Source organism: Mytilus trossulus, chromosome 4 (assembly GCF_036588685.1).
Source record: "Mytilus trossulus isolate FHL-02 chromosome 4, PNRI_Mtr1.1.1.hap1, whole genome shotgun sequence".
Lineage (NCBI taxonomy): Eukaryota > Metazoa > Mollusca > Bivalvia > Mytilida > Mytilidae > Mytilus > Mytilus trossulus.
Window position 1 is genome coordinate 76156540 of NC_086376.1, and position 71252 is coordinate 76227791.

A 71252-nucleotide genomic window follows, 5' to 3' on the forward strand; every position below is an offset into this window, starting at 1 on the left:
ATTTATATAGAGCGTTGCAAGATTAGACTAACACCACTATATGACTAAATATTCTTTCAGCATAACATCTGGTGTAGAATATTATCATAATTTGCTATTCTAATATAGGTATTTTTGTAGTTCAGTTGTAATTCATTGTATAAAAAGTCAAATTTTATTCTCAATTGCAAACTGATAGAGTTGTAATTCCCAGCTTAACTTCGCTTTAGCTAAACAACTGGTTTTTGCTGTATAATTCTTGGCGTAATGTAATCATTCAAGTACAACATGTTTAATATCCACAACAATATTTTCACCTATGCTTTAAGAATATTTATGAAACTGTTCAAGGATGTTATATCATTTATTAAATAAGGATCATGATTTTAAATGCATATATATTTTCCTTCATTACACTAATCCTTTGTAGAATAATATATTATAGATTTGTTTATATAAATAGTGTAAAAGTACATTATAACTACTGTAATCGAAGAAAATATTGACCTAACTCCAATATCATTTATATAAAGAATCTGTGTATACCTGATCGTTTTTTTTTCTGGCATGCTGTTACGATACCATACCAATATCCACCAAAGGCTGAATATGACACGTTTTAACTAAAAAAAAAGTCAAATCACAAAAATACTCCGAGGAAAATTCAAAACGGAAAATCCCTAATCAAATGGCAAAATCAAAAGCTCAAACACATCAAACGAATGAATAACAACTGTCATAATCCTGACTTGGTACAGGCATTCTCTTATGTAAACAATGGTGGATTGAACCTGGTGTTATAGCTTCCTAAACCTCTCACTTGTATGACAGTTGCATCGAATTCCAGTATACTGACAATGATGCGTGAACAAAACAAACAGACATAATAGGAAAAAAATGTCAAAAATGCAGCACTCAACATTGTGTTATAATCCTAATTAATTAACAAACAGACAAAAATATTTTGACTATTTTATTTATTATGTCTGTTTTGTGAATATAACTTAACTTGATGAGACTGTCGTAATTATGAGAGGTTTAGTGCTATAAAACCAGGTTCAATGCACCATTTTCGAAATTTGAAAATGCCTGTACCAAGTCAGGATATGACAGTTGGTGTCTATTCGTTTGTTTTTGTTTTGTCATTGTAATTTGCCATATGATTAGGGACTTTCCGATTGAATTTTCCTCGAAGTTAAGTTTTTTTTGTGATTTAACTTTTAACAACAAATCTGGTTCTGATTTTTATCATATCATGTGGGCTGTAGAACAGCGCATGGAAACGGGGAAGCAATAGTATGAAAAGGTAGAAAATAAAGTACTAAATGATGTTTTCTGAAAATTTGTATGTATAGTATATCAACTAAGTACAGTGGAGATCACTTCTAACCTCTCATTAGAACTGTCAGAATAATCTGTTATAGAACTGTTCTAACCTGTCCTAGAACAGTTCTAGCTAGAACTGTTCTACCCTAGAACTGTTCTAGGTAGAACTGTCAGGATCAGTTCTAGGTAGAACTGACTAAATCAGTTCTAGGTAGAACTGTCAGGATCAGTTCTAGGGTAGAACTGTCTAAAACTGTTCTAGGTAGAACTGTCCAAATCAGTTCTAACCGTAGAACTGTCAGCAGAACTGACTAAATCAGTCAGGACTGTAGAACAGTTCTAAATGACGTCACTACAGTAAGGGCACTTTAGAATTTAGAAGAAATAAATCACTTCCAATTACTTTGCTATTTAATAGCAGATTTTCTATATTTTTTACTAATCAAACGTTACATGTACAAATATCGAAGTGAATTGAAGGTTATCCAACTCATCGGAGAAACATTTTTATAAGATTGCATAGAAAACATCATTGTTTACGTTTCTTCGTTCCCCGTCTTTTACAGTCTCTTCATAAAACTGCATTTGATTCATGGAAGTTTTACCTTGAATTGTTTACCTTGGATTTACATTCATGATTTAAGATTCTGTTTTGACAAATGTTCAAACGAAAATTGTACAGTGGATGAATAATGGGATATTTTAACGAAAAAAGTGTTGTTAAACGTAAAAAAACTATGTAGGCTACATTTGCATTATATCGTAAATAATCTGGGAGTGTGGAAGTTGGAACGTCAAAGAAATATACTCAATGTGAACATGAATGAAACATTTGCCACTGGACTTTAGGCTACAAACAAAACCAATCATTTTCCTCCTTCAAATTATTCCAAGAAGAGAACTTCTCATACATGTACTTTTCATTTTAAAATAAAGTATATGAATCAGTCATGAAGTGTTGGATGATGCCGTTAAATAGTTTTGTTTAAAAAAAAAACATCATGAACTACACTGACTTAAAAAGTCACTTTTTGTGACGATTCATTATTTAATAATTTAATTTTGGATGTAACGGGTCTCTGATTGGCTGACGTTATTTTGTTATCAGCCCATAGATAAAAGTTAGTCATGTGACCGTATCGTCATCAACGTTTTTTCATGGTTTGCCAAGGTTTAAATTGGAAGTTAGAATTAAATTATAAGAAATGACTAATATTTTTTTCTGTCTATTTGAAATAACATAAAAAAATGTGGTGCATGTACACTGTTAAAAAATCCTGCTACCCGCGTTATTCAGTGTGCACCAAATTTTTTATGTTATTTCTTCATAGACAGAAAAAATATTACAGTCATTTCTTTAATAAATAATAATATTATCGATACAGAGAGGAAATAAGGGCGCGCTTAAAATCTATTTTGAAATTTGGTATTGTCTTTATCATGCAGTATCTATCCTGACATAGGAATATTATTGGTTTACAATGAGGCCATACATGTATATATTTACATGATAAAGTATATATGTTCAGTTTTGGTTGATGCGGTCAAATAATGTTGTTATTAAAACAACTCAGTCTGATATATCAAAACTACTGAAATTTGTTAGCAATTCAATATTTTGAATATAAAAAGGACATGCTGTCATTTGAATTATACTATCCATCGTGATTGGTTGTTGTCTGCTCTTTGGTCGGGTTGTTGTCGCTTTGACACCTTTCGCCATTTCCTTTCTCAATTTTATAAGTGATTTACAATGCAGCTATATGATTATCTATATAGTAAGATTTACATAATAAAGTGTAAATATGGTCAGTTTTTGGTTGCTGTCCACACACAATTTTGTTATACCAGTCTGTCTTCGGTATGAAAACTACTGAAATTTGTTTATGATGCAATATTTTTATTAAAAAGAGGACACGCTGACACTGTTAATTGATGCAAAAGAAATTAGGTGTTCCAATGTATTTCTATCATTTGTATTATACAATCAATTCTTAATATATATACAAGAGTTAACAGTACTTAAAAAAGAGCAAATATGGTCAGTTTTGGCTGATGTAGTCATAAATGGTCAGTTTTGGTTGATGCTGTCAAATATGGTCAGGTTTGATTGATGCAGACAAATAATTTCAGATATGAAATCTAACGATGTTTGTTTCTGATGCTATATTTTGAATAAAAGTAGAAAATGCTGGCACTCTCAATCGATGAATTTTTTTTTTGTGGTCTTTAATTTCCAATATTGCAGTTATTTATATACTACAGTCCCTCTTGACCTAAAATTATAACTGAAGTACTGTGCAGCTATATAGACTTGCATAAAAAAAGCAGATATGGTCAGTTTGAGTTGATGCGGTCAGTAGATTTTATTACACAACTCAGTCTAAAGTATGAAAAAACTACTGATATTTGTTTACGATTAAATACTTTGAATAAAAAGAGGACATGCTGGCACTATAAATTCATGCGAACAAAGTTTTGAGGTCATTGTTTTCCAATATTGCTGTAACTTGTATATTCCAGTCCCTCTTGACCTAAAATTATATCTGAATTACTGTGCAGCTATATAGATTTGCAGAAAAAAAGAGCAAATAAGGTCAGTTTAGATTGATGTGGTCAAAATATTTTATTACATGACTCAGTCTGAAGTATGAAAACTACTGATATTTGTTTAAGATTCAATACTTTAAATAAAAAGAGGACATGCTGGCACTTTAAATTTATGCGAACAAAATTTTGAGCACATTGTTTTCCAATATTGCTGTAACTTGTATATTACAGTCCCTCTTGACCTAAAATTATAACTGAATTACTGTGCAGCTATATAGCTTTTCAGAAAGAAAGAGCAAATAAGGTCAGTTTATATATAAAAAAGAAGATGTGGTATGATTGCCAATGAGACAACTATCCACAAAAGACCAAAATGACACAAACATTAACAACTATCAACTGTATATATAACTGTACAGCCTTCAACAATGAGCAGAGCCCATACCGCATAGTCAGCTTAGATTGATGCGGTATCCTTGCCTAAAAATAAACTGGATTCCTGCAGCTTTTCAGAAAGAAAGAGCAAATAAGGTCAGTTTATATATAAAAAAGAAGATGTGGTATGATTGCCAATGAGACAACTATCCACAAAAGACCAAAATGACACAAACATTAACAACTATCAACTGTATATATAACTGTACAGCCTTCAACAATGAGCAGAGCCCATACCGCATAGTCAGCTTAGATTGATGCGGTATCCTTGCCTAAAAATAAACTGGATTCCTGCAGTGTGCAGCTAAATGTATATAGATTTATATGAAGAAATCAAATATGGTCAGTTTAAGTTTATAGTGGATCGATGGCAGATCCAGAGGGGGCGACCCCTTTTTTTGACGATCAATGCATTTGAATGAGGACATAAAGTTGGACCCCCCTTTTTTCCTGGGTTGGGACCCCCAACCCCCACCCCCTTTTAAAACTGCTGGATCCGCCGGAACAACGCATTACATTATAGATGGTCAGATAATTTTGTTATTTAAAACGAGCCATCCTGACTCCCGGAATGACAAATGTAAATCAATTGAAATAATAATGCCCCCCCCCCCCCCCCCCCCATATTAACGGCCAAATTTATCTTCAAAAAATGAAAGAAAAACAAATAATTTATGTTATACATCAACAAAAGAAAATCACTGAATAACAGGCTCCTGACTTGGAACAGTCACATACATGCAGAATATGGCGGCTTAAACATGTTCTCTTGCCGACGAAAAATTTGAAATATTAAAAACTGGCAAAATAGCAAAACTTTTTATAATAATAATCGCTATTTTGTCGAAGCCTTTATATTTAGTCAAAGATTTCTTAAAAATTATAAATCAATTCTAGCCGTAGAATTTATAAATCAATTTTAGCAGTAGGATTTATAAATCAATTCTAGTCGTAGAATTTGTAAATCAATTCTAGCCGTAGAATTTTTAAATCAATTCTAGCCGTAGAATTTATAAATCAATTCTAGCCGTAGAATTTGTAATCAATTCTAACCGCAGAACTGTTCTAGAAGTAGAACTGACCAAAGATTTGGTCAGTTCTAGGTAGAACTGTCAGGATCAGTTCTAGGGTAGAACTGTCAGGATCAGTTCTAGGTAGAACTGTCCAAATCAGTTCTAGCTAGAACTGACCAAGTCAGTTCTAGCTAGAACAGTTCTAACCTAGAACTGACTAAAAGGTGTCAGGCTGACAGTTCTACCTACTGTTCTAGAACAGTTCTCCTGACAGATTCTGACAGATTTAATGAGAGGTTAGAACTGATCTCCACTGTATGAACCGTTTGCTTTTTCTCGTATTCGGCTCTTAACTAAATATGCAGCAAAAAATAATTAGAAGTAAAAAATTTCAGTAAACGGTAAGTATAAAGCAAAAAAATCGCATTTCGTCATTATATTGCATAGAATTAAATCACTTTCCTTTATATTATTATTCCTTTCTTTTTAATCAGTCCCTGAGATTTGGTTATTCAACGTTGATTCCTGGTTAGTCGATTCTGTAGTATGTTTTCTGTTCTAAGTTTTCTCTCACGTTTCAGATACTTTTTTCTGACTGTTATAGAAGGTTTTATGTTTCGTAAAATGGACTGTTTTGTGCTATGGTTTTCGTTAGAGGTTTAGCCATCTTCAATCATGAATGGATGTTATGCAAGTTGTAATGTTTTGAAAAAATGGTGTTTTTTTTCAGAAATTTGCCTTGTTGGAGCGCAAATGTGGAGCCTTATTTACAGTTAAAGTGCCTCTGACTAACGAACAAAATTTAAAGTATTTAAAGTCTTTATGACTTATTGCAAGTAAATGAAGACTTTGGTAAAAAACAATATATTGAAATTGGTACTTCTAAGATCTACTTTTTTTAAAGTCTCAGGTGAAGAAAAGGGAAAAGATAAGAGTGACTCGAAATTCTGAAGCGACCGTTATTGAACAAAATAAAAAAATGAAAATATATTAAATCTAGACCAGAATCTAGAGGATTACAAATTTGATACATTTTGTAAATCTTGCGTCGGATTATATTAGAAAAAAATCCAATTCAATTGCAAAGATGTAATTTTAACGATGATCCTTTTTAGTGTTACATTTGATTTTATAGAATGAAGGAACATAGATTTTAAATTAGATAAATGTGAGCCTAACATTGGTCCTGTTTGGAGTTATTACTTTTTCAATAAATGTGTTCATGGTTCCAACACCTGTGATATGTATTTACGAATTTATTCGTCAAATACAGGTAACATATTTATATTACCCCGCAATATGGCATTTGATTTATGAATGAAAACACCTCTGTGTACACATGATACATTTTGTTTAATGACTGATTTCATAGAGTTGAAAATTGGCAATAAATAAACCCATTTTGCTACCTAATGAAGCAGAAGTGTAAGTATTTAAGATCAATGACAACTGAGGTTTCGTACATTAGAGTACAAAAGACTCCATCTGTATCTGTCCACTCGATTGGTTCGAATTCAATGTATATGTGAACAAATGTTAAGGATGCTACAATATTCAATTGGTAGCACTGGTATTCCTGGAGCGAGACACGCAACAGATACTATTAGACGGTTCAAATGCCATTTTAACAAATTATATAGAAAGGTCATGTGACATCTTATTATATATGAAAAGTTTTATCAAATCAATAAGTATGATTGGTTTAATTTCTGAAAAGTAACCTGCAGTTCTTGCAATATGTTTCAATGTTCGACTAACCAAATTTTTAAACAAGGTCTACAACTTTGCAAATTTTATCAAAAACCAGTAATATTAACTTACTGTCTTTGACTTTCATATTCTTACTACAACAACAGCATTAAACTTTTTCTTTTTTAAATACAAATATTAAATGAAATATCAAGGCATCATTATTTAAAGACTGTGACATGTCAAGAATTCATTTACTAAATGTAAATCTAGACTGATTGGTGTTTTTGTTGAATCAAAATATAAACTGAAATACAATTATGTAGACAACTAGAAATAGGGCCAATTTACATGAATTTCATTCAATAGTAGAGTAAAAAATTCTCAAAACTTACAGAAAATTAACAATTTAAAAGTGTAAATAATTATACACATCAAAGATTCACAATAATTTCACACGTTATCAACAAATAGAATTGTTCTACGGTGCTGTACATGCATGTGTATTGTTGTTTAAAAAAGTCTTGCCACACAATAGCACATATTTTGGATGAAATTTAGTGCTAATTTTGTATTGAATGACTTAAAGTTTCTTTATAACATAAATGTTTATGGCAATCGTTCTTTTTTTTTAATATCAATTAAAAAAATAACAATCGTAAAAATTTAATTTAGCTTGATGCAATAAACAGTTAAATCATTGGCATAAACCACAATATGACATATATTCTTTGTGTCCATTATATTAAACGGTCAATAAAATCTTCACTCTATATCCAAAGAGTTGACAGTGCGTCGCATAATAAGCTAACAAATTATAATCTCCAATCGCTAATGTTAGTCCAATAGTTCTCTAAACGTCACTATTGCGTGTATATATTTACATTTAGGATCGGTATAATATGTTTAAAATAAAAAAAGTGAAAATAAATCTCTTTAATATCACAATTCTGGCAATTAAGTTCCATATTATTGCAAAATAATTGCTACAATTGTGCTCGTTGTTTGATATGTATCTTTGCACGAGAAGTTGATTGACATGCGCCGCTGCTTTTACCTGTAATTTTGCTCATACGAAGCCCTTCAAAGCATTCAAATCTGATGATAATTCAACATTTGGTATCATCAAAGATTAAACGGGGCACGATAACCAGCAATAAGCAATCATTATTATTTCACTTTACAATTTCAAAATTGGTTACACCGGAAGTTTATGTTTTCAATTGTAGAACATTGCTACTTCCGGTTCCAATTGTGAAGCAACTTTGTTTTGAGAAACTGTCACTGGCGGGACTTTGTTTCTCAATTAAATAGGCTTGTTAGCATGATGTATATCGCATTAATTATAGTTATTATGATAAACTTCTAGGGACATTTAGGTCAAATTGGCATTTTAAACTTCTCGGAAGAGCAAATTTGATGAAAGGGGTTTTGGACAGTTACAATTAAACGAAGCAATTGTCTGTTATTGAGCCACTTCACCCGTAATTTATAATGTTTTGCTGTCATTCATTGCAATGCATGGTTTGTCGAGTCACTGTTTAAACAGAAACGTACTATTTAAGATAATTATTAGCCTTTGTCATTTACTTCCCACTTCGCTTGAAGAATATAAGTCTATACTTAACTAAATCTATATTTAATAGTATATTAAACGTTTAATGAGATAATAAAACAGTCTTCATTCAGATTGTGAAAAGGCATAATTTATAACATGTTCATAAAAGTTTGACAAGTGCGGTATAAAAGATTTGGCAAAAAATATGATTTAGCGATTTTCCATATATTCAGTCAATCAAAAATACAATTTAATCCAATTTGACGCCATGAAAGAAATAAAAACACTAAATGGCTTGCAAATTGACCGGTATTAAGTTATATTAAGACATTTATGTCATATTGCTTTGCCATCATTATGTCACCAATTTTCATGAAAAATAAAGTATCAACGTCCTTATTTAAAGCTTAGAAATTGTGGCTCACCTAATTTCAGTAAGGAATGTATGGATCATATTTGGTAAATGTGACTTCTTTTTACATAGCATCGATATAATGTATGGTTTCGTAAGTTTAACATACCCAATAATTAGACTTGTTTACATATTTGTTTATAATTGACTTAATTATAATAACAAATTTGTTTCCGTTGCATAACACGGTTATATAAGAAAAAGTTGTCTTTTTAAATATTCAGCCTGCTGCAGTATCATGATAACAATGGACAAATAACATCTGTTAGATGCAAATGTACTCTTTATTATGAATTCAATACGATACAAACAATTCATTTACTAAGCAATAAGTTTCCGAGACAGATCCAAATATTTTAAACCTTGTCAAAGAATCCGGGTATGTCACATGACAAATTCCTTTCTAGAATACACCAATCAAAAATTCTGACCTGACATAAGTGATGATTTGAGAAATAGACCTAGTACCTGTATGCAAATGTAACCTGAAAACTCTTGTCTCAAATTAGGGTCAGGGGGAAATGAACGATTCATACAAACTACAGTATGGTTTATCGTGAACGGTTTTGCAATTGTTTGACTGAAAAGCGATACCGTTGTTTCATATCCTTCGAGGTTTTCGTTGCAGTAGAAACAAACTCCAAGATATTACATAAATGTCAAAGAGAAAACAGGAATCACTGGGACCAAGTGTTCATGTCTGACCCTTCGTTCAGTACCGCGTGTGTTTCTTAAAGAAGAGTACTTAAAAATGAACTTGCATCACAGAAATATGTTTTTCTTCTTCTTGATTTGTGTATTATTCTTTCTAGTCGTTTTAAAAACAAGATATATAATACTTCCCAATGTTATAACTTTATTCATTTCTGAGTGGCGCCTTCATGATTGGTCATTGTTTTTATGTGTTTAGTTATCACAATTTGTGCGAAGCTACCTCTTATAGGAATTCGCATAATCAATCAGGTCAGAACAGAATTAGAAAAACGCTGGTCTCATAGTTCAATGCTTATGAACTCCCAGGTTCTGAGTGGTCTGTACAGTACTTCGGTACTAGCATGATTAAAACAAATATTTATAAAGTTATTTATAAATTATCAAGAAACAAATGTTTAACTCCTTCGAACAAAGGTGACCGTAGATTCATTGGCTATGCTATTATTGTATGTCCTTTTTTTCAACTCATTCGCTTCTTAGACATCATTGGCTTTACAATGTTGGGATTTGAGCGTTCCTTCTTAAATCAATGTCAAAAAGCACTTCTTACGCTAACTACAATTTGAATTTATAAGGTGTTTTTTCATATTGTATCTAGCTATTTAAAAGATGCTGAGCAGGTATATTGAGTTCAAGATTTTAATCCATCTACTGATACAATTTCTGATTTAACTTGTTTGAAAAACTTGCGGTACAATAATTATCGTATGAAATACTGTATAATAGAAAAGACCTTAATTGCTTAATCTTAAAATAAGATTTGTTATATTTATGATATCGAAGTATAGGAAACCACATTATCTTTTATAATCAAATTATATAAAAGCAACATGAAGACTGACTGATAAAAACACATAACACTATTTTACGATGTCTGCGTTAAGGAAACTTTAATCATAATACCATCTGTGGTCTTTGGTTGTACCATATGTATTTTGGATACTATTATGCTGATATTAACATGTATTATAATGGATAATTATAAAAATCTCTGTTATTTAGAGCCTTAATTGCATTCTATTATAACAATGCATCATGGGTAACATCTTGGTATATTACCACTATGGAGTCGTCTGTATAATAATGTACAAGTAGATTATCCCCGTTCAAATTGACGGCCATTCAAATGTCAACGTGATTGTCTTCATCGATGTCACTGCAGTGTGTTACCCGTCCGTGTAGTGCAATAGCCCATGACATCAGAAAAAAATGTGCACGAAAACAGATTATACTAAAGTCAACTTTTAATGAAAAATGTGTGTCATAAATTCTAATAAAAAAAGAAGATAACTGGAATATGGAGATGCAGTAAACAAAAGTAAAACCTCAAAAAAAAATTTATAATTTTCTTTTTTTATATATTTTTTGAAGTATACATCATGGTGATGTAGATTTTGAATCTTCAAAACATATTTCAACATACTAGTTTTATTTTACTCGTGATTAACAAAATGTCTCTAGGTTTTACCATAATGACGATCTGATCCTTGGGCAGTGGTTTTACATACATTTAATTGTAGTATGCTGTGCGGTGGTTCACAAAACTCCGATGTAAAACTTAATAGAAGAACGATACAGTACTACTAATAGCAGTGAATCTTCAATATAAAATGTTAACTCTGTTTTGTATCTATATTCAAGGTTCCCTTCTGTTAAAAATAGGTAGGACACACGTCAATGCGAAAGTGATTGAAAGATATTCGGGTACACGTACATGTGAGAGTTTTCCAAATAGAAACGGTAATAGGAAAGAAACAGAGGGCAAACATGCAGTTTTCAATTATAGCAGACACATGTGCATATGTTATGTCAGCTCTTAATTAGTTTAAACATATTTATTTTTAATGGATTGGTAAACAAGTTATTGTAACTTATGTAATTTTCACTTTGTGGGTGAAAGTGCTGCCTTGTAGCGGCATTAGCCTGCTCTTTTTCGAAATTTACAAGGGTGTCTTTTACGTGCAAGAGATATGACTCTCTCTTATAATTAACACGGATCAGCCATTTATTGTTCCGTTCCGACGGTCTATCATCGTTTCCTCGAGACCATACACTTGTCAAGGGAGAACCGAAAATTCAGTCCCTGAAAGTTTATCCCCAGAGCGGGGATCGAACCTGGAACCATTGTGTTAGTAGCCCGATGCAGTTACCACTACACTACGGCTCTTAATTGGTCAGATACTAAGTTTTAACAGAAATTATAAAATGATTTCTCATCAACAGAGTGTAAATTAAAAGTTCTTTTAGTTTACATAGGTACTGCAATCCTTTAAATTTAGATAAGTCATACAAGATATAATATCCCAAATACAGAAGTTGTAAGGAATGAAATAATTAAAAATGTAAAAATAGTTCACTAAATACAACGATTTGTTTTGAATTAATTTAGTTCTTCCCGTGTTTGCAGCTGCTTTAAAGGACACATGGCAAAACCTCATAATCTCTTTTACAATTTTTTCATTACAATCAAATATAAATTTGATTAACTGTATCAATTTTAACATATAATGAAGTAAAATAAAATAAAATTGTCACGTTTGAGGAACACTAATTGGATTTCTCAACGGGTCGGTTCAGATCGCTTTCATTCTCCAATTATTTACATTTAATCCTATTTGTTTTGCTATTGTCTCTAAAATGTTCTACAAAATTGTCGAAATGGATCAGTTAATTATAGGTGTACGGGAATTACCTACGATTAATCAATTAGTAGTCTTTGAAGTCATCATTACGTGTTACCTGGCCCACTGATTTGTTTGATTAGCACCATTTTGTAAACAGTTCTTGATCATTTTCGTTTTCACCGTGTGATGTTAAAATGCCAAAATAGCCGTAACTATTTGATAATAATGTCGCATAGGGCTGTCTTAATGCATCTTCATATTTGTACAAGTACCAACATCCTCCATGATTTCCGTAGCTATTTGTAAAACCAATGAATTCAAACGTATTTATTATTGTCTCTCAATTATTGTACTTTAAAAATAATTAGCTCCCAATAGCGCAGATCAATACCTAATATATTTACCCTAATGTCTATTTGGTTTTCAATTATAAAACGCGGTGTATACACCTATGATCAAAATTTATTAATTTTCATTAATTTATTTTAGAGATTTTATTAAATCTGTTTGTTTTAGTTTCATTGATTTTCTTCCATACAATTTAGTAGTTATACACGTGATGCATTGTATGTAATCTTCTATTCATATATATTATATTTAAAAGTGATTCTTACGTAAATGTTTATCTGTTATTTGATGGAATAATGCACTTCTGACAATTACATCTTGCAATTAAAGCTACAAATGTATGATTTTATTGATATTTATACCATTAAATTTAAGAAACTGTTTAAATAAATAAAATACACAAACATTTTTTTAATAAATACATATGTATAAGCATATATAAGATTTATCCGTTTTTAAATTAAGACATAGAATATTGCAAAAATAAAAAAATGAATTCTTTGTATAAGAATAGATACAAGTGCATTTTAAAATCACGAACTATATTTTTAGAATAAGCTAGCAATCATGCGATATAATGTGTTTTTGAAGAAATACGCAAGAAATCGCAAGCAAAATTTAAGTCTTAAATCACGAACTTAGATTTTTTTCTTTCTTAATATTGTATAAGACACCGAATACTTATGTGATTTACTTTAAAAACCCATGATGATTTAGCCCATCCTTTTGAATTCTTATATCTATCTTTGTTGAATATCTACCAGAGCGTAATAATAACGGACGCGCACCACTTGTTCCCAAATACTACCAAATTCAGTACTGCAGTTTTATTTAATTACAGCATTTTATCAATTTAGATATGGTTGGTGAATTTGAAGAGGCACGCTGCACGCCAGGAACAATTCAATGTAAGAACGAGGGCGGGAAATAGGCATCATTACAGGAATAATCCTCTAATCCGGCTCAGTGTCAATACTTCACCGGTGACTAGTTTGTGTTTTACAATTTTCTCAATTCCATTAAAATCTCATTCAAATAAAATTAAACTCTGTATCAATTGACAAAAAGCAGCTTTGTGTGGTCGCAAAAGAAAACATTAGTGTCATCAGCTCAATATTGGCAATTTTACCTTTAATTTTTCTCGTTTTGTATAAGTAAAGATGCAATTAAGGAAGGGATTGAGTTTATCCCGGATTTAAATGCATTTTGGTGAATGTTTTAGTTCAGTGAGTTGGACTTAATACGTTTTGATAGCCTGTCTGACATGAATTATAATGCTGTATGAAAGAACATAGTTCACATATGTTCGGCACCAAAGTAGAGAACCGTCAAGTTCATTTCCGATAGGATTAGGCACAATTAGACCTAATACGTTGGCCAAATCGTTTAAAACTGACTTAAAGAGGCAGTGGTAACTCAGTACAGGCCGATTATAAGCAACAAATAAACAAATTAAGGAATCAAAAACATCTGCAACAAAAGTTAAACATCGAAATGTAAAAATAAATGGCAACAATCACATTAAAATATTTAAAGTATTAACACCTATTTGAAAACGGTATGAGTGCAATACTGCATCAATAAAATGTCTTTTGAATATATTGTACTTAATAGTATTCCGTTCATTTAATATTTATTGCAATAGATTTGTGATTAAGCACCAATTTAATTGCTATTCATCCTGTGAACCGAAATTTATTTATAGCTAAAACACACATTTAATGTCAAATAAGTACTAATAAGTAGTTAAAAAACAGACTGATTTACTAAAAGTTCGAGTTGTTACGGTACACTATAGGATTTAGCGTTGGACTTCCGAATAGATTTAGTTTAATAGGCAAATATATTGGAGATATACATAATATTATCTATAATGAGTGAAAAACAGCCCCTCTGCAAGTGGATAGAAGGGACTAGAATCAGACTGCAACAAAACAAATATCAAACAAAATAACACAACATATAAGTCGGAAATAAATGACAGTGTAAAGGCAAAATGGACTATTTACTGATAAAAGAGGGGCAAAATATAACACAGGGACATTCAAAACATAAATCGAAAATAAACTGACAACGGATAAAATGGGAAAAGACAAAAAGATAAACAATAGTACACAGTAAATATCACATAAAAATAAAGACTAAGCAACATAAACCCCAAAATCTTAGGTGCTCCGGATGTGTAAAAAGCTCCTGCTCCGTTTATGACACCCATCGTGTTGATCATGTTAGTTCAAACCCGAAAAGAAGTGTAATTCAGTATATCACATTCGTGAAAACGGAACGGGATTGTGGTTACGACATCAGAAACATATCCGCTATCATCTGTCAAAGGGATATTTCTTAACGGTCAACCAACTCGTGATGACGTCCGTAAAATTTATGGAAGGATAAATTCAAATTCATCATTTGGAACTCTGAGAATAATCGCTTCTGTGTGAGCAAAAACTCTCTACCAAGGAAATCATGATAGAAAATACAAGCCCGAGCATGTCGTTTCAAAAGGAAGATGTGTAATTCATGTTTGGACACTGCTGGAATGATACTACATAGAAATGAATAAGCATTTCTTTAAATTATTTTGGTTGAGAGAAATTTGAGATTTGAATCCAATATGTTATGATAAAACAGGTATGTATTATAGTTCAGAGAATAAATAAACTGGGCTAGTATAACTGAAATATCAAACAGTAGTATTTTTTCAAAGATCATACGTCTATTCTTTAAAGATAGGTAAAGAAGAAGTGACCATCTACCAATAGCGTTCACTTAAATTATACAATAATTTGAACAGCGTAAACAAATACATGACAATTCAGGCAAATGAAGTGCATACTTCATTATTTGAATAAAGAACACAAAGTTACTATCTATTTTCAATGTAAGGAATATGGCAAGTGTTTTTCACTTGTTCCGTTTCGTCAGCTTTTATGGACTTCCCTTTTTGAATTTGAATTGGAGTTCATTTTTGCGTAATACTATTTTTTAAGATATCATATTGTTGACTATAGGAAGGAATGATTGTTGAATTTTAAATGCATATTTGTTTGTTTAATTGTATTTTTAAAAACAATCGTTGGAATTTCGTATGAAACAATTATGTTTCCTTCTCTACGACTTGTTCTGTTTGGTGTTGAGTTAATTTAAAGGTTTCCAAACATATGGGCATCTTGGAACTGGACCTGTTTTATAGATAAAGACAACAATAGTATACAGGTGTTCAAAAGTCACAAATCGATTAAGTGCAAAGGAATCCGGTTCACAAACCAAAACCGAGGGAAACACATCAACTGTAGGTAGAAAACAAAGGAAAAAACAGGACACCTGCAAGAAAACAAACACCAACACTCATAATTATGACTATTTGATAACAACTGCCATATTCCTGGCTTGGTACAGGTATTTTATAAACGATGTCGTATCACTGAATCATTTTGAAGAATTGCGACTTAATTGATTCCGTCTATCCATTGAATTATAACAGAAGTACACATGCTACAAGTGAGAGGTTTAGAGCTAGGTTGAGATGCCCATGCTACGTCAATCTTCAAAGATCCAAATGTTGCTAAACACCTATCTGACCTCCATGATGAATATGTTGTTATCCCCGCAGACAAAGCCCCAAATAACATCGTTTTTATCTGTAAAAGTCATTACATTAATTGCTTGATAAACGAATTAGGTATAGACAATTCACTTGGAAACCCAACATATACCCTCACGACACTTACCAAAGAGGAAATCCTGGATAATCATAGGTCTGTTCTTTGTTCCTTTGGTATTTCAACCAAAGATGAAGAACTGGATCTTCCATCACTGTATTGGATACCTAAACTACATAAGTGTCCTTACAAACAACGGTATATTGCTGGGTCTTCCAAGTGCTCCACGAAACCCCTTTCTAAATTATTAACATCCATTTTATCAGCAATCAAAGACGGCCTTCAAAGTTATTGTGAAACTGCCTATTCTAGAGGTGGCGTGAATCAGATGTGGATACTTAAAAATTCCAAAGATCTTTTAGAGTACATACAATCTAACTCTCTTTCATCTTGTAACAGTATTAAAACATTTGACTTTTCTACTCTTTACACAAGTATTCCATATTCCAAACTAAAAGACAAATTAAAAGAGTTGGTATTACTTTGCTTCATAAAAAAGAATGGCCAACGTATATACAAGTATCTTGTCTTAGGGAGGGATAAATCATACTTTGTAAAGAACCATTCTGATTCAAACAAAACATTCTCTGAAACCGATATTATCAAGATGCTTGATTTCTTGATTGACAACATATTTGTTACGTTCGGAGGACGTGTTTTTCAACAGACTGTCGGCATCCCAATGGGAACAAACTGTGCCCCTCTACTTGCTGACTTGTTTCTTTATTATTATGAGGCTGACTTCATGCAGGAACTTCTTAGGGAGAAAGATAAGAAGTTAGCAATATCCTTTAACTCTACTTTCCGCTATATAGATGACGTTCTTTCACTAAACAATTCCAGATTTGGTGACTATGTGGATCGCATCTATCCCATCGGATTGGAGATAAAGGATACTACAGATACAGTTAAGTCGGCTTCATATCTTGACTTACATCTAGAAATTGACAATGAGGGTCGGTTGAAGACAAAACTTTACGACAAAAGAGATGATTTCAGCTTTCCAATTGTGAACTTTCCATTTCTAAGTAGCAACATTCCAGCAGCACCTGCATTTGGGGTATATATCTCCCAATTGATACGATATTCCCGTGCTTGCATTTCCTATCCTGATTATCTTGATAGAGGGTTACTGCTCACAAGGAAGCTATTAAACCAAGAGTTCCAAATGGTGAAGTTGAAATCATCCCTTCGTAAATTTTACGGACGCCATCACGAGTTGGTTGACCGTTATGGAATAACCGTTTCACAAATGATATCGGATATGTTCCTTACGTCGTAACTACAATCCCCTTCCCTTTCATGAATTTGACCTACCGAATTAGACTATTTACCGGATTTGTAATCACATAAGCAACACGACGGGTGCCGCATGTGGAGCAGGATCTGCTTACCCTTCCGGAGCACCTGAGATCACCCATAGTTTTTGGTGGGGTTCGTGTTGTTTATTCTTTAGTTTTATATGTTGTGTCATGTGTACTATTGTTTTTCTGTTTGTCTTTTTCATTTTTAGCCATGGCGTTGTCTGTTTGTTTTAGATTTACGAGTTTGACTGTCCCTTTGGTGTCCTTCGTCCCTCTTTTGAGAACCAGGTTAAAACCACCATTTTCTACATTTGCAAATATCTGTTCCAAGTCAGGAATAAGACAGTGGTTGTCCATTTGTTTGATGTGTCATTTAATTTTGCCATTTGATTAGGGACTTATCGTTTTGAATTTCTCTCGGCGTTTAGTATGTTTGTGATTTTACTTTTTACGCTACAGTGAGGTTTGTCTCTTAAGATAGAACAGACAAGACTACGAAAAATAGAAAACTAAATATTTTCGAAGGAATGATGTCAACTTCATTCTTTTAGTAACCCTTCGTTCGAACAATATGTTGTTAGCAGCAAACATCAAACAAAGAAATTAAAATATGTAGTTAAAAGTAAAATCACAAAAATACTGAACTCAGAGAAAAATCAATACGGAAAGTCCATAATCACATGGCAAAATCAAATAACAGAACGCATCAAAAACGAATAGACAACCGAAGTTTGTTATTTGAATGAATACTTATAAACTTTAAGGTCAACACAAAGGTCAATTAGTCAAGTCATCAAATTATATTACTGGAAGTGTCAATTAATTATTATCTTGAAAGAACCGTTAGGTTTATAAAACCAAACCAACCAGTGCGAATGAATTATGAATCCCAATTTAAAACCACCAACCATAAAGTAAGAACAACTGAATATCATAATAAGACATTACTGTACCATTGGAAGGTCGTTTTTAAAAGTTTGTTCTCCAATTCAGTGAATATGCTGTAACTACAGACTAAATGTTTGCATCGATGTTGCTTTTTCTTTTTTTGACTACAAAGTGGTTAACCCGAAATCGGGATGCGAGATGTACAATAGCCTGTGCTGCAAAATGGCATGAATTAAATGATATATATGCTGTAACTACAGACTAACATTTTGCACATCGATGTTGCTTTTCCTTTTTTTGACTACAAAGTGATTAAACCGAAATCCGGATGCGAGGAGTACGATAGCCTGTGCTGCAAAATGGCATGAATTAAATGATATATATTTTTCTGTAACTTCGCATTCATTATTCACGTTACCCTACTAAATCTAGAACGCAACTTCCTAAGAAAAATTTATCTTTTCGATTTATATACGATGTATATTCCAAGAAAATATAGAATGAACATATAGAAATTTGACTTAAATGTAAGCATTAACCCATTGCACACGAAATTAAAAAAAAGCACACCCTTTACTAGATACTATAGGTAGATTTCGCAAATATTTAAAGCTTGTCATCAAAATGGAAAATCAATCGGGAGATCAAAATTTTAGAAGCACTAAAAAGAAAACTAGCAATTTAACAACTATAACCCTCCCAGAGCTATAGATGAAATCGAGGTCTCCAGTAAAGCGAACAGTGACTTCTTCACTAGTTGCCGGGGAAAGCATTGTACAACAGGCGATGGCATAATCATGGAATCCGGGATAAGAAAACAGGATTGTTGCTATGATAAGTAGAACATATCCGGTATCATTAGGAACATAGATATAATAACAGTCATTATAATGATCGTTTGAATATATAATGATAACTTTAGTGTTTAAGTAATTGTTTGGTTCAAAATATATCCGTTCCAACCCTCTATCAAGGAACCAATGATAGAAAACAAAGTTCAGAAATTCTTGGAATCTTTGAGTAATATACTGATTTAAATGGATCTGCAGGAATGTGTGTTACACAAAAAAGGAAACTTAACAATTTGAAATTTAGAATTATCCGTTTTTATCTCTAAACGACGTTTATCATATATTTATATGTACTTCTATAATTTTCTCTAATTATAAGGTAATATAAGATTTGATAAAGTATTTTAAAATCAGTTATATGAGGATGCGTGGAAACTCCTTGGTTGTTTTCTTGAAATTATGTATTACTGTTGGTTTAAGATATGTATTTGGTTTTATAAGATTCATTCATAATAAGTCTAGACCACAGACGAAATAAAAAAATGTAAACCAGTAGATCTTATTTTTGTTTGCTTGGTTATTATCTATTAGTCTCGTGGATGTTTTGTTTTCGGTGATATTAATTATTTTACATTCTTATTTAAAAATAATTATCTCGATCATGGTAAACAACCTGACTTAATTCATATAATTATGTTCGTAATAAGGGCATATTAAGCAAACAATCTCCTAATAAAGCACCAGTGAAATTATCCATAAGACACAAGTTTTCTAGACACGTGAACATGTCAGATAATTTATGTTTCAAGGACAATTAGATATCAATGTTGTCTTCGTGGTATCTAACACAAACAAGAGGGCTTTTGTTTCTGTCTCAAATTATCCTGTTCACTGAATGAAGTGACTGAAATAAGATACATGTCCTTAATAGAATATCAGTTTTCATACAGTACTATTTAGAAACCTTAAATAATTTTCAAACAATATTTCCATTGACCTAATAGCCTTCAGTTCACAAGTGTGTAATGCATTTTGACATGATTTTTGTAATTAATTAAACTGTTTATCGTAATTTAACAGGTGTTTTTACACGAATTTAAAATACTGTAAGTAAAAATATATTGTTTTGGATAAATAATTACATATCAATATGTAACGACACTACTGAATGCATTTCCATATCAAATGTTGTTCCTAAAAAATCCAGTGAAACTGCATTGATTTCTTCACAGCTTCTTTTCAATAACTTTCAAAGCGCTGTATATTTATAAAATATATATTCACAAAAGTTTCAAAAAAATATATTTTTAAAGCAACCTTTTCTTGACTGTTTTAGTTTGGTATGAACAACTATTTAATCGATATTTGTCAATTACTTGTAGTCATCTCATCATATTGAGTACATTTGGTTCAGCATCCCTTAATTTGATTTCTTTTATAGTTTTTTTTAAAACGTTCCTGATGCAAAGAGAATTGAATGTTGTTGTTTCGATTGTAAATGAAAACGAAATGAAAGCAAGTGACCTGCATATTGCATGTAGCGCGGATGCGTTATGAGATTCTAAATTTGAATTTGATTTTTTTCGTCTCAAATTTCAACTGCAAATGATATATTAATTAGAATAACTCTAAAACAACCATCCTTAAATTGAGTGTTTATGAAATGCTTTGTCAGATTTATGACCCATTCTGAAGGGCTGCGTATTACACCATGCACTAATATCAAATACACTTCTTAAAAAAGAGGTGTCATTGCATACGGGGTATATATCTCCCAATTGATACGATATTCCCGTGCTTGCATTTCCTATCATGATTTTCTTGATAGAGGGTTACTGCTCACAAGAAAGCTATTAAACCAAGAGTTCCAAATGGTGAAGTTGAAATCATCCCTTCGTAAATTTTACGGACGCCATCACGAGTTGGTTGACCGTTATGGAATAACCGTTTTAACAAATGATATCGGATATGTTCCTTACGTCGTAACTACAATCCTCTTCCCTTTCATGAATTTGACCTACCGAATTAGACTATTTACCGGATTTGTAATCACATAAGCAACACGACGGGTGCCGCATGTGGAGCAGGATCTGCTTACCCTTCCGGAGCACCTGAGATCACCCCTAGTTTTTGGTGGGGTTCGTGTTGTTTATTCTTTAGTTTTCTATGTTGTGTCATGTGTACTATTGTTTTTCTGTTTGTCTTTTTCATTTTTAGCCATGGCGTTGTCAGTTTGTTTTAGATTTACGAGTTTGACTGTCCCTTTGGTATCTTTCGTCCCTCTTTTGTTCATATACCATAGAGAAACATCGCTCATAGCAATAATTTTCATTTTACAGAAAATCTATCAAAACTATTTGAAAGTTTAGTAAAGGCAACAGTGGTATACCGCTGTTCGAAATTCATAAATCGATTAAGAAAAAAAAAAACAAATCCAGGTTACAAACTTAAACTAAGGGAAACACATCAAATATAATAGGAGAACAACGACACAACAGAAACATTCAAATGCAACACACACACAGAAACGGACTATAATATAATAATGGCCACATTTCTGACTTGGCACAGGACACTTTTAAGAAACGAAGGTCGAGTTGAACCTGGTTTTGTGGCATGCCAAATCTCCCGCTTTCATGGCAATGTTAGATAATTACTAAAATGACAACATTACATGACAGGACTACAATACAAATAAATGAAAGAACATTCAAGACAGAGAAATACACAAATAAACAATACAGTAGAACATTACGACATGCTAATGGTTATTGAATGTACAAGGCTTCTCATACAAACGTACATAGAATCACCGAAACTTGCAGAGCAGTTCTGGGTTGACTATACATAAAATGCACTTAATTCACATATATTGTTTTCCATTTTATTGGAGTGTTCAGATCAAAAGTTATTTTTCAGCATGTTTTTTAATATTAGTATAACAAAACCATACATTAGACCGTTGGTTTTCCCGTTTGAATGGTTTTACACTCGTAATTTTGGAGCCCTTTATAGCTTTTTGTTCGGTGTGAGCATAGGCTACGTGTTGAAGGTCGTACATTTACCTATAATGGTTTTACTTTTATAAATTGTTATTTGGATGGAGAGTGTCTCATTGGCACTCACACCACATCAGAGTTTAGTTAAACTAACGAAATCTGGGAAAGGCATTTTAAACTCTAATACAAGCAAATGAACGTCTTCAAACTAAAATCAACTTTTCAATAGACAACTTCCTATATCGCAGCTCTAACATGTCATCTGCTCACAAAAATTGCGTTTACATATCTTGGTCTGTTCACAATTGACTTCATTACAAAGGGTTTTCACCTTACACAAAAATGTTATAGCAACCGTTCGAGTTATTTGACCGATACGTTGTGTCATTTTTCCGCGGTCTTAGAACTTTAAATATCAGCATAATTGTCTGACTTGTAATTGAACTGATTGTATCGTATTCCTGGTTTTGACATTTGGACTGAGTGCAGACTTGCATGACGCAGGGATGACTGTATAAACCATTTTTGGAGTTCATGCAATTTCCGAGAAAAAAAATCTTACCTTGGTTTTTCTCTTCCCCAATAACTTAATTTTGGATGTAACGCATCTTCTAATTGGCTGAAGTTGTTTAAAATTTGTTATCAGCCCATAAACATTATTTAGTCATGTCACCGCTTTACCGTTTAGACTTTTTCGTCTCCAAATTCAACTACAAATGATATATGAATTGCACTTACTTTGAAAAGTTATCATTGATGAATCCAAACCCAGTATGAAAGAATATATCTTTCGGGTCTATTTGTGTTTACTGAGGGTTTCTATCAAATCTCCTTTATAACAATTCAAATGATAAAAGAATCAAGAAGGATGCTTTTAATATCTTATAGAATCTCAATGCCACAAAAAATCTAGAATGGAACACATAAACTGCCAACGTAAAACCTTCGAATCCATATAATAATTTATAATTGAATTATGTTCTTGTTAAAAGAGAGACGAAAGCTAATAAACTCACAACGCCACGAAAAGATAAACCAACAAACAACACAACACAAAAAAAAACCACAAAATAGAAAACTAAGAACTAATAGCACGAACCCCACCTAAAACGTTTAAGTTAATTGTTGTGTTTTGAACAAAGTATGCAATTTCATTTTCCTTAACAATTTCAGTTGGTTTTTTTTCTCATTTTGTGGTTAAAACTGTAGACACAGTTTTGTTTTCAGTTATACGTATTTACTTGAAGTAAAATTGACTGGACATAACTAAACAGTAAAATTACAAAAATACTGAACTTAGAGGAAAATCTAATTGGAAGTTCATAATCACATGGCAAAATCAAATGAGAAAACACATCAAAACCGAATAGACAAGAACTGTCATATTCCTGACTTGGTACAGATATTTTCAAATGTAGAAAAAGGTGGATTAAACCTGGTTTTATAGCGCCAACCCTCTCACTTTGAGGGCAGTCTCATCAAATTCCGTTATATTTACAATAGTGCGTTAAATAAACATACATAATAAATAAAATAGTCAAAATATGAGTACAGCAGTCATCATCGTGTAACAATTTTAAAAGGAACAATTTAACAGAACACAAAACATCTATCTACAAACATATTCATTGATTCGCGTGTCTGACGTCAGAAAATTGTATACGTCACATGTATTTGTCGTTCAATGTATAAATACAAGCAATTTTAAAATTTAACATAGGCAATGTTAGCATACAGGGTTAAAAAATCAAAAGAATTAATTTCATATATAGACCGAGGTTTAAAATAGTCCAAAAGTTATATAAAAGGAGTAGGTCCGGTAAGGACCGATTTTGGCCTCAAATTTCAGTTTCATCTGACGAAAGATTTTTACCACTTTTTAAACACTTAAGTGTCTATTTCATATGATTCAATTAATTTATGTGAAAGATTTTAACTTATTAAGTCATTAAAAACGATCTGAATCAAGCTCAAAAATGAAAAATCTACCAAATATGCGAATAAATGTCACTTTTCAGATGTATTTTTGCCAAAAACGAAAGTGGCCGCATCCGTGTTCATCCTCAATCTTTATATATGTTATGTCTTATCATCAAATACAACTTCCATTTCAATATTTTTGATGAACACGGATGCGGCCACTTTCGTTTTACACGGAAATCGTCTAAAATTTAAGTAAAATGCTGGAATTGTTAAGATTTCAGTAATTTAGCATGATTTAATGGTGCTAGTGCCCAATATATGTGCATTGTAATGTCAAAGACAGCCCATATTTATGTAGCAAAACCATTCTACTATCCAATAAATAACTAAAAGTTTACATTTTAACAATTTTGTAAAACGGCTATATTTTGGGGCCAAAAAGGGGTCTTACTGAACCTACTCCTTTATAAAAATCCACAAATAGTTCATTCCACTACGCGATTGAATAATTTTAACGTTTGTGGTTCAACGTATTTTATAATTCATAATAATTACATTAGATGTATGTTTCATTATAATACGTTATTCTGATTGGCTAACTGCAAATCTCATGTTATTCCGTAAGCAATTGCATTAGACAATAAAATTTATCATTCATGATGACACGAGGTCTCACAATAAAGTGCACAAGTGAATTGAATAAAACCTAGATAAAAAAGAATGTAATTATAAGTATTGCATGCTTCTTTTTGTAACTTTATAGGGTTGTAAAAGCGTTGACCGTGAGTACATTTTTAGCATGAAGCGCTTCCGCGCTTCATACAAAATGAACTTCGGTCAACGCTTTTACACCCCAATAAATTTACAAAAAGAAGCATTCAATTCTTAAATAGAAATATATATCATTATGACATAACATAGAACAATATCATACTGAGGGGATAAATCATTGTTATGAAGTCCGATCCGAATTATAGTATATAAAAATGTTCAGATGAGTATGCAATATTTCAATATATACCAGTCATGTTTGGCACAACTTTATAAAAGTGTGGGTCCTCAACGCTCTTCACCTTTATACTTATTTGGCTTTTTGATATGAGTTTTACTGATGAGTCGAATTTAGACACGTGTCTTGCGTATTCAGTTATAAGCCTAGTACCTTTGATAATTATATACTAGTACTATACCTTACAAGTCTATTCCGTACTAGTAAGAACGAATGACAAACATATTTGCTGTAAAATTAGTATTGATTAAATAAATGTACTACAAATATGAAATGTTCAGTGTTTGATGATATACAATCTCAAATGTTTTTACTATCATTTCTTAAATTCGAATACATGTTAAAATATTTGGTCATTTTGTTCATAGGAGATTCGAATAATCTGATGCCAGTTACTAATCAATATAAAGTTATATGAAGCAATCTAAAATTGTCAATCATAATTTTTCTCTGGGCTGTTTATAAATCACAATAAAAGAGGAAGTGGAGAACACACTCAATGTTTCACTCACATGTACAAGATCGGCCACAAATTGTATTAATTAGTTATAAAAAAGAAAAGAAGCATCTAAACTGAGTCAGAAATATTTAACTTGGTCGTTATAAATAATGCTTCGGCACAATTTATTCATGGTATAACCAATTTTTAATATGCTTTTATTCCACATAATCGTTGTTGAGGGTACAAAATACATAAATGATTCTTTTAAAAGTAATAATCTGGAGGAACAATAATCCCGTCGCCATTTCTCAATGTTTGTCTTAAAAATAGCATTTCAAATTGCTAATCGACATTAAAGTGAATCGTTATAATGAAACATATTTCGTTTAAGTTGTCAGAAAGTTTATCATTTTACCAGAAAATACATTCTTATTACACCATGTTTTACAGGAAACTTGAATTATATTCAATATTATTAAGCATACGACAAACAATATTTTTGGTAGATTGCATTTAGGAAACCAAGAACAAACCATTACATATTTTAAGCTGTTTAATATTGGATATAAATATGAAAGCAATAAAAATATTAGGTATCATTTCTGACTTAATATTCCGCTTGTGTACGTAGTTCAGTCAGCTCGGTTGTGTGACGTTTGCATTCTGACGTCAAACACGCGACTCTACATTCGAATTGATATGAACCTTGCCATTCAGTCACCGGTAATCCTTTATTGGTTGATTTAGAATACATATATAAGTATACAATGAATGTGGTTGTTACATTTGATAGATGCTTTTTGTGCTTCTTTTTTAAAATATTTGATTTTGTTGTAATTGAAATTGAGACACAGTGATGACTGCTGTATCACTATTTTGACAATTTTACCTATTATTTCAGTTTTGTTCACGCATCGTTGCAAATATAATGGACTTTGATGCTACTGTCATACAAATGAGAGGTTGAGCGCTATAAAACCAGGTTCATTTCATCATTTTCTATATTTGAAAATGCCTGTACCAAGTCAGAAATATGAAAGCTGTTGACCATTCGTTTGCTGTGTTTATCATTTGATTAGGGACTTTTCGTTTTGCATTTTCTTCGGAGTTCAATATTTTTGTGATTCTGCTTTTTTTTTTAGAACATAACTTTACGACGAAATAGATGATTTCAGCTTCCTTATTATAAACGTTCCATTTGTTTTGTAGCAGCATCCCAGTGGTGCATGCTATCGTCCGTTAAAAATGATACTGATGCCATCACGAGTATATTGACTGTTATGCAATAATTTTTACTAAGATGGCGATGGATATTTTCCAATTGTCGTAAACATAATCAAGTCCTTTTTTGATCGAATTTGACCTACCAAAATTCGACTTATCACAGGGTTGTCCTTACAAAAGCAACATGACTTCAGAATCATGTTGAGCAGGATTTGCTTGTCTGATGATTCCCCGGTATGTTTAGATAGGTAGATTTACTCAGTCATTTGTTTTCTATGTTGTGTTTTGTATACCTTTTATTTATTTTTTTGATTGATTATCACATTTTGCAATTACTTTGTCAGTTTTTTTTCGACAAATGAGTTTGAATATAGTTATTGTGTTGCGTTGCTCTCTTTAAGATAATAAGGTATCCCATTTTTCCAAATTCATATTTGAGACACTCATAAATAAAACAACAATCTTTTAAAGATATCAGATTTATTATTTATGACATCAGAAGTTCATTTTGTCTCTGTCGAGTTAAAGAGCAGAAAATAACACAATTCTAAACATGTGTACCTAATCTGGCTGGTGTATTCTTGGGTGATGAAAACTTCTTAGACTCTATTTATTTGTAATTTTTATGGGTTTTTTTAAGTTTTAAGAAAAGGATTACAGTAGTACATAATCTACAGTATTTTTTTATAAAGAGAAGCAACTCGTGAATTTTATTTATGCTATGGTGATTTCATTTCTAGTGCTAAACACAACCTTTTGTCAAATACATGTTTTATAGTTCTTCTGTTTATGGGAATATTTGATGTTGTTTTGTTAGCCAAATTGACATTTATATTAAATGAATCACCACTTATACATCATCATTTTCAAGCATGCAACTTGAGCTAAGGTGTACAGAAAGTGATAATTTAAGCTAACCAGTTGTGTCTACGAAAAAAGTTTCGAATTTCCTCCTTCAAAAAAGTATTAGACTACCATTTGCATGTTTTACTGTCAGTGCAATAATTAGTACCAAAAAAAAACGGATTGTGAGTAACATCTTAACTTTTATTTGATATTTCATACAGAAATAGATCATTAATCACCAAAAAATTGGATCAATTTAATAATGATAATACGATCAGTGCGAACTTACTATAGCTTTGTCATATTTGTTTAAACATTAATCTTGATCATATTTAAAAATAAAATGGGGTGATATTACTTTGCCCTTTTGATAAGTTCTCAAATAAGATGATTCATTTACTGAAGAAATTTTATTTTGAATGTTTACAGAAACCCGTTTTACCTAAAAGAATCAGTTTAAGTTCTTTCTTTTATTTGATTTAGATTGTTACTTTATCTAGTGTTTGTATTTTTGTAAAACAAATTCAGTAGCATTGCATACCTACCTATTTATTATTGGCATAGTTGCCACTAAACAGGTAGTCACCAGAAATAAGTTTAATTATAGTTTGGAACGGAAAATACCAATGACTGTACAAGTGTTTCTACGATGCCAAAATACTTGCTACTCTTCTGACCATTCCTTTTGTTTTTGTACATGCTTGCCGAATGTGTCGCTCTCCACTACGTGTTTACCGACATATACCAACGATAAAGGCCCAAATACTTTTCCTCTGCATAACATTTGAGTGTCCAGACCAATTCGTTAGCAATTAGGGTGTGTATCTTTATTATATTATATTGAAAATTTAAAACATTCAAGATAATATATTGGCCGCTATTGTATAATATATTTTGAAGGATGTAAAGTTTTATTTTTGATGAAAACCAACATATACAAAAACAAGTAGGGGCCAGCTGAAGAACGCCTTCGGTGCGGGAATTTCTCGCTACATTGAAGACATAATGGTGACCTTCTGCTGGTTTTTTTCTATGGTCGGGTTGTTGTCTCTTTGACACATTCTCCTTCATAAAAAATAAAATTTGTCTGTACTTAATGCTGTTTGTATTTTAAGTAAGGCAATTGAACTGATATTTATTTTACTACATTACTGTGTGAAGGTTTCGATTGTTTGAGACACATAACATCAACGTTTTTTTATCACATCTTAATCGGGTGAATTTAAGCATACACATTTATTTCTCCAAATAAATTAGAATGTTTGCATCTCATAACTATGTGTTGGGGACAAATTGGAATTCCAGTAACGTAAACAAGCCTACAAACTAGCTATACAACCAGGTTCAATGGTAGTTGTTCTCTTATAATTCGTTTCTATGTATGTTGCATTGCAGTTAGTTTTTTGTTGCACTTCAGTGTTCTGTTGTTTCGTTATTTTCCTCTTAAAGTTGATTTGTTTCCATCGGTTTTAGTTAGTAACCCGGATTTGTTTTCTCTCAATCGATATGACTTTTTAAACAGAGGTATACTACTATTGCCTTTAATTACTGTAGTATAACTTAACTTTCCTTTACTCTCATTAACTACATTTGATGAACTTTTGACATAATGTTTCTATCAATATGGACTATACCAATATATAAGAGACTAAATGGATTATATTCCGAGATTAATAGTTCGCCAGAAGGGGAACAGACCTTATGGTTATTTAAACAAATATGATTTCCTTATATCTAACACGCGCTTCTTGCTTAACCTACAACGGTAACTTATGATCCAAAGTTTGGAGAACAAATCTACGTTCAGTGGACCTTAATATGTTGTTGATCAATTCGTTTCTTTTACATACAATATATGGTTACAAAGTGGACAGTGTTTTCTTGTAATGACAATTCAAACAAATTGTCAAATTAAGTTTCAAAATTTCAAATTGTGATAACCGTTTTTAATACATTGAATAGAAAAAATTAATTGCATGGCGGGGGATGTTTAAAAATTGCAAATTCAAGGACTATGAAAATATAAATTAGCAACGCCATGGCAGAAACAAAAAGAAAGACAAACAACAGTATACTAAACGCAACACACAAAACTTAAGACTGATCAACACGTACTCAACCAAAAGACGGAGTGATCTCAGGAGCTCCGGACGGGTAAGCAGATCCGGTTTAACATGTGGAATTCATTGTGATGTTCGTTTAGACACAGCCGTTGATAAGTCTTATTTGGTATTGCGACAAGATGCTTCATTTCAAGTATCATACTTTTGACCTTTTGAAATAGTACAGAAATGAACCCGTAAAAAAATATTTTATTGACGAGGAATAATTATATACAATAGAATATATTTGCATAGCAGAAAAGGAATATGCATACAATATCAAAATGCAAGACGAACATGATAGTGAAATGAATTAAAGGCAGTGTCAGCACCAAAACAAATAATTGCATGTCTTTAAACTGTTTGTACATCGCATTCTGAATCAGAATCTGAGGACTCGTGATGCTGAAGGGTAAAATCTGCATTGTCATGGTGATACGATGATGATCCTTCACCTTCATCGCCGTCTTCTTCTGATTTGACCCTCTTGAACTTTGTTCGTCGATTCTGAAACCAGACTTTCACCTGAAATTTGAAACGAAAACATTATAACGTTGCTAATTTAACAATTTGTATTAAAGTAACTATGTATTTACCTGTAAATATAAAAGTTATTGTCTAAGATCATCAATTATCCGTTTTAATATAGACGAGTTAATTCAAAGGGTAATTGCGTTGACTTTGTTTTTTTGTCAGGAAATGCTTGCACTTATCCAAGTTTCGATTAAAGAAAGAAAATAGATAGCGGAAAAGAGCAAGCTGTCCAGAGCTATAAGAAAGCATACTCTATTGTGAGCAAGATAAATTCATATGAGTAAGAGGGAACAATAGTTTAGAGATGTTCAAATCTCACAATTTCCCCCATAACATACAATCAAAGTAACAACAAAACAGAAGCGAATAACAAGAACTCAAGCAAATATCAAAATCAAATATCAAAACCAAATAAAAAAAACAAATAAAAAATTTAAAGGAGTCGAAAGGAGTAGGACCAGGTGCGTTAACAGCGTAAACGTCCCCACCATTCAATTCCTCAACCTGTTAAATTGGAAATCCTGATACACATGTGCCCCCAGTTGTGTTGCTCTTTTAAGTAACACCTCAGTTTAAATGTAGGTCTTTTAGAGGAAAAGTGTATGGGAAAGTGGTTACGACAATTGGTGGAACATATCCGTCGTCGTCTTTGAAACAAATATTCCATAACGGTTAAACAGCTTGTGATGGCGACCGTAAAATTTGGGATTATTTCAACTTCACAAACTTTGCACAATTGAACTCTTGGATTAATAGCTTCCTCCTTGTGAGCAGCAATTTTCTATCTCTGAAATCGTATTAAAAAATACAAGCTCTGGAGTATCGTATCAACTAAGATATATACACTCCACTTCAGACGCTGCATTTAGTAATCAACCAACTATCATTGTCAATTTCTAAATGTTAGTCAAGAGGTAAATAAATGTAGATTTAAAAAGTAAAATCACAAAAAATACTGAACTCTGAAGAAAACTCTAAACGGAAATGATTTAATCAATTGACAAAATCAAAAACTCAAACACATCAAGCGAATTGATAACAACTGTCGTATTTCTGACTTGGTACATGTACTTAACTGTATCTGGTTTATCCTTTATTTGAATTTCAATTTGATAGATACATTCAACACAATCACCAAAATTTGAATTATAAAGTGAGAGAGCATCATCTATAAAGTAGATTTTTTTATTCTGCCTACGAATCTCCTTTATTCTATGTGTAATTTCCCTTGAACGCCAGAAAAGCTTCAACTAGAAAATGTCACACAAAATAGGAATAGACTTTTTTTTTTTTTGGTAAAATTTTAAACGAGAAGGGCTATATAAGGGTATATGTTTCTCAAATCATCATCCTTCTACAAATTATATATTGTTTAGTGAGACTGTTTTGGTGAACAACATGCGATTTTGTTTATAATATTATCTATTTACTCCAATAAATAATTGTAGACCGTTTTGCTATTCCTATTGACTATAGTTGCTCTGTAAGACTGAAAAAAAACACCATTTTATTATTTATAAGCGACGACTGGTAGCTGATTATGACAAATATAAAACTCTCATAAAGGCTACACTACTGATAGCAAAATTGAAGTCAGATTGATTATTATGAAGCATTTACAGGTCAAAGTCCTGCTCATGTCAGTTTTAATCGGGGGTAATCTGTCTGGTCAGTGTCTTCTGTCCTCTATTAAATACCTGCACCCATAATTCATGTTCAGTTGTCGCTCAATGTAGCCAATTTCCATACCAAGAGCAATGTATATGGTAATTAAACATAATAGAGTCACTAGAATAAGTGTTACTAATTTTTATTGTAGTTCTGTGTCTGGGTGCATTGGAAGGATGGCATTAGTTAAACTGTGTACGGTTTAGCCGTCATGCTTACAATTTCAAATTAGTATTCCGAAACAGGTAAACTGTTTAATGGAGTTTTTATTGCGGTAATTCAATCATAATCCGCGGCAATGGGAGTACATTAAAATGTCACTTAGTTCTCGGTACCAAACCCAGGACTTCATACCGATGATGTAGGGAGAGTTTTGAGGGATAAAAAGAGAACTTTTCAAACTGAAAAAACTAACGAAACTAAACTAAATTAATTAAACCTATCAAAATCATGTGTATATTTGTGGTTTCAGTAAGAAGTGTGGCAGCAACATTATTTGGTGGCAACTATTACATTTTAAAGAGATAAAAGTACCCTTGAGAGCCTTCTGTAATTTGAAATTAAATGGATTATACCTAATTTGAAATATGATTTGTGTCACAGTATTGTAAAGGGTGGAAAATAATTTTGGCACCCTATGAGATGCTTTATAATTCCCCGTTCGAGACCTGCTATGCTGACTTTATCATTCTTCCAAAGCTGGATTCCTATAGAGTAAATGATTACACAGTGACCCCTTGGTGATTAGTTTCATTCATATATACTTATTTTGCATTATGAAAAGTACATTTTGACACCTGTCTTTTATAAGAAATAATAAAGATTAAATTATTTGATCAAATCATAACTACTTATCATATATTTAATAACCTTTATGCGTGCTAAATACACGATATTATACAAATTAATGTTCACACTAGGAATTTTAGGCATTTATTCACCTCAAATTTATCATTTTTTGGTATCCTGTGGCATCATAATTATGTGATTTTGCATAATTTGGGATCTTATGATAATATGTTTAAAGAAAACATTCTCACTACGTATGAAAATATATCAAACCCAAAGCAGGGGTCCAATGAATGATAAATAATAGCCATCATACAAATAAAGCAATCATTTCAGTTGAAGAAGTCAGCATTGATAAAGTAGAATAACAGAGACCTGTGCTTCTCGGGCTAAAAATATAGCACCAGAACTTGATGGAATTAGATTTAAAGAATTACAAAATCCATCCAAGTATTGAAAACAACATTTTAAAGAATAAAATAGTTTATTTAAATCTTAATTCACTCATTTTTTTTTAAATGTAATTTGTACCTTTTGTTTCTTTTTTTTTTAAATAGAAACAAGTTATTTTGCCTGAAAATATTAATTAAATTCTTGTTTTTTCAATCGGAATTGATTTTTTTTTTCACAATCGATTTATGAATTTCGAACAGCGGTATACTACTGATGCTTTTATTTAATATTGATGCTTTAATTCAAGATATGCTAATGACAGACAATATTATTGAATACTGTCATACAAGTGAGAGGTTGAGTAAGTTGTAAAGCCAAGTTTAATCCAATATTTTCTACATGAGAAAATGACTGTATCAAGTCAGGAGTATGTCAGTTGTTAACCCTGTCTGCGCTCATTGCCTATGTAAAATTTAAAATTGTTTATAATCCAGGTACTTTTGATAACTATTGTATGCACATTGAACGACAAATTTATGTGACGTATATAATTTTTCTGACGTCAGACACTCAAATCAATCCATGTGTTCGTAGATAGTAGATGTTGTTGTGTCCTGTTATATTGTTTTACGATGATGACTGATGTTCCCATATTTTGACTATTTTATTGATTGTGACTGTTTATTTAACGCATCATGTAAATGTAACGGAATTTGATGAGACTGTTATTAAAGTGAGAGGGTTAGCGCTATAGAACCAGGTTTAATCCACCATTTTCTACATTTGAAAATGCCTGTACCAAGTCAGGAATATGACAGTTCTTCTCCATTCGTTTTTGATGCGTTTTGTTTTTTGATTTTGCCATGTGATTATGGACTTTCCAAATTGATTTTCCTCTGAGTTCAGTATTTTTGTGATTTTACTTGTTATCCATTGGTTTAATGTGAATGAGATTTTGATTTTGGCATTTGATTAGGGATTTTTCGTTTTGAACTTTCTTCGGAGTTCAGTATTATTGTGATTTTACTTTTATTGTTCAAACAATGCAGTGCATATATACCCTCTAAACAATATACAAAAATATCATTTTAAGTTACATGTATGAAATATTTACATGTCACATATGACACAAATATATTAATTAGTTCTTTTTGCCATTGTATCTTTTGAAATGTGTAATAAAGACAGGATTCTTATCATAAAATCAATCTGACATAATACCGAAAAAGCATTTCAGTGTGATACAAGACGAACATGTTCCAATTCCTAATACCATAATTAAAGTAGGCAAAAACAATGCTGTCGTCAATCCCGTAACGAACCTTCGTATACTAGTTGACAAACTGCATGACAGGAAGTCGGCGTGTTACATTGTTCTCCGCCTTCATATACTTTTGTCCCCATTATAGAACTGACAAAAGATTTGTCATATACGAACCCTATATTTTACAGTAGGAAGGAAAAATACATTTGAACTTTACAATTCAATTAGCACGTAATGAGCATGTTATTTTATGAACGCCATTGTTTTGTGAAATTGTAATCTAGAAAAATAATCTTTCTAGTCCGAGATCAACTATGCTATGAACCATAATGAAGTTTGTATTGACAAGAATCAATTCATTTGTTCCGGCCGACGATTTTCTTAACACGAAATATTGTTATCTATGTAAAGTTATCAGTACATCACAGGCGGGGAGTGAGGTCTAAAATTTAATTACCGGCTTATTTTCCGTTTAAGATAAACTGTTGCATGCTTAGATGAGTACCAATTGAATTAAATTAGAAATTGAGAAGCCAATGTTTTGTATAGCACAAGAAACAATTACCTACCACTGAATAATTTACACGAAGTGTATGAATACACTAGTTAGTCTTAATTACCAGTTGATCACAATATTAAATGTCAACATTTTTTCTTAGTTTTTTCTTCTACTTCAAATCTATGACATATCCGGACTACCGAAACCTATTTACAATTTAACTAACATATAATGATTACATTTTCAGACAAAAGACTTTTGTGAACTACATGTATCTATAACTGTCATAATGTCTTATAACTTGGCTAACATCACCATACTTGTAGTTAAATAAGCCATCGATTTTTTTTTTAATTTATATTTCATTTTTTTTACACAGAAAATGCAAGAAGAGAAATTATTCTAAAAAAAATACGATTTTATCAATAAGCAAATATTTCAGACATAATGTTCATTGAAGTTTTGGTAGTAATTTTAATGTTTTGATTTATATACACAAAATAATTAACAAACTAAACAAAAATAAACTAGTAAAATCCATTCCAAACGTTTATCTATTCAAATGTGTTTTTTTTATTAGAAGTATTTTACTATAACTTATAAAAAAATCGAGTCTTTTCTAGGAAACTGAAATATGTAAAAAAAGAAAATAATATCATTTTTAACCTGTTGGGACGTTTGTATCGTGGACGTTTTTATGTCTCCCTTTATCCCCATAAATTTTGAGGATTTTTTTGTTCCTTACTTCTATGCCATTTCAGGTATCTGGTGGAGAATGGTCTCATTGGAAATCATAATACCTCATCTTCTTATTTCTATGTAGCTAGTGTTCAATACGTGATGATTTTTTTCTTTTTGGTTTATAGAAAATGCGAACTATTTAATACCGTCATCAAAGCACCACGCTTCTACATTTTCAAAGGAAAATACAGAAATAGGGGTATCATTTCATAACACTTTTTCTGAGACTTTAAATTATGAGAAAATACCACGAATAACAATGTTGATGGAAGATACGGTAACATGATTAAAATGCACATTTTAAAGCATTTAATATCGTTGAACAGTTTGATATCATATTGCCAACTTGTAAGCTCAAATAACACTCTTTGACGTCCATTAGACTGTATTTAGAACGGATTTTAGAAATTACATATATAAAAAAACATCGCATTATCTTAATAAATTGTTCATGGATCGTTCGCTCCGCTTCGCTTTATTAACCAGATGAAGCAGAACTATGCCGACTTCCGGTTTGCTGAGACACACGTGCGAAAATGAGCATTATCTCCAGCATGTAAACGAGACTGAGGATGATACTTATGCACGAGGTTTTGTCTGTTTTTATTGTGTCTAATAAAACAGTTCATCAAGAACACTGAATGTGCATTATAGGAAGAATAAATTGACCCTGCTGCGTGGATAAAACGCGAAACAAACATTTTAAGTCTTTCATTGCTGACAATTAAAAATCATTTATGACAATTAACAATTTCACATTTAAAACATACCGCTGGGTTGTTCATTAAGTTTAAAAGTAGAAATGCATCATTTGTTCTAAAGTAATGCATCATTTTATTAACATTCGCAATCGCCGACCATCTTCATAGACACCTTACAGTTTATCATCAGGTTGTTTTGTTAGTCTATATTGTATTTTTGATATCATGAATTTATTTTTAGTTCTTTACAACTTAGTCTTACTTTCACAGTATAAAGAATCAACTAATCAGTCTGATACCACAAAATACGTATAAATATATACAAATAAATAACTGTTGTTCATATACGGGACGACCCAATTTAATTCTGAGGGAAACTGACAAATTTGTTGATGTCAGAATATTTATTTCAACTTAAAGGTGTTTAGATTTTTTGTTATCACCTAATGGGGACCATCATATCTATTTTCAAAATCCACGAGCCCATCCCCTCAGAATCAAATGGTCGTCACCTTATCCCACAAAAAATGTTATCACATACCTGTGTTTCAGTCAGTCCTAATTTCGATGCTAGGTCTTTTCTTTCTTGACCAACAACGTAATGGTTTTTCTCAAATGCATGTTCAAGCTTCAACAACTGTGAAGGCGAAAACGCTGTTCGGATTCGTTTTGGTTTTCTGTAAGGATGGAAGTAAAATCCTGCATCAGCGTGACCTACAAACAAAACAATTTTGTTGTTATGTTGTAAAATCGTCATGGCTTTTTGTGTTAAATTAAATTAATTGACATAGTCATTAAATTGAGGAAAACAAACTCTATGTAAATTTTATTTTAAAATATGAAAATTTATACAGATAAAATAGAAATTAACACTTTATTATTTGTTTTGAGTCGATAGCGCTTTTCTTAAATTCTATAGTTCCATGATATTGCGGTATATATAGACATAACCATCCGTGATAGAACATCCGTTATTCTTTTTATAACGAGTTTCATTATTAGCACGTGAACATAAAGTTTTACCCATTTCTAACATAATATTTCAATTCTTATTACTAATGATATTATACATAGGCAAAATGATATATAACAGTTATATAGACAGCAATTAACTAATTATCAACGATTCTTTTTTATTACAAAAATGGTTAAATAGTTTCATACAAAGCAGAATATTATGCGAGACATAGGTTGCTTGGTTAGATATTATAATTTATATACAACTACATGTTTCACCAAAATCCAATATTTTGTTTCAATGCCACAGGAAAATACTCAATCTTATATATGTGAAAACAAATAAGATTAGTCATGATTACAAAAATTATTTTCATCAATACCAAAGATAAACCAGTATACAACAACAATATTATTCTAGTTTAGGTTTTAGAATGTCACAGCTTTTTAGTATTTTTTTGCTATTTAATATTGGTACTTTGGACTTGCAACAGTTGCATGGCGTCTTCGTCGAATAACTTTTCAAGAGGCTTTTAATGTTGTTAAGTCAATATTAATACCACATGGGGCTATTTACTTTTTTGATGCAACTTTCCTGATGGCGTTTTCTAGAAAATAACAAATAATACAAACATAAAGAAGATATAACATGCTTGCCAATGAGACAATTCTCTAAAAAGACAAAACTGCGTAGAATTTATCTACTAAAGGTCACCTTCAACCACCTTCAACAATAAGCAAAACTGGTACCAAATAGTCAGCGATTATAGGCCCCGAGATGATAAAATATAGGATAATTAAAACTAGAAAACTAACGGCCAGTTTTGTGTTCGAAGCATTAAATGAAAAACAAATATGATATCTGGAAGCAAACGACAACCACTGAACAAAAGCCTTTTTCTCTGTACCATTAAATTTTAAATTCTGAAATACCAAATTATGCATAATAAGTGCAACAACAAAATTGACTAATTCGATACTTCTTTATGAATTTTGAACACAAAGACAGTCACAAGTACTTAAAAAAAAGAAACTTGGGCATTGGGGTTTTCAAGTCAGGTTATCTCCTATTGGATTTCTACTTTCATTAATAATGGAATTATTAAGTAGTTTTAAAACAACAGCATATCATATCCATAAAGTGCACATTTCTTTGTGAAGGCTCAGTTCTAATAAAGAATAAAACATGTTTACTTATCTATAATGTAAGCATGTTTACAAGTATTTATATAAACCTAAGATGAATTAAACCAATTATAACTCATGTTAAGGATGAGCGAAATTACTCATATTTGTCATCTCAATAAAAACCCAGAAAGGTCTTAACACAGATTCATTATTTTTGACCTTCGACATAATTAAGATCCTCTTACCGCCTATAATACAAAATGAAGGCGTTTATAGACCAACAAAGGTTACCAAGATGTATAGAAAATAATGAACAAGGGAACAAAGAACCATTGGTTCCATTTTAAATTATGTTATTTGAAATTCATATGCCATATCCAAACCAATATTTGTTATGAAAAAGTATTTTACAATATTATACAATAATTGGATCATAGCGTCTTTTCATCTTTTTATTTTGTTAAATGGTTCTGATAAACGCAAAGCACAGAACAAACATACATTAACAAATAGACAGGTCTAAAGGTTTCACATTTTCCTTTCTAAGAGAGGTTATTAAGGAAACTGAACACCTAAAAACTTCCCTTTTCAGTTCTTATTTTAATGAATGGGGACGTTTCAATTGAACTATTTGGTAAATACTATCCTACAAATTTGGTACCGTTCAAATGAGGTTGTGTGTGGAACCATATGAAGAATTACTCATATCTAATTGTCCACTTCAATTAAGAATAAGTACTTCATTTTATGAGTTGAATAATTCAATTTCCTTCGTAACAGTCTGAACCTGGTACCATCGGTTTGTGCTTTCAATAGGAATACCACCAAAGTATCAAGTTGTTTCTTCACAACTCGAAGGTTTAGAGTACTTAGCCATAATTTGATAGGCTGATTAAGTATTTTCATTTAATATCAAAAGATAAAATCCTTGTAATTCGAGGACTAGGAATGCTCCGTGGGAAAAGGTCCAGTAATATGTCAATTTCAATACCACGTGGTCGTTAAAGTGCACAATTAGGTCGTCTTGTTGCACATTTTTTTACAAACTATAGTGTCAAGTTGCACCAGTAATTACAAACATTAGATTATTAAATTACATAATTTGCATTCACCAACAAACTAATTAAGGCGTCTACTGGAAAAACCTTTGCCTCAACCGGAGACAAAATATGGAACAGTGTGAACATTGTTCGTTTTCCTTGACACTGATTACATGTTAATATTTCTTATAATCAATGCTGAAACAAATATAATGATTCCAAAATTACTTTTTTCATTGATTGTTAAATGGGCGGAGAAGGTCCATATCTATAGTCTAATATTTCATTTTCCTGGCTCCTTTAAATGAACAAGAACTAGGACATTATGCTTTAATATCATTTCCAATTAGTCTTAAACTTTGTTTTACTGCATCTCCTTAGCAATTTCTGAAACAAAACATAACACAGTCCTTCTTCCCATTGACAATAAGTTAAGGTATGACCAATATGTTAAAACTGCATGGAGAAAACTATAAGCAACAATATTTTCGACTTCTAAGTCAAAGCTTCATGATGCAAGACCTGTTCAAGAGTTGATGCCTTTATGAACTGAATATGCGGTATAAACTTTGATAATTGTTGAAGGCCGTACGGGTACCTATAGTTGTTAATTTCGTTGGCATTTGGTCTCTTGTGAAGAGTTGTCTTCTTGAAAATCATGCACCATCTTCTTTTTTTTTTTTACATTAATTGTAAAGTTTGAAGCATTCGTAAATGAGACATACTATAAATAAACATCACAAATGTATGCTAACGTTGATAGTTTAATGTAAAAACTGTCCATGAAAGGACACTCATCCAAGTTTGCCGAAAATTTATGGACACAAAGTTATAAAACAGCGTAGAACAAAAAATTGAGGTAAAAAAAGAGATGAGTAGCTAGAGCCAACATACTAATTTGAGTCTGTCACGTGACAAAGTGCCTGCCTCAAGTGAAAAGGAGATGATAATTGTTGAGTACGCAACCATCCTAGTTTGACTCTGTCACGTGACAAAATACCTGTCTGAAATAAAAAAAAAAAAAAAAAGAAAAAAGGAGATGGTGTTTAGTATGCCCACATACTAGTTTGACTCTCTCACGTGACAAAAGAGGGCCAAAGATACCAGAGAGACAGTCAAACTTATAAATAGAAAAAAAAACTGACAACACCATGGCTAAAAAATAAAAAGACAAACAGGCAGACTAACGGGAAGGATTGTGCCTGATGTTCATATGATGAAATCATAATCTTTCAGTCAGTTTAATTGAAGTCTGGAGCTGGCATGTCAGTTAACTGCTAGTAGTCTGTTGTTATTTATGTATTATTGTCATTTTGTTTATTTTCTTTGGTTACATCTTCTGACATCAGACTCGGACTTCTCTTGAACTGAATTTTAATATGCGTATTGTTATGCGTTTACTTTTCTACATTGGTTAGAGGTATAGGGGGAGGGTTGAGATTTTACAAACATGTTTAACCCCGCCGCATTTTTGCGCCTGTCCCAAGTCAGGAGCCTCTGGCCTTTGTTAGTCTTGTCTTAATTTAATTTTAGTTTCTTGTGTACAATTTGGAAATTAGTATGGCGTTCATTATCACTGAACTAGTATATATTTGTTTAGGGGCCAGCTGAAGGACGCCTCCGGGTGCGGGAATTTCTCGCTACATTGAAGACCTGTTGGTGACCTTCTGCTGTTGCTTTTTTATTTGGTCGGGTTGTTGTCTCTTTGACACATTCCCTATTTCCATTCTCAATTTTAAATGTTATAAAATAGAAATGCTTTATAACTGATAGGTATAAGATCATTAAATTTTACCAAATTTTTCATGGAACTCATGGTTGAACTATATATTAAAGTCACCCAAAAAAAAAAAAAATAGCTACCAATCTTTTGCATGACTCTATTTGTTTCACTGGCATGTATTTTGGATTGTTTTTATGACAATCTGGAACTTTTAAATACAATTATTGGAAGTAACGACTGAACTTTAGATTGTCCAATCCTGGTACCATGTTTGACATGCCTTGTTCTCTTGTGTTATGTCTTGTCTTTATTTTAATAATGTGTGTGTTGAATAAACAAAATAAAGCCGTTGGATATTTCGAAGTTTTCTTGAATGTTGTAATTTATTTAAGAAATAATTCATTTGTGTCATAATCTATGCTCATTTTAACATGGGTAGGCATTATATTTGTCGATATTTACACTGAGCGTTAGCGAGGTGTAAAATGTGGTCAAATATAATGCCTACCCATGTTAAAATGAGCATAGAGCATGACACGAATGAATTATTTCGATTCTAATAGAACAAATACAGTAATTTAAAGGTCGGAAGCGTACGAAAATACTGTAAAAATGTTTGGCTTTTACTGTTTCCTCCCCGAGGAGTTTGTGCATTACATTTCATATTTGATAAGTTTAAAAACTATGAGCAGGGTAAATATATGTTGTTTTATAAAATTATATAATAAAAATTTATGCTAGCTGCTTAAATGTATGCATTTTAAAGGATAGCGATGAAAATAACGTTAATATACACAGTAAGTTTAAGAATATTAGAATGTTAGATTACTGTTGGATTATTTATAGATAAAGGAAAAATCCTTGTTTGTTTTGTTGCTGTTTTCATTCGCTAAACTTCAAATTGATTTATTCACTTTTGTTTCCTTCGATGATGACAGTTTCGCCAATCAAAAATGTATTTCGACATGACAAATACTTGCAGATGAATAAAAGCTGAAATGGTTACCACGTGCTAATCAGTAATTTGGATATAATCATGATTTGTTTTGAAGGAATTGTTTTTATGAAAACATATTATACTGGACACATTCCCCATTTCCATTCTCAATTTTATATGCATGGTGCATTGTTAAATAACTTAAAATAAAAAAAAGAAGATGTGGTATGATTACTAATGAGAAAACTCTCCGCAAGAGACCAAATAACACAGAAATTTACAGTTAAGAGTCACCGTATGACCTTCAACAATGAGCAAAGCCCATGCCACATATACAGCTATAAAAAGTCCCGAAATCTCCAATGTAAAACAAGTCAAACGAGAAAACTAACGGCATAATTAAAATGTACAAAAACTGAACCGAAAAACAAATATGTAGCACAGAAACGACAACCCCTGAATTACAGGCTCATGACATGGGACAGGCACCTACATACAGAAACTTTTTTTTTTTTAATGTATTATGAAAAAAAAAATCTTTCCTTCTTTTCTTGCGATTACAATTGGATATGATCGTTTCTCTAATTCTATGGAAATTTATCCCTTTTCGAACCCATTGTATAAAAAAAATTAATCAACGTGTGGTTGCTGGTGATCTCAGAAGATCATTGGATGATTTTGAGGGTCATGACCTTTTTGGCTGACTGAATGAACCAAAATATGATAACAGGTGTTAATGAAATTGACAACTTCGTGCAATGTAAAAGGCACTCGAGGGGGATTTTCGGTTAACAAAAAAAGGAAATGTATTGTTTAATCATTAGAGAAACAGATTCTTACATAGTTACTCGTGGATTATCGGATTTATCCAATCTCGATAGTTAAATTATAAATTTTAAAGTACTCGCCGAGGCGGCTCGAACTTTAAAATTGATAATTTAACTATCTCGATTGGATAAATCCGATAATCCACTGGTATCAATGTAAGAATCTATATGTGTATATTTATTTGACGTTCAGTGATAACTTATTGATGAGGTTTGTCGGTGTACATAACGTCGTTGTCGAAATTGAATAAAATAATTAAAGACTTTAAAAAGCATTATTATTGAAAATAACTAAGAATCGTTTGAAGATCTTTGAAACTATAAAAAAAAAAGTTTTTTTATTATTGTTTTCACGTGCTTTTATTTTATTTTATTTTAACTAATTTTTTTTATATATAATACAACTTTCTAAGTCTTGGTATAAAGATGAATGTCACAAATGCTCGACACAGAGAGACTTTATCCCATGGTTGTTCTATTGCGCCACTAATGATTTAGCATTATAATTTCTTTTTTATAGTCTTATTTGAGCATTTTGCGGAATCGAATTTCCTGTTTAAAGGTTGCGTGTTTCTTGAAAATTGTGTTAGTACCTTCTTAACATTAGAATTTCGATATTGTTTTTTAACTCTAGATTTAGTAAAAATATAGCTGTGTTACCAAAAAAAATATTGGTGTTTTAAAAATGAAAAAAAAATATCATCCACCTTTATTATATATAAAAAAACAATTTTCAAACTTTATGAAAGGGTTTCCCTTACGATGTATGCCCCTTTCAGTCTTGGTTTAACGGTTGGATTGTAAAAGTCTAGGGATGACCAGTCAACCCTTCCAATCAACGCTGATGTGAAATGTACACCTTATGCACATGCAAAAAATATATTATAAGAAGGATTGCTGTATAGTAACTGTTGTCTGCTGCTTTTGGAGCTACATAAATAGTTTCATTCACATTCAGATCAAAAAGTAACAATTTTTAGAACTTGAAGTGTTTGAACCGGGAGAAAGGACAGATAATTTTGAATGTTTTTGATAACAATGTAACTTGGAAGTACCTATAGAGAAATGTTGTTTTAGATTTTTAATTAAAGTGCAAGGAGTATGCATTTGTCTGATATTGATATTTGACCTGCATTCAGTATAATTCCTTAGTTTAAAAAAGAATCTTAAAGTCTTCAAAGCCAATTTCAATACAACCAAACTAAAAAGCAGATAGCTAAATTTTAAAGCTCAAAATTACATGGTGCAAGGTATGTGACAAGTACAGGAACCTTTAGTTGGATGAAAAACATCAATTACAAAAATACATAATGACTTATTAAGAGAAGCACCATATTCAATGAAAATTTGCATTTTTAGAGATCGTGAAGACATGTAATACTAGTAACAATCATATGAGAAAATAGTATAAAAAAGACGGTCATGTTTCTGATAACCATTACGCAAAGTACTGCGGAAGACTGACACCACGTTATTTTGCAATGTAAGAAATATTTTTTAAGCCGTGATTTTTTATTATAAGCAAAAAGAGCAAAATTAATAAACCGTACTTTTGTTTCAAAAGAAGTCTATGGTTTCGTGTATTTCAAATTGATGTAAATTTGGTCCTATCCAAACAATCGCTTATGGACTATAGTTTCAAATAATTAGTAAAGCAATAAAATAGTTGTCTTTTTTTTAATACCAAATGTCTATGCTAATCTATAAATTATTGTTCGGAGTATAAATGTACTCGTTTTTTTCAGTAGTAAGAATGTTCAAATGATATTCAGCTACAGCAATTAATATATCATATATTTATTCAAGAAACTACTTTATAAGGCTATATATCAAGATTAGTTTTAACACAGTCGAGTCCTTGAATATTTTATTACCATGGATATTAAATTAGGCGCGTGCTGTTTTCATGATGAAAATTTAAATCTTTATGGGTTTCTTAAGAAGGATTAGGACAATGCTTTTCCTATAGACACATGTAAGTTGTTTATCATCGAATATAAAGTTACTACTGAAGTATTTTTCTTTAATTCCAGTTTGTAAAGAAGGATTACATGGTTATTTTCTGTAAACAATTGCTGATGGGTCGCTGACAATGTAAATGTGAAAAGGATTGACATCTGTTACTAATTCTACAGACAGTTAAAGTCATTTGATAAATGGAAGATAAAAAAAATGTATCAAACATATTTGAATGCGCTTATTTGTCATATTTATAATATCACATTCACGATTGAATCTATTGGCTTTTTCTTTTGTATTTTACTGCAACGAAAAAAATCTCCGAAAATTATGGGAGCCAAAATTAAAATTTTCTAAAAAATGGTTAGAAGTAAGACTCGTCTACATAGCCCGTTATATGCACATTCTTAAAAAGATTTTGTAAATCCTACTTCTAATAAAGAGAAAGTTGGTAAATCGTTAAGAGACGACAGATGGTCTCCAATGAAAGATAATCGTGCAAACTTAAAAGTATTCATAAACAAATATTAGAAAGTACATATGAATATTACGTTTGCTTAATTTAATGATACAATTACATTTCAATTGTCAGAAATAATGGAGAATAAGGGAGGTAATTCATTTTATGAAAACAATATTTCATATAACATAAATCCAATGCAATCGGGAGAAAACCTATCTACTGTGGAGTTATTATTCTCCAAGTTGGTTAGTACAATTTTAAAACAGTCTGGAATCTACTTTTTCAATTAAGTAAAGGGAGCTTAAACGACATTTTAACTTTAATGAACCTTTTGGCTTAAAAACAATCGGGTGAAAATTACAATGTTCATAATATTTTATGTTGTGCATGTGCCTGTCCCAAGTCTGGAGACTGTCATTCAGTGGTTGTCTTTTGTTGACGATAGCATATATTATTTTTTTTTTCATTGATTGTTTTTTACATTAATCGGGCCGTTAAAGTTTTCTATTTGTTTTCTATTTGTCATTTCAGGGCCTTTTACAGCTGACTATGTAGTATAGGTTTTGCTCATAATTGAAGTCCGTACGATGACTTATTGTTTCTATTATATCAGTTTGGTCTTTGGTGGAGAGTTGTCTTAGTGACCATTATACCACACTTTATTTTTGAATTGATTAATATCTATACCTAAATCTGCTTAAAGCACAATATAGTTGAATTAAGAATTCAGAGATAAAGTATAGCAAAATTATTTAAAAAAAAAAATTATTATCTATAAATGAAAAAAAAACCAATGTTTTTCAAAATCGACTATGTGGTATTTATGGTGTGCTTTTTCATAAACTAATTCCAGACAAACGCATGCAATACTCATGCAGTAAAAACAAAAAGCACTTCTCGAAGACTGAAATTTGATAAATTGAAGTAAAACGTTGATATGACAATAATCATTTGGATGGTATTTTCATGTATTTCTAGAAAAAAGGCACCCTAGGCCAGACTTAAAAATATTTGGTTTTTCTAAACCCTACCCAAAGGTTGAAACAGTAAGAAGGTAGGTGGGCATTTTCTTTATTTTTTTCAACAAATAGAAATGTCTTTTAGTCTCCATGCTTATCACATCAGGACAATAAAAGATTTCGAGTAGGCAGCTATTTTTGGGGTAGGTAAAAAAACATAATCTTTTTTATGACCCTACCATTAGAACTTTTCAATTATTTTTCAGTTTGAGTTTTATTAATAAAGATCATTTTCCCATGTTTACTTGTTCATTACAACTAATTATTTTGTAAAAGACAGAGTATACAATCACTTTAAAAATCTACATTGTTTTTAAAGAGATCAAATTTCTAACTGCACCATTAATGAAATTAACAAAACATATCTTCTTTCTTAAACAACTTGGAAGTTCTTGTTAAAATTCTAAGTTAGCTCATAAAACAATCGAATCGTGTCCTATAATTGCTGTTTGTGGAATATAAAATAATGCGATGGTATGATATCTTGCACCTAACTTGACGTAATTGAATTTATGGAATTTTAGAAGCGTCTTAATTGTGTGTAAATTGCCACCCAAGCTGCGTAAAATAACCATATTATGTTTTCGAATGTCTAATTTGTAACAAAACTATTATATTCAAATTATTGGACAGTTTGTTTACCAGCAAAAATAAAATAACCGGTTAAATGTGTGTACACATGAAAAAATTGCCAACATTTTCATATTTATGAAATATAATAATTGTTTTACGAAGCAATAGACCAACAATGTCTTGTACAAAAAAAATCCACGTGTTTGTTTTTTTTCGTTGTTTGTTTGTCTCTGGGTTTTTTCCGGAGGAGTCGACTGCTGGTGATTGATGTTGTCTGTTGTACTCTGCTTTACTTTTGGTTGGTTTTTGTTATCCCTTATATTGTATTATAAATAACACGAATTCGACAACAAATACACGTAGTGAGAAGAAATAATTCATACTGGCTTAACGCATATTCAAAACCATAACAAAAACTAAATATAAAAGCACATTCAAGGTACATATTATTGAGCAGAATTTTTGGTTCTTTCCCTGGTGTTAAATCTGAATATCTGAACTTTGCTTTTACAATTATAAAAAGCTATTTTAAATTTTAACAAATCAGAGAATAAAGACATATTATAGTTTGGTTTTTTTTTAATTGACACTGGTATGTGTTTTGTTTGTTTTCGTCTTTGTGCTTGAAAAGAAAAACTTAGTAGAACTACCTTTCACCTTAAAGATTATATAAAACATTTAAAACATGTATTTGTCAGGAAGAATAAAACTTTTTTAATGCCAAGTTCAAAATAAGTCGTATTATTTTAAAAATAACAAATCCTTTGCTGCAATTATTTTACATTATAATATTTATTTATTCATTTGCATAATTTTACGTTGTAATAGTTTAGCTCCTGCTCTTATTTAAGCATCATTAACAAATCCTTAAAGCTGACGCGTGTTTTCTTCAAGAAACCTTAAGTACTCCAATAAAGATACTCGACGGGACTTGTTCTTATTGCGGAAAGACACTGAAATAAGATTGTTCAACAATTATTGGAATATCGATTGCACTACATGATAAAACATCAGCAACATTTCTTATGTAAACAAGCTTAAATCATCTATCGATCTCTGCCTACAATAAGTATGCTTGTACTTATAATATATACATATTTCATTTATTTGGAATCAAATTTAACTTATTTTTTTATGAAAAAGTGTGTGGCGAAATAATCAACAAAATCAACGAAATGCTTTTACTCTCAAGAATGGATATTCCGAATTTATGCAAAATTTTAATATTTTAAATAATATAAACACAAGATGTTATATGACGATAACCATTTGAAACTATAAACTATAAAACAATAACCTAGGAAAAAAATAATTAAACAGAATATGCAATACACAAAAATCACGATAGCAAGACACGATAATGGTTTGACTATCATTATTAAGAACCTATTAATATTCTGAGATTTATATATTATTATTTTGAAATTCTGAAAAGCTGCGTTTGTTGTTATATACAGCAGATTAAAATCATGACAATTTAATGACTTAAAATTATTTTGAATTACATTCAGCACGAGCAAGACATTTTATTCACATTGGAAATAGAAAACGTTTGAGATTTCAGTCGCGTGGTATATCCTCAGCAAGCGAATAAAAAAATGGATGTCTTTTGGTATTTATCAAAAACCCTTTAATCAGAAAAAAATGCAAATATGGTTAAAAACTTATACTTTTCAGTACAGTAATTGGTCAGTAAAAAGTTGAACAGTTATTTATTCCCGCGTGTTTCAATTATTTTCTTTTCTTTTTTTATAAAAAATCTTTAAATAAAATATTCTGCTTGTGTTATGAACTTCATCGTCTGTACAAATATACAAGGAAAAGGTCGAATATTTATGATTTATTGGTAATAAATTGCCTTTGATACGAGTCAAGACCAGCCCCAACACACGAAATACAAATTATTCTTTCACAAAATTTTACGGGCAATTACTTTTCTTAAATATGGAACGTTTACCAAACCCTGGTACAAAAGTATGAATAAATCACGTTTTTACAAATTGAACGAAGATAAAGTTACATCAAACTAAGTCTGTTTAAAGACAACGAAGACAGGGAACAAATAGAAAGATAAGTATTTATAAATATATTAATTTCTTCTGTTCTTTTTAAAAAAATCATTTGCTTGCTGCAAATTTTATTTTATAAATTGATCATAAATTACAAAAAGAATGTAATTTCACTGGCCCTTTTTAAAAACTTTGTTGATACTAAAATCTATTTCTCAAAAAATAAACATAAACAAAACTAACTTGATACTTAGTATTTTGAATTTTAGACTCATCCATGCAAAGCTCTATATTTCAAACTGAATTCGTTTAAGAAAAAGGGTCAGCATAAATATATAAATATATAACTTTAAAATTTAATTATCAAATTATTTTCACAGCTATATATTTGGAAATATTTTTCATAACTAATTTCTGTTTTTTATTCTGAAAAGAATCAGCTTATGTCAATGATAATTCATCAAATAAATAACAAACTTACCAAACGGAAGTCCAAAGAGGCCATTAGTGTTTCTCGACATTAGCCATGGGTACAAGTTCATTGGATCTCGATGAGGTTGTAAAAAGTTAGGATAAGTAGAATGTAACGGAACAGTAACTGGTGCTGGAATACCTCTAGAGAACGATGCCACCGACGGCAGTGATCCATTATGAAAAGCCCAAGCCGCTGATCTCTGAAAGTTGAGTAAATCTGTATGATTCGTTTGTTGTGCGACTTGGTCCGCCAGAAGTAGATTTCTAACGTGTGGAGGCAGTGCTGGATGTAATGGTGGAATTCTGCTTGGAATGACTGAGGTAGATTGTTCAGACTCACACTGGCTACTTGATGGAGAACAAGATTCTTTGTTATTGTCTGGTCGAATCAAGGAATCAATTGAAAATCCGTTTGAACTTTTACCATTTGAATTTATTGGTTTCATTTTTACCAATTATTGTCTGACTTATTTATAAATTTCACTTTCGCCTGTTAATGTAATAAGATGTTCGAAGTAACTCTGTAAAAGTCTGCATGAACAAATTAATTTATCGCTTTCTCTACAAATTAAATAGGAAAGCCAACATAATAATGAATTTGTTTCTTCATAGTTGCACGTAGTAGGTCGATTGATATTTAGGCGGCACTGATTGGACAATTTATTGCTCTGTCGTCTGCTAGGGTCACTGCCTCTGTCAGAGGGCAGCGCAAATTCAGATACACGGATTTAATTTTATTACCTGTCATTTGTTTCTATTTCATTTGAAGGTAAATAAAGTCTATATGACCGTGTTTGATAATTAAATAAATAAAATTAATATCAATATTTTCAGACATGTTTGACGAAGGCTTATTCAAATAAAACGTTTTAATAAAATAAACTGTTAATTACAGTTTGCGAAACATGTTTATACATTTGAAATAAAAAGTAGATTATAAGAGCATTGGAAATATCATCTCAATTTGTAAATATAAAAAGTAGCAAATAATTTGAATAAAATTTTATTTTATTGCCACTAATTTCATTTATTTTACAATATTTGCTGACAGCAATGTGGTATTGCAAAAGTCCTTTTTTTCTGTTTTTCCATTCATTTATTGAACCTAAATTCTTAATCACCACTCTTTAGACAATCCGTGTTATCTTTAGATTATTGAAATGGTAAAATTATTCTATAAAAAACACAATCAGTAATTTAATCAATATTAGCTAAATACTTTCCAAGGAGTGAGAGGATGGAGTAGCTTTATTATAGTAAATGATGATAAAACAATAAAAACAAAAAAAAAAACAAAAAAAAAAACAAAACAAAAAAACAGATAAAAACAAAAACAAAATAGAAGAAAAAGTCCAAACTAGATACAATAAGAAAATATCCCAACGACAGATAACGCCAGATAATAAATTTGTTGGAATGACTAATAGAATTGAACAAGTGCTATTACCGTAGGTAAAGATTAGGAACAATACCGCCAAATATATCTCCTGGAACAAACGACTTCTAAAGTTTTGATTATCCACACTTATCAACGTTAAATAGGATTTTATCATCCCAAGCCTACAGGGAACGTACGGCACATCAACGCAGTAACAACCATATCGTTTATTAAGTAGAGATCTTCCAAACAAGGGCTCCTTGGGGACCATTTCAATCTCTGACTTTCTAAAACTGTAAACGGTGTCGTGATTATTTAACAACTTAAACCAAATAATCAGCACATTTCATGATAATGATATGGTATTTGTAGTTAGATTGATCTTTGAATTAGGATCAAATTGACTGTTTGCACGTCTTACACCGATAGTCAAAGGAAATGTGCATTTGTTAAAGTATGGTGTTGAACTCTTAATTTGTAAATAATTATTTATAAGATTTATTCAAATAGGAAATGAAAAGAGACTCATTTGAACATGTTAAATTAAAAATAAATTTAGAATAAAATAAAACATTATCTTGCTTTTTTTAAGCTTCGTCTGATTTTTTATGAATATTATTTGTAAAAATTTCGGGCATAATAATTTTAATTTAAAAAAGTTCTTTTTTCAATTTGCAGACATAGCGTGATCGACATGGTTATTTCTTACGTTTCTTAATAGTTCCATACCTTGTACACCCCACGACGGTGCTTAGGTCTTTTTGAAATGCACAGACGAAGAACAGCAATACACGTACTGTTCCTTTTCAGTTTGTTTGATGCAAGTGCGTGTAGGGAAATATGTTAAATAGTATCTATTTTCTACTTTCATGTTAAATTACAAGTCACTAACACGCGATAAAATAGACAAAAATACAGTTATGAATATCAAGACATTAAAAATTCGATTCAATTTATTCAGAAATCACAGCTCTTCGATTGTATGGAATTTATAATCAAACAAAACAAGTATTTTCATTTGCTTTGTTAGAATAAATCAAATAAATGAACTATTATCATTTAACTTAGATCATCTATATTTTTATCAAATAAATAAATTTTCAATACTAGTAAGTTCAAAAAAAATTTTTTTTTTATATATTCGTTTGTTCCTGTTTACATGTTTTTTTTGGGGTGTGTTTTCATGTATTTTTATTTATGGGGAGCGCGTTATTCTCGATACCTAATGTCTGCTTTTTTCCAGTACAACCATAATAAAATAAATTCTGCCACAAATAATTTCAATTTTACCGTTTTTATTTAAATACATTTTGACCAAAAAAAGTCGCATTTATGTATATACATGTATTTTCTAAGTTTCTCTAACAACAACCTGTTAACTTATTTAATCTAAAAAAAAACCACATAATTTCAGTTTTATGATATGCTAGAAAACCTCAGCAGAAATGATTTATACTAAGAAAACTGAATTAGAATATTTAAATTTATTTAAAAAAAAGTATATATGATTGATTGATTGTTGGTTGCTTAACGTCTAGTTGCAAACTACATACACATTATGTATACATAAAATGTAAATCAACAATTTTAGTGAACAGGAAAAATATTATATCAATGGAAATTAAAAACAAATGTACCAATTAACTAAACATGAAAACATTCTGAAAGCAGCACTGATGGACGACCTTTTGTCCCTCCGATGATTTTTTTGGTGCAAAAAGATGTCATAATTGGGGGATTATAAAATTCATGAGACGTATAAGAATTCCGTTTCAATGATTGGGGTGCCTCTTTCGCAGATTCAGATTCAGATTCAATATTTTATTAAAGTCTCACTACTTGCAATACATAAATATACAGTACATACAAAGTATATACACACTATAAAAAAGACAATACACAAATATAAACTACAAGTACCATTCTATTAAGAATTACGAGAGACTATAAAACAATTTCTATATAAAACTATTTAAAATACATACGATTATTAATATAATTTCATTTAAAGAATATTAAAAGGTATTTCTTCTACTTAAAATATCAAAGCAGGTTTTGGCAACCATATCATAACAATTCATATTTTTAAATAAATAAAATTTTTTAGCATCATCAGACAAATCATTAAAATCTACATTATATTTCATAGCTTCGCTATATAAACAAAAGCGCAAATCTGCATATAAAGGACATGATAGTATTACATGTTTTTAGTCTTCTATGTTATCATTACACATAAAACACACTCTTTCGTCTACATTTTTATTTTCATACCGCCCTGTTTCAATTTTCAACGGAGCTACTCCGCATCTAAATTTTGCAAAATCACTTCTATATCTATAAGATATTTTTTTAGATAAATATAATGACAATACTCTTGCGACATTTTTGTAGCTTCCTTTATTTTCTAATTAGGTTGTGTCATTAAAGTTGTTGGTTGTATAAATACACAGTAACGTTCTTTTTGGTACCTGAACATAAAATCTGATGTCAAATATTTTACGATAGTTACATTCCTTTTACGATTTATTACATTTTAATCATTTGATTATCGCAAGGCATTTATACTGTTCCTAGCATGCTCCTAGGCTACTCTTGAGGGAAATTCATAATTTTCACGACTTTCACCTATGTCTTTACGTTTCTCATAGTGTTTATTGAGTTTATTAATACAATTACATGCAATTTTAAAAGATACAATATGCACAGTTAAATGATAACGCTACATCATTTGACTTACACCGTGAAAAATACAGCTAAGGACAGTTGAAAACTAGTTTGACCCAAAAAGAAATATGACTTCAATTTTCCCATTGTAAACATTTGAATTCCCCTATTAACGTAGCAACACTCCAGCAGCAATAGCATATTGCGTATATCTGACTTGATACAATATCTTGTGTGTCCTTTCAAGATTTTCTTAATACAGGGTTGTTTCTTCATATGATGATATACTGAACCATTCAAAGGTGTTAAATGGTAAAATTGAAGTAATTTATATTGTCTTTAGCGGATGTAATCTGACTAAGATCACCGTTAAGAAAATCACTAGCACAGATGACGAGGTTTAATTCTGTTTGTTGTCAAAATGCTCATTTCCCTATACTCACTTACAGCCCATGCGAGGAAACAACAGTTTTGACTTGTTTCTAGAATACTCAAATTAAAAACAACTCTTGATGAATTTCGTTCGTCCGAAGGCTTTTTCTGGATTTACCTTCACCAGCAACGCCCAAAGCCGAATATTTGAAAGTCAAAAATGTATTAGAGCAGAAAGAGTTGAAGAGTTTAACGACATCAAAGATCATCGAATAATTGTCAAATCCATCCAAGGTCAACTTTTCCTGAGGGAGCAAATAGTCAGTAAGCAGACACAGCTTCCCATTCAGTGGTATATGAGATCACCGTAAGTTTTAGGGAGTCTAATGCTTATTTTGCATTAGTGTTCCGCCATTCTCTTTCATTTCATTTAAAAAAAAATCCCTCATATTCTTCATTCACTTTTTCATATCGTTCATATCTTATGTCAAACGGATTTGCATTTTACATCATGTTATGAAATTGACAACTAGGAGCATATGTATTTACAATTCTTTGAACAACATTATTTTATATCTCTTCCTGTGTGATGTAGCATTCAGTAAAATCAAACATGTGACTCTCTGCTCGAGTTGATGGGAACCTCGCCATGCAGTCATTTTGGGTTGATTTTAAAGACAGATATACATTTATGTAAGTTGCAATGCATATGGTTGTTAAATCTTATATTATATATGTGTTTGTTTTTGTTCTGATTAGGATAGTGACACAGTCTATCCATATTTTGACAATTTTACTTATTATGTCTATTTTGTTCACGCATCGTATAAATATAACGGAATTTGATGCGACTGTCATACAAGTCAGAGGTTAAGCGCACAATCCACAATTTTCTACTTTTGAGAATACCTGTACCAAGTCAGGAATATGACAGTAACTGTTGTTGTCCATTCTTTTGATGTTTTTTTATCATTTGATTTTGCCATTTGATTAGGGACTTTCCATTTTGAATTTACCTAAGAGTTCAGTATTTTTGTTATATCACTTTCCCCTGCAGCATACATGTTTATAAACTACAAATTTCAAGGAAATCACCAGGCGGGATTTTTTTCTTGCTCAATATTCATTTATGGACTGATGATCCAAATATTGTTTGTCCTTTGCACAGAATTTTGAATCTCATGACATTTGGTATAACCATAAGCCGCATATTGAATCATCTGTCAGATTTTTCTTACAAATTCTATGTACAATTGGACAATTCAGGTATAGGTTTATCATGGTTCAGTAGTTTAAACAAATCTTGCTCTGTAACTTGCCACTCCATGAAATATTATAACTGCTCTTGATATACAATATCTCGTATTAAATTCCGAAATCATAATAAAGGAAACGAGTGCCTTAATTGAAAATTAGTAATATAATCTCAATTGTACATTCGAAATTTTCTCAAGAAGATGCTGCCGGTGTCGGAGGTAATTTTTGGTAATTACAAATCTGAATTTCAAAGGTAGATGACCAATTTTCTTATTTGCACTAGGCTAAAAACAACACCCTAAGGTCTGTAATTTTTCCGGTAACAAAAAGCTATCTTTTGTAGAAGAAAATTGTTTCATCATTTGATCATCGTTATTTATAAAGTCATTGCCTGTGGGTCGATGACCTGCCAAAAAAGTACTTTGATCAAACACTGTCCTGTCATTAAATTGCATATTTTCAGATACACCAGACTTGTACTAGTCTGTCCCTTGACCCATTTTTTCTTTTTATTCTAAATGGTCGTAAGGGACCATAACCCTCTAGTCTTTGACTTATACTAGCCTGTCTCTTGACCCGTGTATTCGTCTTCTTCTAAATTGACGTAAAGGGCCATATCCCTCTAGTCTCTGACTTGTATTACTATTGAAACAAAGAAGTTGTTTAGTTAACAAGTTGCTCATAGATTTTTAAACAGCACTATGTTGGTGAAACATATATTTCTTCTTCTTTTTCTAAATAGACATAAGGGGCCATCTCTGACTTGTATTACTATTGAAACAAACCAGATGTACAGTTAACTCGTGGCTCATAGATTTTTTAAACATCACTATGTTGGTGTTGTAAAACATATATTTCTATACTTAAAACAATACAATTTCAATGCAGATGTTAAAAATATTTTCAATTATATATTTACGTAACCTTATTTCATCAGATATGCATAAACGTGGAATAAGATATTTTTTCACATGTTCATGTGAGAAGTATGTGTATTTCAGTATCTTCTATTTTATGAAATTTTGCATATAACCAAAGCTATGAATCGAATTACATTATCCAAATAAATTATATAGTATAAAAACTAAATCCCCCAAAACAGATGTTAAAGTATAGATAGGTAGAGAATATAGACGGTTTTACCCTAGATAGTACAAGAAAACAGACAAACAATAGAACACAAAACACACCATAGAAAAATTAAGACTAACAACACAAACCTAACCAAACACATGGTGGAATCTCAATAGTTATCAAAGGTACCAGGCTTTTAATGTGATACGCCATACGCATGTTTCATCTACATACGACTCAGCATGGACGCTGAGATCGAAAAAGCTAGAAATCAAAAACTAGTACAAAGTTGAAGAGCACTAAGGACCCAAAATTCCAAAACGTGTGCCAAACACGGCTCAGGTAATCGGAGTTTCGGATAAGAAAATCCTAAGAATGTCGAATAATTCATACTTTTGCAAACAGTAAATTTATGAAAATGACCATATAATTGAATTGAGGGTCAACATCGAAGTGCTGACCATTGGGCTGGTGATACTATCGGGGACGAAACCTCCACCAGCAGTGACATCGACCCAGTGGTGTAAATAATTATCGAAGGAACAAAGCTTACAATTGTGTACACCAGACGTGCGTTTCGTCTACATTAGACGCAGTGACGCTCAGACTGAAATAGCTAGAAAGCCAAACCAAGTACAAAGTTTAAGAGCATTGAGGACTAAAAATTTAAAAAGGTTGTATCAAATACAGCTTATATTACAAAGTTCATATATGCCTGGGATCAGAAAATCCTTAGTATTTCATACTTTTACAGTAAATTTATAAAATGACCATATAATTGATATTCATTTGATACTATCGGAGACGAAACGTCAACCAGCAGTGGCGTCGACCAAGTGGTGTAAATAGTTATAAAAAGATACAACTTGATTCTTATAATTTGAAACGACAGACTCGCGTTTCGGCTATATAAGACTCGCCAGTGACGCGTAGATCAAAATAGTTAGAAAGCCAAACCAAGTACAAAGTTGTCGAGCATTGAGGACCCATCATAAAAAAATTGGTCGAAAAATCTTTTTTTGTTTCTGCCGTCTGCTACTAGTATATCGAGAGTTAATTGTTAATTGTTAATTATTCACACAAAGTCATTCAAAAGCATGAAGAGAACAGCAATGTGTTTTTGGAAGGGTCAGTGGTTCGTGGTCATCTAATGGCAGGCACCTGCTTTAGAACTCCTGTAAAAAAAAGTTGATGGTCATTACGCATATCATGATTATATATAGACAATAGTAATGATAAATAATATAAGCAACAGTAGTATACCGCTGTTCAAAAGTCATACATCTATTGAAAAACAATTCCGGGTAAAAACTAAAACCGCGGGAAACACACCAACTTTAAGAGGCAAACTACAAAACAATAGAACGCTGAAGTGCAACAAAAAATTATGCAACATACAAGGAAACGAAATTTTAGATAACAACTGCCATATCCTGACTTCATACAGGACCCACTTGTATTTTTGTCCATCAACAAATGGAAGTTTTTAACGACCTTGACTGGCTATACAGCCCTTGCACGGTCGGTTTTTGTCCATCTGATGAGTTAAGCCTTTTTTCAACTGATTTTTATAATTCTTTCTTATGTTGTACTGCTATACCAATGTCCCAGGTTAGGGGAGGATTGGGAACCCGCTAAAATGTTCAACACCGCCACATTATTTATGTATGTGCCTGTCCCAATTCAGGAGCCTGTAATTCAGTGGTTGTCGTTTGTTTATGTGTTACATATTTGTTTTTCGTTAATTTTTTTTACATAAATAAGGCCGTTAGTTTTCTCATATGAATTGTTTTACATTGTCTTATCGGGGCCTTTTATAGCTGACTATGCGGTATGGGCTTTGCTCATTGTTGAAGGCCGTACGGTAACCTATAGTTGTTAATGTTTGTGTCATATTTGGTCTTTTGTGGGTAGGTGTCACATTGGCAATCATACCACATCTTCTTTTTTTTTTATATATATTAAACATGTTTGAAGGTATCTAATTTGATAAAACGGTATACCAAAACAAAACAAAAAACAGATCTATACACATGTACATATGATTCCCCTCGTTATTATAGTAGGCAGGTAATGCTTATTCTAAGGTTTTTATAAATGGATGTTACCAAAATGAAAAATCCTATTTTTCATCAAAAGCCAAACAACAATGAAGAACACAAATCTTCTACAAACCTGGTTGGGTTTCGATACTATAGGTAGCAATACCTAATTAGGAATTTGGTTTTGCATTTTGGCCCCGGTGGATTTTTCAAATATGAAAGTTATTGTGAATTAAAATTCATTTTTAGACAACTGAGTGCTAATTTAGCCTTCAAAGATGGTTTATAAGAACATCAAGATTATTTTTTACATGTTTTATGGGCTATTTCCTATTTGACTCTGTGTATTTTAATAGCCAGACCGGCCATTGGTCCAGAAATTAATGTAATGTTTACAAACTTTTTTTCTACACCAAGTTTTTGACGCAATTTTACAAATAAATGAGATGTAAGACATATAGTTTTCATTGGATTATTTAAAAGATATATGTAAACTGTTTCAGATAAGGTATTATTTCAAGCGATTGAAATTCTACTTTTTGCCAAATTTTGGAGAAATATGTGTCATCTTTTGCCCCCTTTTTGCAATATTTTATAGCAAATACATACTGATTGGAATCCCCCAAAATAAATGATATTTTACCATTTTATATACTGAATATAAAATCTATTGAATACATACATATGCACATATATGACACAAACAGTACGCTTAATATTGCAAGAACGCAATGAAAAGGGGATGGTAAAATTAATCAGGGCAAATTTTGTACTGTTTAATGCTACCCTAGAATAACTAACGATACAAATTCGAAGGCACACGATGCGCATTTCGACAAAGAATGCCTTTTCAGAGATGGCCGAGTCCAAACTTACACAAAAACTAATACCTACGGAGAACGTTTGAAAAGCTGCTCAAAACAAACAAGACTTAAAGTGTAGCAAAATCTTGAATCATAACTTTGCATTACGGAGATATAAAATATATGCAGTCCATAATTTTAAATAAATAGAAAAAATCTAACGACTTCCGTATTTTCAATCCAGAACCGAAATACTAGCTGCTGCTACTACCTTTGGTGATTTACAGTCCATCAACAGAGATATTGACCCAGTGATGATAATAACATATACGGTGCCTAGTTGTTTACACCAGATGCGCATTTCGACAAATAATATATTCAGTGATGCTTGATACATGATATTTGAAAACAGCCAGGAATGTATGCAGTTCAGCTAAGGACCTTGTATGAAATCGCACTGAGTGGTTTCGCAATTCGAGAAATGACAAGTGTGAAAGAGTATTAGCCAAACACCGAGCTCTAAGGTAAATCAAAGAGGGAGAAATCAACAGAAACTGACAAAACAAACGTTAAATTTTATCAACCACCGCGATGAGTAGAAAACAACTGTCATTTTCCTGACTTTCGAAGAAAATTGTGGGTTTGATCTAGTTTTATAGCTAGCTAGACCCCCACTTTCCTAACAGTTTTTGATAGTACTGTTGTATGGACAACTGTTGCATGTGGAGCAGGATCTGCTTACCCTTCTGGAGCACCTGAGATCACCCCTAGTTTTTGGTGGGGTTCGTGTTGTTTATTCTTTAGTTTTCTATGTTGTGTCATGTGTACTATTGTTTTTCTGTTTGTCTTTTTCATTTTTAGCCATGGTGTTGTCAGTTTGTTTTAGATTTACGAGTTTGACTGTCCCTTTGGTATCTTTCGTCCCTCTTGTATGGACAAAATTGGATGATTTTTGTAAGATATATTCTATGAATTGCGAAAGCTTTTTTGTTGGTGTGTTTGTTAAGTTGACTATCAACTACAAATACTTTATTGTTGGCGTCTTTGTCAAATTTGATATTTATGCTTGTTTGAATTTTAATTTCAAAACTGGTAAACATGATGAGTTTATCTATAATTAGCTGAGTTTGTATGTCTATGGTTTATGTTTATACAGTTTTTTAACTCAGGATCTAAATAACTGTGATCTAAATCTATTATGTCTGTTTGGGTTGCTCACCGAAGTTTGTATTATTAATTGTATTAATTCGAACACCACTTTTCTGAACGCGAATAAAGTTATAATCCCGGTATCTGAAACAATGTTTAAACTACTTATTTGATGACGCCAACAGTGGACATTTTGACCACGACGTTGACGTAGTGTGTGCTCTTATGCTAACATGTGGTCATTTCTCTGTTTTCACTGTTAATAAAACATTAGTAAAACCAACCACAACACTAATGTAATTAGGTTTGCGCTTATTATTTATCTAAATGTCTGTGATAAAAATGTTGTTTGTTACGAGAATGCTCTTGAATCACGAGTTTCAAAGTTATAGATGGGTGCATTTCTAGGCAACTGAACGTGCGCCATCATCAATTGGTTTTTCATGATGGTTATATATATGGGAATATTTATAGTGCAGATGACTATAGATATGTTGTTCAGAGTCGTGTGAGTTTTACAGTGTCGTCTTTTATTTATCCTTGTATTTATATTCTACTTATCTAGATATTGATTACTTCATACAATTGGAAGGTCAAACCAAATACAACAACAGTAAAACATTGAGTTCTTAAGTTGTTCCTGATGAAGCTAAGGCAAAATATTTCTTGGCGTAGAAAAGCCTTAATATTGTAAAAGAGGGACGAAAGATACGAGAGGTACATTCAAACTCATAGATTGAAAATAAACTGACATTACCAAGGCTTAAGATAAAAAGACAAACATACAAATAATATTACAGAATACACAACATATAAAACTAAAGACTAAGCAACACAACTCCCACCGAAAACTGGGGGTGAGCTCAGGTGCTCCGGAAGGTAAGCAAATCCTGCTTCATATATGGCACACGTCGTGTTACCTATGTTAGTACAAATTCGGTAAATAGTCTTATTTGGTAGATCACATTCGTGAAAATGGAAGGGTATTTTTTTGTTACGACATAAGGAACGTATCCGATATCGTCTGTGAAACGGTTATTCCATAACGGTCAACCAACTCGTGATGACGTCCGTATAATTTACGCAGGAATTATTACATCTTCACTATTTTGAACTCTTGGTTTAATAGCTTTATTGTGAGAAGCAATCCTCTATCAAGGATTTCATGATAGGAAATACAAGCACGGGAATATCGTTTTAATTGGGAGATATATACTTCGTATGCAGGCGTAAATAATGTAAATAATGTATACCACATTTAGAGAAAGTGACCGTTTTATACAATATTTTCTGTCGACACTTGTCAGTATTGTTACGGGTTACACTGATGTTGATGTTTTCATAACGATGGTTCTTCAAACAAATTCTCAGCATGTACGAGTTGAATGGTTAAGAAGTTGCAGAATTGAGAGATGGAAAATGTATGAGATTTATTCATTAATCAGTATTAAGTTCTTCTGATTTAAATTTTTGAATTTTTGTAACTTTTGATAAAATTTGTTTGATGTCGTACATTCACCGCTTTCGTTGGATTTTGAAGACATTATTTAGCCAGAATAGTGATTCAGTCATAACACAACACAGCTGACACAACAAACGGAAGACAACTCGTATTTTCATATGTAGCAATTCTGTAAATATCAAAGTTTAAAACCGTTTAATAAGTCTTTAGTATTTTACTTTGTTTAATTATGTGAAAGCAAATTATCGCTTTTTGCTAAATACACCGCTATGTTATGTACATAAGGAGAAAATAACGTTCATTAATCTTATTGTCAGACTCAAATGTTGATTTTTAAAGGGAGGTCGTTGTAATGTATTTTATTTGTTTAAGAAATACTAAATTCTTACGTGACTGAATAAAAGAGATTTTGGAGGTCAACATTTGATTTTCGTTTGATTTAGCGATGTTACTAAAAGGCAATTGAGGACTTTCCACCCATTTTGGACATATTTAACTTAAGAGAAGAATAACACATTTTCAAATTAAAGTTTTTAATAAATGAATCAACAACACCTGAACTATGTAATTATGTTACAAAGGTGTTATTTATGTCGGATATTAATTAATTAGACAAAGAGGTCATATGCGTCTTTTATCAAGTAGATATTTTTTCAATAAGTGGTGCACGTCCGTAAGGCTTTTTAAGGCATTTTAAAAGGTATATCAATTTTAACAGCGATGTGGGTGACAAGCTTATTTTAAGACCACCTTTTGATAACTTACATTGATAATATGCAATTACCGAATAATAAATGTCCGTGGAAAATCTACTATGAATTATGTGTTTCAGTCTTCTAAACAAATTGGATCAAATTAGTTACGCTGATGAGCATTGTTTCCACGTCATAAAACTAAATCCATACACCTGTTTAAATGATTTTTGTATGAATTCAAACAATACTAGATTTTTTAATAATTCTGGTTGAAATAGTTAAACATACATTTTTCCAAACTTTTTAACTTTTAGTCTCCACATTGGCAAGTTTCTAATCAGATAAAAAGTTTAAAGGAGTTTCTCAGATTTCCAATCAGAAAATAGATCATAAAATGATCTGAGTGTAAGGAATATTTTACACAACAGTTTTTTTAATTAACTCCAAGTGACAAATTGAAATCATGAACATAGGTACCTGCCATAATACAAAATTAAACAAAATAAATTAGATATACTAAGCTATTTAGTTCTGGTTTATAGGCATGTCTAAGGTGTCGACCCTGAATGAGGTTGAATTCTGCTGATAATATCTTTCAATGCTTGATTACCTTAATAATTATTTTAAAGTACTTTTTAATTTAATTTGTTTATTTTAATCTTTTTAAGCATACGAACTAATGACAAGCCATTCAGATATCTGTAACTTTGTATGAGATTTATGCCAATAAACTATTTATCACAAGAGGACACATATTTGCTATTTTTGGAAATATACATGTAAAAAGATATCACATATTGAACGTCCATTTGACAACGAATAATGATTTCTTTCCGAAAAGTTGTTTTTGTAAATAATTCCTGCGTCTAGAATCGGCAGCACTTATTAAACATTTGCTGTATTGCTTTGGTATACAAATTACCGGTCATCAAACAGAAACAAAGAGTACTTTGATTTTATATTATAATGGACTGATACATATATCATATAATATTTCCACAATGCATCTTTTTTTCCCAAAAAGAGGTTATAAATCTACGAGTTAGACTACTGTGTGCCTTAAACATGGCTTTTCCTGAGATTAAAAGCCTCATAGAAATGTTGATGTGTTCTTACCTTTTTTTATAAAAGTATGTGTTTATGTCAATTCATTTTTAATTATCTTGACCAACTTGAGAATTGGGAAAAACAATTATCGATGATATAATAAAGGTACAGTGACTTATTTGAGACAAACATACCATATCATTTTAAGCTTAAGGTAAGACTAAAGATGTATTTCCTTCTGTTATCAATAAAAGCAACAGTAGTATGCCACTTTTCGAAAGTTATAAATTGATTGAGATAAAACAAATCCTGGTAACAAACTAAACCCGAAAGAAACGAATCAACTAAGATATAATAACGACGAAACAATAGAAACACTGAAGTGTAACAAGAAACAGAAAACAATGCAACATACACAGAAACTATATCAAGCTAATTTATTCTGCTTTGTTGTTTGCATTTTTCATTGCATAAAATGTATTACCTTAATTTTCCTAATTTTCCAAATTGCACGGATCTGTGTTTTGTTTAAAATACATTAAGTTTATAAGTCGGTAGTTTAAAAACAATGACATAAAATAATACAACAAATTGATGTAAATGCCTTCATTTAATTTCACATGGCAATGAAAATCCCAAAAGATACATATCTTGAAAAATCCTGAATCTTTAGTGATGTCTAAACAAAAATGAAAACTCGGAAGAAGTTAACGAACATAAAAGGATGTAAAACAAAACTTAAACATGGAATAAGACAATTGCATAAACATTATTATTCAATGAGAATATGTTGTTAATTTCTACAGCTGAAGCATTTTACCAGAAATTCTCACTTCCCTACACCAAGCCGTGTTATGTTCAATGGAAAGTTATATTTTATAATAAAGACTAATTCGTCCGAACCGAATGTAGCTATTCAAAGTTTTTGCTGCAGTAAGAATTTTTTTGCAAGCCAAACACACACATAACTGTTGCAAGATTATCCCAGAGGAACGTCTAGTTTAGGCATAGCAGCCCTGACAGGTAATACTGTAGGACTTTAGGGTCAACGTTATTTCAATTTGAGAGTTTTTCAATTTTGTCAATATATTTGCAGATAGTTTGTAACAGTTTATTAGAGTCATTAGCTATAAATGAAACTCATTTGTTGATTTCTTTTGATGCTGTAAAAGTTCCTCGCAAGTGATATGTTGTTTAAACATGAGCAATTGGTACATGTATCCCTGTGTTGTACTTGGTTGCAGGATGGGCGAAAATTTCTTGCATTTGTTTTCGATTTATTCTGAGAGCCTGGCACCTGGTAAAATGACAGCACTTAAAGATAAATTTATTTGCTAGTGCGAGCATGATTGTAACATGCATTTTTCTTTTGAAATGTTGTCATAACAAATTGTTTGCTGTCAAGCGCAATATCAGTTAAAAAAGAAGCATACACAAGCCGACATTACTAGTGTATAATATAATTTCTAGTGGAAACAGTCGAAATGTATTATTTTGATAAAATTTAATTCCGGAAAGAAGGGGAAGATTCAACACGAAAATCATAAATAGACATTCATTTTCTTAAGTTATTTTAAACATTTAACGGTAATATCATATACATATATTTGGCATTTCCAATTAGCATACTTTTATTTTACTTAGTATATAATTATATGGCAATGTTGTGTCATTATGACACCACAACATAGTTACATGTATTGTGTGTAATTTGTGTCATTCATACATAATTATGACAAATGATATAATAATATCATCCAAATGACATTGCTTAGGTGAAAACAGATTTGTCGATGGTGTAGGTTGCTATTAAATTCAATTTTCGGGTAAATTTGTTGACACATGAAAGCATCTTTTCTTCGTGTTCTCTTATAGAATTGCTAAAGAGATGTTATCGAGCTGATCAGTATGATAAGTTTGCAATTTAATTGAAAATTTGCCTTGACATTATAGTAAATCATGGCATTTCTCGATTGTAGTGTAGCTACTCGGCACCCGTTTAACTATATAATTTATTTAGATACCATCTTTCTGGACAATAAAACACCAATTTTCATTTATTAATTAATAAAAATGTTTGAAGAAAACGTCGTGCGTGTTTCTAAAGAAAAAAATATAGGACACTTAGACAAATAAGACTTTGAATAATTAAATAATTTGAAATGAATAAAATTGAATTAAAATTATGACAGTTATTAAAAAATCTACTTTTTACCATAGATTTTCAAAATGATAATGTTTAAGATGATAGCCTTAAAAACAGGCAAGACTATGCAAAATGAAAGAAAATAACAGACAAAGACAATTACTAAAATGAGTACAATGATCTCTAAAATCAATGAGTTCAATAATTTATAAATTCATTTTGAAGTTACCAAAACTGACAATTTTATAAAACAATTCTACCCGGATTTGTTTTTTTCTCAATCTATTCATGAATTTTAAACAGTGGTATGATACTACCGTTGCCTTTCTCTACATTTATACACATCCTTCATAACATAAGGCATAGCTTTTTTCCAGTAATGCTTCAAATGTGATTAACAGACTAGGTTATTATCTGACGCTTTTTCCTGCAATTTCCATCATCGGGAACGACCAAACCTTAACATTGGGAGGCTAAGGAAGACCAAAGACGTAGAAAGGATTGGATCTATATGACCAAAAAGCACATCCAAATAACACAATCTATGTAGGGTCAGCAGAAAGTCGAGTATTTCTCACGTCATTTCAATAAGTCGTTTTGTTTTCAAGACGAGATTTTTTTTAAATTGCTTTTAACAATAAACCAATCATATACATGTATACCTAGATATATCACACAGTCTTGATATTCTTCTTTTGTACAAATGTTCGAACACATTGTTGGTCATCGGTGGTCGAATGGTATGAATGTTTCATCTATAGTGATAACTCAGTCTGATGTGTCAACTCTGACGTTGTGACTTCAAGCCTGGCCCGTTGCAAGGTCTGTTCGACTCCGATATTAATTGATAAAATTTGTCCATGTTGTGAGGTTCTTTACCGGTAGTCAGGCTTCTTCTACAGAAAACAACTGACTCACATCTTATTACCAAGGTAGGTTGAAATTGACCGATACATCAACAGGAGTTAACAGATGTTCACATCACGTGTCGATATTTCATTCAGATGAGTCAAACAAAATCTGAAGGAATCGGATAATCTCCAAAGGGAGCAATACCAGTTGCGGCCTCAGGGTAATCATCTCCTGCTCTGCATAAATCACCCATTATTTGAATCCACACTCAGTCAATGTGTCACAATAGATATGACTGTTATACTGGTTTCACAAAATTTGAAACCGCGCAAAAATTTCGTATTGGTCAATCAGTTGATAATGGTATTCGTAGTGTCGATAACACTTGTTCTTTCTCGTAGTATTAACATATACACATTACATTTCATCTGAGATATGTAAACGGCATACGACAAATCAAAAGGTTGGGTACGTCTTTCAAGAACGTTTTAATCAATGTACCCCGAGGGTGTCGCCAGCCCAGTAGTCAGCACTTCGGTGTTAACATGAATATCAATTATAAGGTAAATTTTATAATTTTTCTGCTACAAAACTTTGCATTTTTCGAAAAGCTAAGGATCTTCTTATCCCAGGAATAGATTACCGTAGCCGAATTAGGCACACCTTTTTAGAATTTATGGTCCTTAATGTTCTTCAACTTTGTACTTATCTGGCTTTTTAACAATTTTGATCTGAGCTTCAGTGATGAATCTGTTTTTCTACGTAAGGAGAGCGTTGATTCATTTCAGACAACTGCATATCAAGTGATAGATTGAAAGATAGATTGTATAGCTGGTCCACCCCTGTCCAATGTAATTGGCGATTAAATTCTTTTCCATGGAAAAACCTCCCAAATATCTTACTATGTCTGGGTAATTAAGCCCTATCACACCAATGTAACATGAACAGAGAACAAGTTTTACGTAACTGTAATTATAGTTACCCATATATTATAATTTCTGTTTTGTAGTACCGGGGCTTTCTTCATTTTACTATACTGTTCAGGTATGTTCACATCTTCGTTATATGGTATGTATGATAGGTTTGTCATTGGGAATCATAAGATCTATAATGATCTACTGTTTTATTCTGGATACTGTCCAATGGATGTATAGTGTGTAAACTATATATTTCTTTCTTAATCATAAGCTTTCATCCATGTAATGATGATGTTTTTGCTTTCAATTTTCAAGAAATTTCAAAATTGTACTAGTAACTCAAAAAATAAAATTATACAAATAAACGTCCTTTAAAAAATCAATTACACACAGCATTAAATGACGTTCTCTATGAATTTCGCACGGGACACTTGATACTTAATATAATGATGATTTTTCGTTCCCGATTGTTTAATTTTCAATTTTGCTGAGTGTACATTTCACAGTTTGTTCGCTTTTCCCATGTCTGAACTCGCGTTTTGTTGTTCTGTTTAATTTCTCTTATAAGTCTATCTCTTGCGTTTGGCTTGTGACCCGGATTTGTTTTCGCTGAAACGATTTATAACTATTGAATAGCGGTATACTACTGTTGCCTTTATCTAGATTTCAATTAACTTGATTCCCGTATAACTGGTTAATAGTCAAGTCAGGGATTTTATTACCGCATACAAATTAACACTTTTATCAAATTCTTTCATAGATACGCAAACTTCATCATCGTAATATTGGTTTATCTGCAACTGTAGAATTCGTATTAAAATTGAACAATTAAGACGTCTTACACCAAACCCGTTGGACATGTACTTATTGACAGTTTAGTCTTGGAAACAATCATTTACTCATTAGTTGTTACTTAGTTTTAGTCTTTAGTTATTATGAATGTTCCTATTTCGGTGTTTTGTGTCTATTATTATAATGTAAGTAATGTATGTGCCTATTATTGATCTTTTGAGTTGTTTTAAGGTTGTGTTTGTTCACAAATGTCCCAAGTTAAGAATTTGTTGATTGTTTCTTTGTCCAATATATTTTCCTATTGATTTGTATTGTAGTCCTGTTATATTGTGTTGTCATTTTAATGTTATATTTACAATAGACATTAAAGCGGGAGGTTTGGCATGCCACAAAACCAGGTCCAACCCACCATTCTTATTCTTTTAAAAAATGTCCTATACCAAGTCAGAAATATGACCATTGTTAAATATTGAAAACAACACGTTATTAATTTCTTGCGTCCGAAGCGCTTTTCTGGATTTACCTTCACCAGGAACGCTCAAAGCCAAACATTTGAAATCCGAAGATGTATAAGTACCGAAACCGTTGAAGAGCTGTATGTCAAAAATACCTAAAATAAATAGCCAAATTCATCTAAAGCCAACTTTGCCTGAGGGAGTTGAAACCTTAGTTTCTTAATAATTTATAAATTTATAAACGGACAAATTTTAGTAAAGTTAAATTATAGTTCGTTTCTGTGTGTGTTACATTTTAACGTTGTGTTTCTTCTGTGTCGTTTGTTTCCTCTTATATTTGAGTGTGAATTCATATTACTATAAGATGTGTCATGGTACTTTTCTATCTGAAATTCATGTATTTGGTTTTGATATAGTATTTGTTATTCTCATCTGATTTTGTCTAATGATTAGTTCGTTTCTGTTTGTGTTGCATTTTTTAATGTTATGTCGTTTTTCTCTTTAATTTAATGCGTTTCCCTCAGTTTCAGTTTGTAACCCGGATTTATTTTTTTCTTTTGATTTATGTGTTTTGAACAGCGGTATACTACTGTTGCCTTTTTTGAGCCCTAATAAAAACTCTGAGGTTTTGTTAGAAGTATTTCTATTTGTATCCAATTGATGAGTAAAGGCTTTTTCAGCTGATTTTTATAGTTCGTTCTAATGTTACACTACTGTCCCATTAGGGGGATCCCGCGAAAGTGTTTAACCGCGACACATTATGTATGCCTGTCCCAAACAGAACAGAAGCATGTATTTCAGTGGTTGTCTTTTGTTGATGTGTTATAAATTAGTTTTCCGGTTCTCGTTTTTGATATAAATTAGACTCTTGGTGTTCCTGTTGAATGGTTGTACACTAGTCATGGTGGTCCTTTATAGCTTGCTGTTATCTAATTATTTCTATGTTCTAAGTTTGTGAAATTCTATCTTAAACAAAGCAACATTCTGCAACATCCTGCAAAGTACAGCTTTGTACTTTTCTGGCTTAATAACTATTTTGGTATGAGCATCACTGATGAGTTTTATGTAGACGAAACGCGCGTCTTGAGTATTAAGTTATTATTCTGGTACCTTTGATAACTATTTACACCACTGGGTCGATGCCACTGTTGATGGGCGTTTCGTCCCGATGGTATCACCGGCCCAATAGTCAGCACTTCTGTGTCAACATGAATATCAATTACTAGTATGTGATCTTTTAATAAATATCCAGTTAATGGAAGTAAGATTTTTTCGAAATACTAGTATTTTTCTATCCAATGCATAGATTACCTTAGCCGCATTTGGCAATTTTTTTGTTTTTTTTCGTCCTCAATGCTTTTCAACTTTGTACTTGTTCGGCTCAATGCTTTTTTTTTTATCTGAGCGTCACTGATGAGTCTTATGTACGCTCGTCTGGCATATCAAATTATAATTCGGGTACTTTTGATAACTCTACTCAAATTAATACGAGTAGTTCTCTGCTCCAACTGGACGTGACTCCATAAGGGGAGTTCAAATTGTAATCCAATATCAGACAACAACCTTTATCCCATGTTTTATCTTAAAACCCAGATAAATTGTAATGAAAACAAACTATTTTATTTGTGTGGCTCTAGACCCTACAAGAAGATGTTCCGCAATAATTTATAACGATATTTATGTGTATCCGAGCTGAAAGGTATATGCTGTATTAAACTATGGTTTCTTTCATTCCTATTGTGGTTGTTTAAAATACTTGGTATACTATTAACGACTTATTTGTGTCAGTTAGATTTAAAGAAGTCATAAATAATGATATTCAATTACAGTAGTACTATCTGATCTTGTAAGATTGTTCATTAAAGCCCAATTAGTTTGTCTGTGAGATATAGTTGACTAAATGTGTAGAATGGTGATGTTTGGGAGGTCTCCTGTATACAGTTGTATACCTGTGCATAAAAGAGCAATACATCCCTGTCTTCAAGTTAAGACAATATATATAAAATAAGGTCTACTCCGAAACTTTTACAATATTGTTGATATATCAAAAACTTTGGCTTCTTTACACCTATATTTACCATGTTCCATTGCAAGATGGAAACGAAAATAATAAATTCCTTATTGTTTGGTCATGAAAGTGAAAAGAACCAAAAAAAGTACGAAGTTGAAGAGCATTTATGACAGAAAATTAATGCATTTTGCCAAAAACAATTGATGCTTTCATCTCTTTTATCCTACTAAACATGATATAAAATGTAAAATCATAAATAATATTCATATACATCATGGATAAATGATACTAATGGCAGTAGGAGGTATAACGTGATAATTTCAGATTTTCCAATTGTCAACTTCCCATTCATTCTTGAAGGTGTGAGAACGAATACTACTCCTGGCATGTGTGTTTTATTGGTATGTTAATTTGGAATAACCATGTTTCTTTCCGAAGATCGATGGTTCTCTGTGGATACTCAGACTTCATCAACCAGTACAAAGTGGCTCGTCAGATTAAAACATCACGATGAAGAGTGCAGAAGGCATCAATATAAACCAACAGTCAATCAATTGTTCTTCTTACATCAAACAGCAGTCTGGCAGTGTCTAAGCT

The 71252-nt window shown here is 31.6% G+C and overlaps 1 protein-coding gene across 1 annotated transcript; it reads right to left on the reverse strand.

The window, feature by feature from the left end:
• Positions 1-30056: 30056 nt before the first annotated feature.
• LOC134714195 (homeobox protein EMX1-like) lies at positions 30057-50163 on the reverse strand. The gene is made up of 3 exons (XM_063575439.1): positions 49544-50163; positions 36969-37141; positions 30057-30363 (listed from the first exon to the last, which is right to left on the reverse strand). The coding sequence occupies exons 1-3, from the start codon at positions 49980-49982 to the stop codon at positions 30193-30195; spliced, it is 783 nt and encodes a 260-aa protein (XP_063431509.1). The 5' UTR covers positions 49983-50163; the 3' UTR covers positions 30057-30192.
• Positions 50164-71252: the final 21089 nt, after the last annotated feature.

What these genes read in the sequence shown, in the direction of transcription:
- LOC134714195 (XM_063575439.1), bottom strand. Translation starts at nt 49,982, where the DNA reads ATGAAACCAATAAATTCAAATGGTAAAAGTTCAAACGGATTTTCAATT. An exon ending in CCTCTTTGGACTTCCGTTTG is followed by an intron (nt 37,142 to 49,543) that starts GTAAGTTTGTTA and finishes TTTTGTTTGTAG; the next exon opens with GTCACGCTGATGCAGGATTT. An exon ending in TAGGACTGACTGAAACACAG is followed by an intron (nt 30,364 to 36,968) that starts GTATGTGATAAC and finishes TTCAAATTTCAG; the next exon opens with GTGAAAGTCTGGTTTCAGAA.